Raw genomic sequence first — 71,394 nt, 5'->3', positions numbered from 1 at the left:
TGCAGTATCATTCTGTAAATGGAGTATTTCAATTGCGAGTCCGGATTTCCTGCACATTTTTTCTTTACATTCTATTATATCATAATAGGCCAAGTCAGCCTCACACAATTAAACTTTTACATGTGTCGAATATGGATACTGACAAGAAAAATTGAGAAAAAACCATTTCTCCTTAGACGATAGTTTTCACGATAAGGAGGATTAATTTCTCTAACCTCTGTGTAATAGAGGAGAAACGAAGAAGATCTATTTCTAATCTACAACAAAATTTATTATTTATTTGCATCGTTGTGCGTTTTTTTTCTCCATTTTCTAAACGATCATGATATCCATATATAGAGAGAGAGAAGGAGAGAGAGAAGGAGAGAGAAGGAGAGAGATCACTCCATAGCCCTCTTTGCAAAAGCCTTCTCATAGCAAAATCATGGTCAAGAAAATTTTACATAGATTCGGATTCTTAAAAAAAAATTGCGGTAAACCCTTTAAAGAAGAAGAGGGTTTTCTATTTTCTTAAAAAAAAACGCATCCATTAATTAGTTCATGGGAATTTAATCGTGGGATGCTGACCTGGTACATTTACAAATCTTAATGTGCAGGTGCAGGAGATCCGGACTCCTCTTCAATTGCACCCATATTAACGACTATATAGAAATTCATGATGTCAGAATTAGAATAAATTGGAATAGAATCTTTAGGGATCTCAATCCCAAGGGAAGGGAGGGAATGGTTATTCTTCGAATGGGAGATATCATTCCATTAACAATGAGAATGAAATTCTAATTCTACCCAAACAAACATTTGGAGATGGAATGGGACATTCTGGTTCTGATTTCAATTCTAAACCTATACTCCCACAAATCAAACAGATCCTTAGCATCCGAATTGGTCTCATACGCAAACCTATAACCTGCCCGGATAAGATCCATAACAGTAAACCCATGTCATGTGATGTCCGACCTTTTAGATTCAGTTATTTTAATTATATATATATATATATAGGGTCTAATCTCATGTCGACATCTCCATTATACGCCAGACTATCTCAAGCTTCATTCTGGTTGCATTCAGTGTTCAAAGTATTCTAGACTCAATACTCTCTGAAAAAGAAAATATTTGAAAACAAGCTTTGAAATCTTCATTCTCCCTAATGAAGATCGATCAAGCTTTGGAAATTTTCCTTCTTCCAAATTTGCAGCATTTCGTATATTGCTCAACCTGAAAATCGACACATATCCCACAACAAAATACAACATATATCTATAATTTGGAACTTTGTTAATTGGCCATGTGTGAAGGTTTTTACAGGAATTAGAATTAGAATTAGAATTAGAATCAATTAAAAGGGTATTTTATTAATTTCCAAGTGAGGGGAGGGAAGACTTCACATCTGCCTCTCACAAGGGGGCACCCCACAATGCCCCACAGCACATCGCGACCTTGTATTGGGATCGATCTCCTGATAATAGTACGGGATGTGAACTATGGAGGAAATTCCATTCTACTGGGAACGGGAATAGAATTCCAATTCTACGTACCCAATCAAACGGTTGAATCAGACGGCCCCCTAATTTCCCCACGGTCATTTTCCAAAATGAGCGCTGGTCCTCTTCATTCAATTCCTATGCTACCAATATATCTCTTAATTTTGAATGCTTATTTTTCAAGTTAAAACGAATATATACACACCCAAAAAAAAGCAAACGACAAAGATAAATGATTCATCCAAATGCAGCCTAGTACGGCTGTTCATAAGAATGCCCAATCCGACCAAACCGACCCAATCCGAGTGGGCCGGGTTTTTATCAGTACCGGTCGGTTTTGGGTTGAAAAATATATAAACCGATATATCGAGTCGGTTTCGATTTTCTTGTGTGAAAACTGAAACCAATCCGACCCGAACCGAACTAGTCTTCTACTAATTCGGTAGTTCCTAGTTTGAGTAGTTTCCTACTTAACTATAACTAGTCTAACTAGTCTTCTATTAGAACTAGAAGGTCCATTAGGCAATTCCAATTAGAATAGGCAATCTATCATAGTTTCTAACATTTTTTAATCTTTTACACCAAATAGGCAACCCATTAGGCAATTATAATTAGAATTCAATTAGGTGCCCTTTTGTACAGGAGCAAAACCGAAACCGACCCAACCCGACTCAAACTGACCAGGTTAGTTTGGCCTATCAATGGGTCGGTTTCGATTTTCACCTCAGGTAACCCGACCAGGTCAGGTTGGTTGGGAAAACCCCAATAAACCGACCCAACCCAACTCGTGAACACCCCTAGTTCTGTGATTATTCTGTGCATGGTTTGGTATCAAACCGGACTGTAACTCGTTGATGAGCCAACCAGCTTCTCTTTCGGTTTGATGTCTGGTCCGGTTTCTTGAGCAATGTGGAATTTTCCCATGAACTGGACAACGGCAACGAGAATGTAGGATGATAGTAGGAGGAAAGGATATAACCGTAACTGAATATTAACTCTTGGTATTTCGGTCATTTCGTAGAGATGGTAGGCTTGGTAGCTAATTACTCTCACAAGTCACACTATTCCTGGAAAAAACAACAGCACGCCATTCTCCGTAAATATGTGGTCATGAACAGCAACGAGCACCGTTCAATTCGTTTTCAACCGTCACTCCACTCTCTCGATCAAACCCAGGTCAGTCCCATCAATTTTTCTGAATTTTAGCCCGTTTTTTGGCATTCAAAATGTTTTAATGTTTTTGTAGAAATTCTTTAATTTGTGGTTATAACGCGGGTTGTATTATTTTTTTTTTTACCTTTTTGTTTTTTGATTTGTTCTTCATAATGGGTTCGTTCTCTTTTTGGAACCGTTGTTGGTTTTTGAATTAAGATTGGATGTTCGATGGGTATTTTTCTGAATGGAGTAAAAAGCTCTCTGAAGTCTGAAATTCCTTTTTGAGTAATTCTCATGCTTTTGTTTGTTTATTTATTTATTTATTTTTGCTTCTGCATTACTTTGTAATTTTTTTAATCTCTGTTTTCAGTAGTTTTCATGAGTTCTGCAAATTTTTGAGATGACACTGGTTTGGTTTGTCTATGTCTTCTGCAGAGTCCTGCTAGTAATTGATATTCGGATGCATCCCTTTGAGTTTGCACTTTGCAGCTTTCGTGATTTCAGTACTGATTTAGAATATTTTTTTCAAAAATATTTTGTCGGTTTGATTATATTTGACAATCTCTTGTTTATTCTTAATCTTGTTGGTAGTGTGGTTTGTGTAATCCTTGTGTTGGGGAGAGCTAAAGTAATTGGTTTATACAATTCTAAACAATGAAAGAACATATATTGTAGTTCGTTAAGAGTTTCAGTTCTTTCATGATCTTGAGATTCCTCCCTTGATTTGCCTCGGCAAAGTCCACTGTCCACTTATTTTCCGGGTATTTTGGCAATCTGCCTTGGGAGGAATCTGTCTTAGCGCATGAAATTATTTTGCTACATGCAAGTCCTTCAATCTTTGCACTAACATCATCGAATGAGCCTCTCATGGTTTTCTTCCATAAATTTGCATTGGATTAGCAGGGTAAAGCTTAAGGGAGTTTAATTATGAAGTTCAAACAAGGAAATAAAGTAGAGGTGCTGAGGAGGAAAAAGGATCTATTTGGGTCTTGGTATCCTGGAAAAATAATTTCAGTAGATGGAGATCACTACACTGTTAGATACGAGGCATTTCTAAACCATGAAGGAAAGCCAGTTGTTGAGAAGGTTTATGCAAAAGGTGTTAGGCCTCAACCGCCACCAATGAAGGGAGGGGAACAATGGGCTGTTGGTGATACAGTTGAGGTCCTTGATGTTCATAGTTGGAAGCCAGGGAAAATTGCTAAAGTCATGAACAATAATCGGTTTGTCATCAGAATGTTTGGGTCCATCCAGCTTAGGGAATTTGACAGAAATACTCTACGGGTTTGGCAAGTTTGGCGCAACAACAAGTGGGCTTTGAGTGGGAAGGTAGAAAATCCTAATTCCTCATTACGCACTACTGGTTTTATTTTGAATCCTGACTTTCTCATCTTACTTGTGTGTTTCTTGCTATCTTGCTAAAATCCTGGATGAGGGTACAAACTTTGTCTTCTCATTATTTGGGATACAATTTTGTTGGGCTTCTGAGAAGAATTCTATTATTTTGTGATTGTTCAATGGCAGAACTTGCCAAAACATCACAATAATTGATTTATTGCTTTTACTAGATTTTATTTCTCACTTTTAATAGCTTATAGTGTTGGTTTTGTTATATTTACCAACTTGAATTATTCCTTCACGTTGATGGCATGCGGGTGGTGTATCTAGTTGAATAAGGAATTTCTTAGAAATAATCTTAATGGAGAAATTATTGGCCATCCTTTTGCTTGTTTGGATAGGGAGCCTTGATTTTTGAAGCAATTTAATTTTTACAACAAAAGGAGTATCTTCCATAGCCGTGATTCTAAGTTAATTATACCACCTCAAAGCTTGTTTATTCCTCTTTCTGTTAGGCACCTTAGCGCCAGCTGTTGGATATGATAATAATGTCATTCTTCCAATGTCCAGTGGTTTTAATTGAAGTACAATTAGTTAACTCATTGATGGAGCTATGAAATTATTGTCCAGTGTAAAAACATTGTTGGATTTAAAAAATTATACCAGAGCTTAAGTTACCAACATTGTTAAATAGGTTCAGGTATGGGTGTACAACACTATTCAGGCATATGTCCAAAAGTCAGTTTGTTTGAAAAATCACCATAAACAATGCCAACTCAAATTGGCGTACTGCTTGGAACTGATATATGGATATATGATATATTCAAAAATAAATATTTAATATCCAATCATGCAAGAAAACTATGTTTAGTATTCTAGATCCCATCCATTATTGATATTGAAAAGGGGGTGTATCAACAAGAAAAAGAACGCAATAAAACTTACTATAATAGTGCATAGAAAATCCATATTAGATGAGATTCAGAGGCATTCCAGGTTGAGCATTGCATATGTTCAAGCTTCAACTTCTAATGTCATGCTCTTTTAATGATAATGGTTAGTAATTTATGTTCAATGTGTCTCCAGATGAGTGAACACATACCCAATCCATCAAAACTTTGCACTGAAAAAATGTATTTAGATTGTCTAATCAAACACATATGCCATACCCACACTGAATGTGTGCTGTCTAACATGAGCGCGTTTGGGATAAGAAATGGTTCAGGTATGTCAATCACTCGTATAGTCTGCCTTTATGTTAGGAACTTAATATTGTTATAAATTTAATGAAAGTTCATGCTAGATATAATTTTATGATGATGTTATGCATCAACATTTAGGAAGCCTAGTGGTGGTTTTCATATTTAACCTGAAGATGAATAATACTATGCCTTACCTTGTAAATATTGAGGAATTTATGGAATGTAGGCTGGAACTTGATTCATGTTGGAATGGTCTTGTCAAGTGATTGAAGGCTCAGCTTTGGAATCCTCCAAGCTAACCTCTGTAACAATTTATTATATTGCTTGGTGCAATTGTAAACAGGCTGACAAGTGTGAGAAAACAGGTTTGAGTCTGAGAGCAGTCACATTGTACCAAAAATGTCAAAGGTTAGAACTGTATCTACTATCTAGTCCACTCCTCCCCAAGACCTGGATGGCCGGGACCAGCATTGGGTTATGACCCTGTATGTATTTGTTGTTACTCCTACTGCAGTGGGTACTGTTCTAGTCTTGTAGAAACAATGGCAGATGTGGATCAGCAGCATGAATTAGAAATACTTGAAAAATAGTCTAAATCATAGAAATTGTTTTGTTTATAAATATACTGGTATGATCTATGTGACTCCTACATGAAAATGTTTACTGATAAATTACAGTTCCTCTCCTAATTTTAAATTAAAGTGCATGTGGGATCTATAATTGTCAGTTTTAACATCTGATACTCTCCTAAGAACTCTCAAACTGGAAAGTGTGTTTATTATGGATGTGTGTGTAATACCTTAACAAGTCTTGTGCTTATGGTCTCTATTTCTATTCTTTGGTTGTCTTACTGACAATATCCCAATTATTCACCAAGAACTAGGAAATATGATTGCATATATTCTTTATAATTTTTCAGTCTACTTATTGTTTGGTTTGATCTCAGCAAAAGAAGCCCTAGCATTTCTCATGTGTATGTGAAGCTTTTTAATCCTGATTTAGTTAGCAGCATCAACTGTTCTACTGCTTTTTTTCTGGTTAATTCCATCAGAAGTTCTGATACGCAATAAAGTGTTTCTTTTCAATGTGTTTGTATGGGGTGGAGGGCACAAATCTAAGAGGTTTTTGGTATGGTGATTTGGTTATTTGTTCTTCATATCTATATAATAAAATCTCAGTTAAAAATACAGTTCTAAGTATTACAAAAGGTATATTATTTATGTCAGTAGATTCTTGTGCAAGCCTGAAGTTGACTAAGCCTTCTTACTTTGGAGTATCCTTTTGGGGCTTTTCCTTCAGTTGGATATTTTGACTTTATGGAAGTCCTAAGGGTTTTACACTCTGAATTTGTCACTAGGCTGCTAATAGTCCAGTTTTGATGTTCACAAATTCTAAGAATTTTTATTCTTCCTGTGTAAATAGCCACCCACACTGCTTTGGCAGTCGTCTCAGAATCAGACTTGATTTACTTAACTGCTAATAGATGATGGTCCTTAGTAGTATTTTCTCCAGTACTCCCATGTAAATTGGCTGGATTTCTGTTCATTGCCTATACTTTATTGGAACAGCTTATGGTCAAGTGTTTTGTGTCAGACTGCTGGGTCTCTCTTGGTTTCTAACGAATTAAAGCATATGCTTGCAGGTTGATGGAACTAAACAAATTGACACTAAAGTTGTGCAAAATTGCTCAAAGTATTCTCATGGCTTGGGAGGTGAGGCTCAGAGAGTACACTATGGAGAAACTGTAACGAGGGAGAGAAATGAATGGGAAGAGTTCAAGACATTCACTCCCGGGAGAACATTGAAGAGGAAACATAATTGTTGTTATGAGTCATCGCATTATGATGCAGTCTGCCAAGGAGGTGGTAAGAAAGAGAAACCAGTCATAAAAGTTGAAGGATGTGACGGATTACCCATGAGAACTCTTCCATTCCCCAAGCAAGTGGATGCTTTTTCTTCCCAAAATTTCAAAATGGGTAAGAAATGCGTAAATGGATCTTTTGAGATGGATGTTAAAACAGACAAAACAAACAATTATGTGCTTCATCCATCTGCAATGCCTGTTCAGGTTACTGAAGAGAGTAAACAATGCTCTGCTTCTAGTTGTAGTAGTAATGATCACCAGGAATTTACTGCTCAAAATTTCCAACAATCATCTGGGAAAATTGCTTTTAGTTCTTCCAGTGATGTTTGTTCATCCTGTCCATCTATGACCAGGTTGAAAGGTTTACCTTTCTGTGTCAAAGAAGAATTAGAAGCCAACATACATAAACTAGAGCTACATGCTTATAAATCAACTATGCAGGCGTTGTATGCTTCTGGTCCTCTAAGTTGGGAACAAGAGTCCCTCTTAACAAACCTTCGTCTATCTCTTCACATTTCAAGTGAGGAACATCTTAACCAGCTCAGGCACCTCTTATCTTAACAAGTTCTTTGATCACCCCTGTTGATTTTCCTTTTCTTACTAGGCTAGAATTAGAACTAGATAAGTCTCAGTCAATTGACATTTTTTTTTAAATGTCCATCCTCTTGTAATTATGTTCAGTTAACAAATAAAAGCAGGGAATCCTCTACCACGTTTTAGGTAGACCTAAAATGAGCTCTGAAAAATATTCCAGCACACTGCTTGTATACTGTTGATATATGTAAATGTTAACGAGGAGATCTGGTTTTAGTTCTTGAAATTTGAGGCCTTAAATATGCTTTATTATAAAAGGTGTATCTCCCTGTTGTTTGTTATTTTAAATGACACTTTAATTCACTGTATTTGATTTAGAATCATAAAACTACTTTACCAATTTCTTTTTTCCCTAGTCAATTTTATATTTCACATAATAAAATGCTTGCTGGTTTGAGGAAATATTTCTCAGTTCTACTCTATGTTTTTAGTTCGTTGTCATTTTAATTGGCACATGCTTTTTAGGATGATACTTAGGTGTTGTCTCACCAATTTTGCACATCAAGTGGATGTTAAGAAACTGTTGTAAGCTGTTTGGCAGATTCAATAGGTGATGGAAGTCAAGAATTAGCAGAAGCAAATACTGTTGCTAGACTAATAAGAATAGTAACATAGAATTCCATAAATTAAGCCTGCATAATTAAGGTTTGATTGAGTTGCCAAGTGATACACAACCTTCCATCTTGGGGGTTGACCAACTCGTTTTAAAAATGTAATAGAGGAGATACATGGCACTTGACTTAGATGATATTGATATTCATCTAGTTATAGATGCAATACTGCACAATAAGGAAAAAGTTATTGACTTATCAGCCCATATGGTTTCAGGAAAAAACAACAATTGTTGAATCAAACTGGTCATCTATGCTACATATAAATTGTGGGATCTCTTGTTCCCTGCCTTACATCATCATGACCTTCATGTGGTTCTAAAATTGGCAGCATTCATCTTCCTCTGCCTACTGTCATTTAAGAATTTCGTATCATTTTTATTTTTATTTTTATTTTTTTTTTTACTTTTCAATGTTTCTTGGAAACTAATGCAATTTAACCAATTTTCATATTTGTGTATTATAAGATGAAAAAGCATAACAGTTGACTGTAAGGGATGACAATTGATTGTATTAGTCAAGAGGGGCAGGCTAGGTATGGCCCTGATTGCGTTGGATAAAGGTCCAGATTTTAAGAAAATGAACCCAATATCAGGTTGGCTCCAATATCTCATTTTTTCTTGTTTTTTTTTTTTTTTTCTATTTCTGAAAGATTTACTTTTCGTCATATCTTCCTCCCAACAATGTACCCTTCATGTGGTGAATTAAGGTTAACCTTAAAGGGTTGGGTTGATCCTTGTTGATCTGAAAAAGATCATGTAGTCAATGTGATTCGTTGCAATATGATCATTTGAAACTTGCTTTTTACAAACAAATCATCTTAATGTTCTCAAAAGGCTCTTATGAGGCTTTGTGGTCATCGCTATTCCATTATGTTTAGTATCACATCCATTGTTAAATTATGAGTACTTAAACCATTTCTTACTATTTCAATATATGACCTTTTTAGTCCCCCCTAACCTTTTTAGCCCCTTCAACTTGCAACAGATTACTTCTTCTTACGGTGCTATCAACAGATTATTTATTGGAGCTATTCATAGGTTCATTCAAACAACTTCATTTCTTTCAGTAACTCTTTAGTCATGGTAATTGTGGATCACTAATTGGGTTTTCAGACATTCATTTTCAACCAGCTATTGCTTCTTTAGAAGTCATGAATCTCTGAAGTATTCAAGTAAAACCACAATTAGAAATGAGATTTGGAGGCAGATAAGGACGGAGTGCAGTGAAGAAAAATTGGAGAATTGAACAATTGAATTAGGGTAAATGCATCTGAAAATGCGAGAATTAGCTTCCATAGGCAACTTTGATGGCCCAACACAAGCCATTTTCGACCCAACCCAAGGTTTGTATGGGTTGGGCGTGGATATTCAAACTCTGCTGAACTTGCATCTAAAAAGAGTTTACATCTGCGCCCCACAACGTTCCACAGCACATTCCCGCCATGAATTGGAAACATCTCTGAATGATGACATCATCATTTCTGATACATCATTAGGAGATGTTCTCAATACACGCGGGAATGTGCGTGGGGCGCAGATCTGAATTCATCTAAAAACTCAGGTTTGACCTCAGTTCTCGTTGGGATTGGGTTGTGGCCTTTGGTAGCCCAATCCTGACCGAATCTTCCCAGAGCCTGACCCAACCCAAGCCCACGTTTACAAAACATATGTACCCCTATATATGATGTCTATTTATGCAATTTATGTATGTCTATACTATATTTACAATATAATGTACACTGTAGAGTATATCTAGTATATCTATTACAGATTACCATAGAGGACCTATAGTTAGCGGTGCAACTTGGGCGGGTTCAGATTAGGCTTTTGTCAAAATTTGAATGAATCTGGTCCAAAGGTCTGAGCTTTGAAGTAGTATAGATTGTTAAACCCAGGTTACACCCCTATCTCCGGTTACATGGGTCTAATTTTTGGAGGGATGCCAAGTGACCATCTCAGATACTAGGTCATCTGGCAAGTTGAAAAAGCTAATGCAAGACGAGAGTAAGAAGACTAATAAATATTGACTAATTCACTAAGCTAGAGTGGAAAACCTTGGAAAACATGGCTCAATGCTTGTTTGCCAAAACAATAATTAGTTGACCAATAAGAGTAAGGTGGCGTTTGATAAATCTGAAAATTCAGATCTGAAAAGTTAAAAAGATATTAAAAGTGTTTGAAATTTGAAAAGAGGCATAGTTGCTTATCTACTTTTTAGAGGATCTGAATTCATAAGTTTGTTTGTGTTGGATGGACCCTTTACCATCTGAAATTTACTGATTTTACTATTTTAACCCTAGAACATATTATTTGGAAATGTTGAGTTCAATTTACATTACTTCATAAAAAATAATTTTCAACCTCAAAATAATATTAAAATAATACAAATCATAGTTTTTAAAATCAACCCGGAGACCAAACCGGTCAAGGGTCCGATTACCGGGCTAAACGGTCCGACCATTCGAACCAAACTATTGGTCGTTCTAACAAAAAAATAAAAAAATAAAAAACAGTCAAAACCGTTCAAATGATTCGGATGGTTTGAACGTTTAACTGCTCGGGTCAGCTGTTTGCTGACCAAAATCAACGGTTTTTTAAGAAAATCCGGTTTTGGAGAAAACTGAAATCGATCACCAGACTGGTTCCCGGTTTTTCCAGTCTGGCGGTCTAATCCGGTCTGCTTTTGAAAACCATGACACAAATAATAAATAATAAATTATTAATTATTAGTTAGTAAATGAAATGATTAAAGTTAAAAAATAATTAATGACTATAAAAATATTAAAATAATTAATAATTTACACAAAAAAAATTAAAATAATTTTTAAAAATTAATAAATAATTAAAATTTATTAGTTAATAAATGATAAACAACACAAGTAAGTTTAAAAATAAATAATTAATGTTTAGTAAAAATTAATAAAAATTGCAGTGGAAGATAGGAGGAGAGAGAGAGAGAGGGAGGGAGGAGAGAGAGAGCGAGAGAGAGAAGACAGGGGGGAGAGAGAGCCGCCGTTGCAAGGTGGCAGTGGTGGGAAGACAAGGGAGGGAGGGAGAGAGAGCGAGAAGAGGGGGGGGGAAGAGAGAGAGAGAGAGAGAGAGCTTGCAGCAGCAGTGGCGAGAAGACAGGGCAAAGAGAGAGATCAAGAAAGCAAAAGAACCGTTGTGGCGGTGGCGGGAAGACAGGGCGGAGAGAGAGAGAGAACCGTCGTGGCAGTGGCAGCCGAAAGACGGGGTGGAGAGAGAGAGCGAGAGCTGCGGTGGCGGAAGACAGGACGAAGAGAGAGCGAGAGCGAGAGAGAAGAACCACCGCCGCAAGAGAGAGAAACAGAGAGAGTGCAGCGACGGTGGAGCTTCATTAGTTCATAGTGAGGGTTCGATTGGATTTACAAGAAGGATAAAAATATGTAATATTTAAATTTTTTAAGGATATTTATGTTTTTTATGCACATCTGAATTAGGTCTGAACACATTAAGCAGCTTCTCCACCTCTAAGAAATTAAGATTTGAAATCCAATTCCAAATCTGTAATAAGAGGTAATAACAAACAAAGCAAGGTGTCTGAAAAGCAAATTTTTCATATTCAGACATTTAAAAAATGCAATAAAAACCGCCTAAATTTCTTCGTGGACCAAGGATAACACAATTGCCCAACCATGTTATATCTTGCTTATTCTTCTCAGCAGTCAGACCTCTTTTCTTTCTATGAAGAGACCACATCTTCGCCCCACAACATCGGGAGATGCTCTCGGGGATGTGCTGTGGGGTGGGACGTTGTGGGGCGGAGATGTGAACTCATATATGAAATGCTATTTTGTGTAAAGAAGAGTGGCAAAGATCTATTTAACGGAATGAATTGCCCACTACTAAGATAGTCAGTCTGTGTCCCTCCAAAACTAAAGGTGTTTAAGGATGCAAGTTGGGTTAGGGGTGATCATGGGCTTGGGCCAGTAAGGTTCAAAGTACCATACGTAGCGCCCAGTATCAAGCATATTGTATCTTTAGGTGTCGTCAGAAAAAAAAAAAAACTGATGTTTTTTATTAATTAAACAATATAAAAATGTGTAAAACTGAAATTAAAAAAATTAAAAAAATTAAAAATCGTGGGGTAAGAAGTATTGATCCCTTATATATAACATTTTTTTGAAGCCATATAACATATGGCATGTAATATACATAGGTGTATTTTTCAGTGTGTGTGTGTGAATCATGTTTAAATTACATATACATAAATATGCGTGGGCCGGTCTGGACCCGAAGTGTTTGGCCTAAACCCAACCCTATAATTTACAGGCCAAATGCAAATTCATCCCTAGGTTGGGCTTCAACATAAAATCGGGCCCAAAGTCAGAATTTTTTTAGGCCAAGCTGGGCGGGGCAGGTCCTAGTCGAACTGAGTTGAAATTTGAAAATGATCGCCACTAGTTGGGTTAGGTTAGATGAGGTTGGCCTGTTGAGATCAACCCTAACCTAAACGAAGAGGTTCTAAACCCTCAAACCCAAACTTGGACTTCAATCTGACGCAATCAACCTTTAACTCCAATCTAATGCATAAATGGCTAGTGGCCCTACTGGCCATAGTGCTGCTTAAGGATGTCAATGGGTCAAGTTAAATGGTATATTCAGATTTAGGGTCGGTTTAGGGTTTTATTCTTTGACCTAAGTCGGGTTTAGATTTTGGCTGACCTGTGTTTATCGGGTCATGATACCCCTGAATGTATGAAGTATTCTTGTAACTTTTTGACTTCTAACTCTATAATATTAAAATTTATTATTTATTTATATGCTAATTTTAGCTTTTTTTTTCTTTTTTTAAATAGAAAAAATGATACCTTATAATCTACGAAATAATTTCTTAACTTAAATTAATAGATTTTAAATCTTCAAAATGTGTTAAAAAATACATTTAAAATGCTAATCGTCGAACAGAGATCAATTAGACCCTATAGGGTTGGATGAGGTTAGGAAAACATGTATTTTAAACCGGGTCGGGTCGGGTTCGGCTTGGTGCTGGAAGGTCGGGTTAGGGTTAAGGCAAACCATGCCGAACCCGATCCGTTGACATGTTGCTGCTGTTAGAATTCTGAATTCCTTTCAACGACCGCACTAGATTTGGGTCCCACAAAGCGGTATACCTAAACATGCCATGCCACGATGGCGCCGACAGCAGCCTCTTCGTTAAAAGGAGATCGACTAATCGCTAAATTTCTTGCACGAAATAGGGTTCCTTTTTGGTTTCCCTTCTCCTTCTCCTTCTCCCCTCTCTCCAGTAGACGAAACCACTCGATCTCTATCTCTCTCAATCTCGTTATCGAAGGACCCCCAGAAGCTGTCGATCTCGTACTTCGGTAAAATTTCGTTTGCTTCGTTATATTTTGTTCAACTCGATTTGAGCTTCTTTTCTCGTGCAAGTGAAGATCTTTCTTCCTGTTGAAAGATCTCTGATTCGAATTGATCAGCACTTTTCTTTCAGAGACTAAATATTCTTTTCTAAGATAGTTCTTTTCTTTTTAATTACGTTTATGCTTTCTTTTGGGCGTTCGATGATTTTCTTTCTGGTCAATTTAATTCAGTTTATTTTATTCTGCTAATTGATAATTTTTTCTTCTAATTTAAGGGTTTAGTTCGATTTGGATAGAAGATGGGAGCCTTTATATCAAGATTCTGGTTCATGTTATTTCCTGCGAAGGAATATAAGATAGTCGTGGTTGGATTGGACAACGCTGGCAAGACAACGACTCTCTACAAATTGCACTTGGGGGAGGTTGTCACTACACACGCCACGGTTGGGAGCAACGTCGAAGAGCTTGTATATAAGAACATTCGGTTTGAGGTGAGCTTACCATCATGATCAATTTTTTTTTTTTTGCTGGTGTTATTTTATGTTTTTAACCATAAGCTTCTAGCTGTTGAATCGCTCATAGTTATGCTACACGTCTGAAGAAGAATATATAATATAGCTTATGCCACTCTGATTGATTTCTACTACTTGGACGCTGTAAAATTATGAGTTTGTGATACGGATGGGTGTTGAGGCAAGATTCAGTGAAGTGTATTTCTCCGCATGTCAACTTATCACAATTTGATATCTTTTCATCTCAAAGTAGATAACAAATTTGGGCAATGTCACTGAATTGATTGGGAACGTCTCAGCCAGGTCACAACCAAAGTGAACTACAAACTTTTTGCTTGTATTTAGCTCTGGTGTACATAAAGAGAAATTCTCAACTTAATGCCATTGGCGTGTGATTAATTTGGACAAAACAATCTTATTTGTTAGTTATCAAAGCCTCAAAGGTTGATTATAAACATCCTTCTCAATCACTTCCTAAATCCATGCTCATCATTCAGTCTTTTCCTTCATCCCCTCAACCCATCCTATTAGCCTTTGATAAAGGCAAAGAAATAGAGGAAATAAAAGTTTCCCCAGTTTGTGTCCCACCTTTTCCTTTTGGCCCCAACACAATATGTGAAGGTTAAACCTTTATGGTCTTGTGCACTGCTACATATGCACCACTCGTGGCCCTAGTGAATCTTAATTGTGGGAAGCCTGATAGTCACGTCATTTAGAAAAGAAATACAAATGAACTATTGATCTTCTTGGTTGTTAGCACAGTTGTGGTCCCAAAAGGAACCTACTCGCTCATGTACCCACTTTTCTTATGGGAAAATTTATCCCAAAGTTTCTTGCAATATGTCCAAATAATCCCTTCTTTCAGGCACTTTCAAATAAAAAAATATTGAAAATTTGGATGGCTAATGTGACCAAAGGGGCCTTCCATCCAAGTTACCACAAAGAGTAGCTTATTACATACTACTCTACAACTTCATCCAATAAAACCATGTGTTCCAAAGTTCTTAAGAATCTTTTTTTAGAATCTTTTTTTAGAATCTTTTTGCTCCAGGTCTTGGTCATGGATACAAAAGCTTCCTCTACGGCTCTACCATACACATGTTTCTCTATTTGCATCATTCTTAAAGTTCTCTACTAATAATGTTGAAACTTTCAAGAGCATCTTTCAGACCCTAGGAACCTGGGTCATAGATTTTCTTTTTTATATGGAGATTTATTTCTGAAGCTGTACTTTTAGAAAACTCTAAACTGAAAGCTTTTATTTTTGAGAAAGACAAAGTAATTTATTGAAATTCACCACCATACACGTGTACAAAATAGGCCATGTACAGTTAGTAATACATGTTTAGACTAGGGATGTACACTGGTCACAAAACACCATAGCTATATTCATCGGGAAGAAAAAAGCACAGCTATCAGGTAGGTAAGTTACTATTACAAAAGTGGTGCCTGTCTCAAGAAAAATATGGTGGTGACATGTGCTGGAAGCAAAGAGTGGTGGGCTGCTACAGCTAGCCTGATGAACTTCATCTTGTTGCAACACTTTGTTCTCAAAAAATCTACACAGAAAACATAATTTGATGGTTGGAATTGGATCAATTTATCATGAGTATTTCATTGCCATGATGTTTCTTTTTAAGAGCCTTCATGGAAAACATAACTTCATTATTGGATCAATTCTGCATGGATCTCTTATATGTTGTAATTAATTATCCACCTATATTCCTTTTTTCCTTAAAAGATTAGAAATCTAAAAGGAAGAAAAATGAATAATGAAGTGGAAGATATGTTTATTGGATAATATCAAGAAAAAGGTTCTAATATGATACATTTGCCAACCCCATATGGTTGGAATAAGGCTTTATTGAGTTAAGTTGGTTAGTTGCTCTCATGTGATAAAATTACCCTTGACCAGATATTCCTTTTAGTCCAAAAGTGTCTTGAGGCAGTTGCTTCTTAATTTCTTGAGATCCATTTTACCCATCATATTTGATTATTTTTATATTTGACTTTCCTCCTAAATTTGGTATTCTAATTTTTCCCTCAAAGTAAATGGTATACTAAATTCTATTTCTTTATCGTTTAATAATATAAATAAATATTATTCATCAAAAAATATAAATAGCTAATTATTCTCCTAAATTATGTATTACAATGCTATTATCAAAGTACATAGTGTATTGAATCTTATCAATTATGGTTTTCCATTACCTATTAGATTTTGGTACTCTACTCTTCTGCTTTACCTTACATAAGAGATAAATTTTCCAAAAAGAAAAAGGTCATGATGGTGAAGTTGTGATATAAGGTAAACTTTAGTATAATGTTGTAATTTAAACTGGCATAGTTTATCTGGTTAAATTTTGCTTGGGCCATATATAGATCATCTGCCAGTGCGACCGGACCACTAGCATAAAATCAGGTCAAAGGCTAGAACTTGCTAGAATTTGAAGAGAACAAGTAGAGATGTTTTAAGTAGTTCTTTGGGGGTAAATGTGATGTCATACATGAAGACTTGAAAGGAGATCTTTCCTATGCCATTTTTCCATTTTAATCTTTCACTTTTTCTTTATTACTGTAAATTTTTTAGGTGGTCTTTATATCAAGCTGCACAGTTGGAATTGGAAATGAACTTTGCACACCCACAAATTATTCTCGATTGAAAGGAGAATATAAAATGATTATCCTTCTACCTAAGGACTCAAATAGTTCAGTCTCACACAGTTGTGTAGAGAAACATAAAGCATGTTACCATGTCCATAAGACAGAATTGTTAAGATTAGTGCAAACATGGCAACATGGATTTTGTTTACTTTTTAGGGTTGTTTACACTTGTAGAGAAGCTTTTTTTCACTAAGCACACTGAGGGAGATTGAAGATATTCGTAAAGGAATTGGGTTTAGTGGATGGAGACTTTCTGGTCTTTATGGTTTTGGGACTAACTATGCATGAAAAGTTTCTTTTATCCTTGTCTTTCTTGTCATGTGTGTGTTGGGGGGCGGGAGGGGGAGTGGGCTGTTACGTTAATAAGGCTCAACTTGTAGCTGGACTTATTTAACAAAAAACAAAAAAAAAACCTTGTAGTTGGACTTGGGATGGGATAGGTTTAGAACTGATGGATATTCAGATAGTGGTGTGGATATAATGAAGACAGCTGGTTTTTATTTCTTAGGAAAAGTCTTATAACATAACTGAGAATAGCAGTAGTAGAGTTGGAAGGAGACTCGGTGGTGGTTATGTGTGGATAGGATCACTAACTTGGCAGTACTTAAGTGTGGATAAGATCACTTGCAAAAACCTTGGGCATTTAAAACACCAAATGGGGGGGGGGGGAGGGGGCAAGGCATTGGCTGCTAGGATGAACTCATTCAGCTAGTTTTCTGCATCATCCAATATATTACATTAGCAGATGCCCTTGCTTGGGAAGGAGTTGGAATAGATCCTTTGTATTGGGATTTGGACTTATCATTGCTAATCTGAAAGGAATGTTCCCTCCCCACCCCAGCCCGCATTTTGTACTTGGTCAGCATATTTGTGGCTGTATAAGGTCCTTTAGTTTGTATCCGAAGGTGAAAGATTTTTTGTACTTTTTTATCTTGATATCACGTTATTCTTGTAAGAGTACTTCTGGGCTAATCATGCTTCATGTAGGGCAAGGATTAAAATATCAATACAATATGCCCTTTATTGTATCAGGTGTATCATATCTGTATTTGGTGCATCTGGATACACATGGATACGCCAATACAAAAGTGTTTTTATCAGAAATGGTAACTTTCATTAGATAAAATTTAATATAATACTGTCACCACCCAGGGGTGTTGACCCTTAGAAGAATGTTTTCAAATTACAGAACAGCCCAAAACAAGTTCTCCCTGAAAGTTCCTTGCTTTGTCAGGGTGTCAGCTAGTCCATTTGCTGATCTCCTTGTCCACCTGAACTGTACCCCAACCTCCCTTTCTAAGCAAGTTACAACCCTTATGAGTTGATGATGTACCCAGACCCCCAAATTGTGTGACTGCATCCACCCAATACAAAAATGTTTTAAAATATGTAAAAGTTTGGAGGTCTCTTTCCCAACCTCCTAATAATTACAAAATAAAAAAGTAGAGTATGGATCATATTGATATGCACCAATACCCAACTTTGGGTATTGGGACAAGATGTAGGGTTGTTGTTGGCAAGGCTTATGGTATGTGTGATAGGTGTAGAAACTAGTATTTGAATCCAGTTTTGGGGGAGGGGACAATAGAGTTGACACTTAGCACCTATCACTTGCAGAATGGTTAAAGCATGACTGATCAACCAGGCGGCCAAAGGCAGGGAGGGGAGGGAGGGAGGTATAGATATAATCTTGAACAGGACATAAGATTAAGCAGGGGGAGGGGAGGGGAGGGGAGGGAGGGAGGTTTAGATATAATCTTGAACAGGACATAAGATTAAGCAGAGAGATTTGAGGGGCTATTCTGTAACCTATGATCCTATGATATTTCTTGAATTAGGCTTGGGAGGGATGAGAGTGGCTGTAGAAGATGCTACTCACTCTTAACATGAGAACTAGGATTGCCAATACTTGGTTGCTTGGTTAACATGAGAACTGGGCTATTCTACCTGTTGAGCAGGTAGAAGGTTGAAAACCGGTGTGTGCGACTTCTGAGTTCAACCTTTCTAGCAGGTAACACAAGGCTTGTAACCACTTGTATAATATTAAGAGTTATAGAAATTTATGCAACCAATACTTGGTTGCTTGGTTAACATTCCCCCAAAGCTTAATTTGTGGCAGCAGTTTTCTTGTTGAGACCATGGCTGTATGGAGGAGGCTTTGCTGATGTTATTTAGTCTAATTGTCTGAAATGTGTCATGGACCATGACGGCTTGCAATTTCAATTGAAAATGCTGAGCCCATAATTGCATGGAATCACTCTCATACATGGGATATAGATATAATATTTCTTTCCTTTATTTTTGCTTTGGGGGTGGGGCGTAATTGATAAATTATGGAGGGTTCTGTCAAAGAATTGATTAGATAATGCCTCATTCTCTCAGATTTTTAGTTTTCTACCTCATTTGGCATCCTTAAATACTTAATATGGTTGGCTGTATCTCTGATGTATTTTATCCCTAGAGAGTTGAGACAGACTGATATTTTTAATCTTTTTTGATATCTTCTGAAGGGCTACACAACGGGGGGGTAGCCCATCCCCCAACCCATAACCCCCCTAATCCAGGTGCAGGCAAGATTCGATCTCAGGTCTCCGCTACAACCAGCAGGAGACCTTAGTACCTTACCAACAGTTGAGACAGCATGATTTTAGCCCCTGTTACAAATAGTTAGAGGTTTGTAATTGTAAGGTTTGTAGTTCTATATGCCCCCGGCCCACCACTAATTAATTCATGATGCAGGTCTGGGATCTTGGAGGACAAGAGCGACTAAGAACATCATGGGCGACATATTACCGTGGCACCCATGCCGTCATTGTGGTGATAGACAGCACTGATAGGGCAAGGATTAACATAATGAAGGATGAGTTGTTCAGGTTGCTCCAACACGAAGACCTTGAGCATTCTGTCGTTCTCGTATTTGCAAACAAGCAGGATCTCAAGGATGCTATGTCCCCAGCAGAGATAACAGATGCACTTTCACTTCACAGCATCAAGAATCATGACTGGCACATCCAAGCATGTTGTGCTCTCACAGGAGAAGGATTGTATGACGGCTTGGGATGGATAGCCCAGCGTGTGACTGGGAAGCCCACAACTTGAGAAGAAGTGGGATGCTTTTCTTTTTGGATCGGCAAGGCAAGGATCAACTTGATGTACTTTCATGGATGTTTTGTTTTGAAGAGCGAAAAGAAAAGCTTCCCCATTTGTGTACAATCATTCATCCGTGTTTGAATTCCCAAAGATAAAATTGTGTAATCCATTTGCCTAAAAAGTTATATTGTGCACAATCGAATTTCTTCTTTGATTTGTCAATTGTCAAAAATAACAGATTGACAGGTGTTTGTGACATGGAAATAACTTTTAAGCCTCTGGAAACAATTGAAAACCAAAGGGCATCTCCAGATGATTCACAGCCATCATTACAGCATCCAGCACCTGCAGCCATTTGAATCTTGTGGGCCTTCGAACCATCTATTCCAGGTTGGGTTGGTGAGGCCATTTGTTCTGCCAAACCACAAGAGTGCAAAGGTTATTGAAGAAGATAATACAAAGCTTCTAAAAATGCAGGAAGAAGTATTCAAGGAAAGTTGGTTACACTGGAAGTAGTGGATCCGATCTTGTTTCAATTTTTAGCATCAATCTGGTGGAAACCAAATGAAATTCAGTCCCCTAGAATGAATTAACTATAAAAATCAATTTCAACGTCACATGGCAAATGAAATCATATTTTGGCACCAACGATGTACTCATACATACTCCCGGCATGCAGCTGAAACCTTCTCTGTTTTCTCAAGCTCTTCTATCTCTTCCTGCAGAATTGTAGTGAGAAAAAACAATGTCAGGTGCAACTCTGAACTAAATATAAGTAATTGGAAAAGGTAACTACAATTCATGTAGCAGCACTTTATACATGAAACAGCTTTGACAGGAAGAATGCCTTGAACACTGCCACCATTCACCAGAACCCGCAACCAAATTTAACTCCGTAGTTTCAGTAGGAAGATAATTGCAGGTACTGGGGATGATAAACAACTCCACTTTCATTAAAGAAACACATCATGCATGAGTGTATTATCTATAGGTAACAAACTAGCAACCATCACACGTGGGGCAGTCTTGGCCACTGATTCAACTGACATAATATGTAAGAATCTTTTACTACTCATTCATGGATCAAAGGTTTACATGGATTACTGTTTTGAATAGGTCTTAACCATTATGTGCGGTATACTTGTGGCAGTGACGCTCATAATGATTTGATGCAAAATAATTTTTCTGAATTTAGAAGATGAGAAGGATTACAACTAGATTCTTCTCTATCCTGTCATATAAGATCTCATGTGGGAGGACAACCATTGGAGTAGCTGCTAGGAGAGGGCAATTAACAACATCAAACAAATGAAAACAATTACCAAATACATTTTATTCGTACCTGGTTGTCTCAATGGAGTCCTTAGTAAATTAGAGTAGGAATTTCCCAATCTTGTAGAATGACCCAAGCTACAGCTATTGAATTTAGGATTGATATCACTTTTAGCAATTCTAACAAACAAATAGTACATCATAAAATAAAAAGGAAAACCAAATTTATTATTGCATATGAAATTGAAGACCTCCCTCCACGAAGAATAGACATTTTCAGCCTAAATTGTATATCTTTCACCAAGTTGCCCTGAGTATATCAGAATTAAATTACCACCATCCATCTATACCCGATTTACTTGGATTGCCAATAGAATATCAAGTTGACTTTTATGTATCCATTTTCCAGGGCTTCCCATTCTTGGGCTGTCAATGCCTGGGGAGGTATAGCTACCCAGGTATTGCCACCCTTTAACAAGTGCATCACTGTATCCACTGGACCTCTTTAAACTCCTTTCTTGTAAGCACTCAATACACCACTCTAGCAGTGACCAAGTCAATAAGAATGTTTCCATCTTGCCCCTTTTAGTTTTCTTGTCGCATACACTCCAAAGAACGACAGCTCTTGAGCTTTCTTCATAGAATTTTTTTCTCTTAGTTGAAGGGGGAGGAAGTGTGGCAAACACATGTCTATTATTTCATATGGGGATTTCAGAGTGCCAAATAGGGGAAGAAAATGTTTCCAAATGTTTGCAGATCAAGAACATAACAAGAATATGTGGATCTAAAGCCAAAATCCTAGGATAGACCAGACTGAATGAAAGAAATGAAGAAATGAAATGATTTTTGTAACATGATATTGAGTGCAACCAAGGAAATCTGGAATATAAAGATTGATTCCCCAATCAAAGGTTAATATTTAATCTAACTGACATTCATAAAAAAATACTTAATTTAATTGACAAAGTTATATTCAGTATGTTGTGTAACAAAATGTAAAAAGTTTTAATAGCTTTCTATGGGCTTTTCAGAAAAACTGTGCTGTTCCTTGTTCCCAATCATTTGAGTGCATACGTATATCTCAAAGACCAGAGCACATGAGAAAATATACAATACCTGGAATATGAAAAACTGGCTCCACCAAATGCAAATGTTACATTGGAATGGAGCTGTCGTTATAATAAGTCTTCCAAATTCCCAAATTAGGAAGCTCACCTTATGCTGTTCATCTCCCTAGGAATCTATTGAGTCTAGTGCTCAACCCTTCAGGGTTCCCAGAATCTAATTTAGCAGATGTGCTACTTGTCACAGGCCTTGCCTACTCTTTGACACTACTGGATTATTGGATGGCATTCTCAATCACCCTAAATAGCCAAAGGGGAGAGATAAGATTGCTAAAAAATCCAGATGCCTGTTAACAGTGTTTTCACTAACACCCTTGTGGAGCCTGGAACTTTAATTGGGATGCTGAAAGCCCTAAAACACCCCACCATCTTCTCTAAAACAGCCACCACTAAGCCTGCCGACATCAAGTTCCATTTTGAGGATTCATCAGGAGTAGGTATAGACATTCTTCCAAGTGCTCCTCCATGAGCAGAGTGGAAGATTTTGTTAATGGATTCCTTCTCCTGTCAGCAGCAGAAATTCCTCTGAAGATGCTGATTGCTAGCCCCAGGGAGTCAGAAGAAGTAGCACTAAACCTCTTAGAACCTCAAAGGAAGATTTTTCTTTTATCCTTCCTTTTTTTGGTTAAGTAACCTCAAAGAAAAATTCTACATCTTCCACTCTGTCTCTTTCTTTTCCCACACTCCACATAATGTCATGAAGAATAGCTATCCAATAAAAAAAACCCCTTCAAGTTTGTATTCTCTCCAGTGACAGTACCTGTATTTTTAACTGGAGCCACACATTGTAAGGGAACTGCCAAAGCAGTCTATTGTCTACTAAAAGCATAGTGAAAGAATAAATGAGTTGTGGACTCCCATCCAGGAAGCAAATGAGATGAGACCAGCAAGGACCACACAAGCAAATTAAACTTAATTGCAAATGCATTATGCATTTATTTTATCAGTACACAAATGCAATACATGTTATTAATTATGAGGTTTACAGTAGCCTGTCTAAAGTCTAAACTAATTTTATTTGAAAGAATCTGATCTAAGCTCTTTAAAACTGAATATATTGCTCTTTCCTCTCTTAAAGAACATCATCTGTACAAATGTAAGAATGATGTACTGTTCACAGCATAAATTGCATAATATTGTATGAAATACAATAAACAACTCCTACAATGACTATTAAAAAGACAGGAGAAATAGAGACCATGTAAATAGGAAGGTTAGACAAGTATTAGGGGGGAAAAGGTATAGGAAATAATAGAGAAAAGAACAAGAAAATAAAAATTTCAGGAATTACGATAGGAGCCAGACTAGTCAACATCCTCATGCCCAGGAGACCCAAGGAGCATTGACTCAGCCCATCAAGCCATCCATTTGGTTTTACGAAAAGAGCACTAGCGTAGAGTGAGGTGCCATGTGCATGAATATGTAATAATGCCAAAGCTATATAAGGCCTGCAGAGTTGGTTATGGATAAAAAAAAAATCCCCCTTTTCCCATTTCCTTTCTCTCCTTCCCCTTGTATTCAGTTGGCAGAGCTCCCTCAAAGCAGCTCAATCAGTTTTGGATTGATATTTATCAAATTGACAGTCTATTCTCATATTCTTTCCGAAATCTTTGGAAAAAAAATCAGTTTTAGAGAGGTCATCATGTGCATCAAGATAGAAATTTAACATCTTGCTCATTACCTCAGGAGACCACTCATACAACACTCCTTGACTGGTAACTTAGATACACATCCAACTCTTCCAAGAGAATAACGCAAGAAGAAGTTTCTTGACCCAAGTCCCTACTTAAGCAGTGTATTGATTAGGCTTAAAATCCATCTGTACCTCAGAAATCTATCAATATAGATGAATTTTACAGTGCCATTTGGAGGTGGATTGCCACTTCCATAAAAAGAGTTTATCTGGTAGAGGTAGAAAAAGATATAAATATATAATAATCTTGGGAAGGTGAACACCTATGACATGCTTCAAAAAAAGGAGGTCAAATAAATGCCTCTCCCCTCATATGTGCATTCTTTGCTCTGCAGATGGCGAGTCCCCATCCCATTTACTGATCCATTGCCCTTATATTCTCTTTTTTGGGAGTCTTTTTGTTCTCTTTTTGGTTGCAGGTGGAGTACTCCCTAGGATGTAGTAATCCTCTTCAACACAAACTTTTTAAAGCAACCAACAAAAGGAGAAAAAGTTGTGTGGAAATCAGTTAGGGTAGCAATGGTATGGACTGTATGGGAGGAAAGAAATATAATAATTTTCAACATTTATCAAAAAATAATAATAATTTTCAACGAGAAGTACGGTCAAATGAAGATCTAGTGGAGGCCACTAAGATAAAAGTTGCATATTGGGTGAAAACACTCGAGCTCTTTCAAAGTATCTCGATTATTGATATAGTAAGAGCGTGGAATGAAGTGGCACACTCTTCTGAGAAGGAAAAAAGAAAGAAAGAAAGGTGATGAAGTGAAAGTCCCCAAGTCTCAACAAATTCAAGCTGTATTTTGATAGGAACTCAATAGGAAACCAGGATTGGTAGGCATTGGTGGTGTGACTAGAGATTCCTCAAGCAAACTAGTGGCTATGTATTCAGGACATTTACGGGAAGGTGATTCTTTAAAGGCTGAATTGTTAGTTCTGCTATGGGTTAAAACTTGCCAAGCAAGCAAATCTTAAGAACTTGGAGGTAGAAGGGGACTCAAAAATAGTGATATCATGGACTAATTCAAGGGGTAATGCTCCTTGGATTTATAGACATCTCCTAATGGAGATTGAGAGTCTAGCAAAGGGCAAATGGGATGGCTGATTCATTAGTCAAACAGGGAGTTCATAGAAAGCAGCTTTTTTAGGCTTTATTGTAACACTTCGTGGTTCAATGTCTGCTTTCTATTTGCTGCAATTCTTTAACTGGTTCTTAATTGAATAAAATTCTCCTTTGCCGATCAAACTAAATAAATAAACATATAATAACCAGTCTAAAAATAAGGGCAACTAAAGATATCAAAATCTAAGTAGTTATTTTTGTATGAAATGAAGATAATCACATTCATCTAGAAAGTTCCTTCCAAAACCAGCTTATTGAAGAATCCTCCTATTCCAGAGCAATGGTACACATAGATCACACAAGAACACTCATGAAAAGATTTAACAGATGCCATGTGATAAAGGATGATTTCATTTAACTTCATTACTACATGTTACAGCTTCCCATTCATGGATATCAAAGTAACAAAAGCAAGGCATTTCCGAGCCTATGAAAATTAAATTGTGCTCTAGATTCATAGTTTCCCTTCATATATAGAAAACATTTGCATATTACATAGTTCATTTCAAGGTCCTCAAATCTCAAACAGTCATTTTGAAACTGGAGCCAACTGCCCAATTAATTCCATTTGCATATTACATAGTTCATTTCAAGGTCCTCAAATTTCAGTCATTTTGAAACCAACTGCCCAATTAATTCCATGGTGTTGTTCTGGTAAAGAAAGTTATTTGACCTTCCATAGCGTTGTTCTGGTAAAGAAAGTTATTTAACCTTCCATAGTGTTGTTCTGGTAAAGAAAGTTATTTGACCTAGTCAAACTCTACTGAGTTCAGCTCACCAAACTATCCAGTCTTAAAGGCTTGAAACATTGTCAAACTTGCAATTTCCACTAAAATATAAAAATAAAACTTATTCCTCATTGAAAACTAAGACCACTAAAAATCCAGTGCTCCACTATGCTGCAATTTCCAAATAAACCAAATGTATAGAATCAATACAGCTGACAAACTGTCTTAAAACAGATATTTTCTCATTTCATCTTTCATGAACTAGGCATTCAAAGTTCCCTTAAGGTTCAATGAAAAAAAATCAATTCCAAAATTGCAAACAGAGATAACTAAAATGAGGTAAATCTCAAGAAGAAAGTGGCCAGAGTAGCTCTATTAAGATACTATCTAATAACAAAGTTATGAATACCAATTTTTTTACTTAGAAGGAGAAATAAGAGGGGCATTTTGAATGGATAATTGACTCATTTATAAGGAAAGATATATTTGCCTACTTACTAGGAGATATTCATCATAATGGGGTACCCAAGGGAGCAGATTGTGAACTGATCATGGTTAGGTAACTATGGTATGAAGGGATATGCATTTGTTGTGCCACTTGGAGATGATTTTCCCATTGATTAAGAAAAATGAGTATACATGGTTACAACCGAAGATATTTTCTACTGGAGGTCAGGTACTCGTATCCATCCATCAAATGCCCTCCAAAACCAACCCATTGAAGAAATTCCCCCATTGTGTCCACAGCACAGTTAGTCATAAGGTCCTACAGCATGCTTGCTACAAAGGTTCAGTGGATGCTGTATACAGACTACAGAGGCAGGAAGAACTTCAGCAATAGATTGAGATTCTGACACTTACTTTCCCTCCATAAATGACATAGTAGTAAATAATCCCTACCTAGAATGTGGCTTGGATGCCTGGCTGAATGGTTCTTACCTGAAAGGTGGCTTGGACGCCTAGCTGAATGGTGACAAACTGGAGAGGTGGCTTTGATGCCTAACTGAATGTTGACGAGCTGGAGATGTGACTCTAACGCCTAACCGAATGGCGACGAGTTGGAGATGTGGCTCTGATGTCTAGCTGAGTGGTGACGAGCTGGAGAGGTGGCTCTGATGCAACATGCAAGGACACAGTGTTAGAGTGCCCGAGTTGCTTTACCCGGGATGGGCACTCCGATGCTAAAGTTATAGAATCAGAGATTTTAAGATGGCTAAATGTGAGAGAGCTAGAGAGCCGCGAGAACTAAATTGCGCCTCTCCCCCCTGGGGTTGGAGGTAAGGCCTTTATATATGCATTGTTTGGCGTGAGCATCACGCAACATGTCCAAGATCCTTGGGAGGGCGTGCCTAACTGCTCCAAAGTCCTCGGAGGTAGTCGTGCACATAGGCCAATCTCAACGCCTTACTCGGTTTCTCCCAAAACATTCGGTGTGAGAGCTGACTTCCGAGAGACTCGGGAGTGATGGGATGCATGCAGAAATCGACGGCGAGCATGTCTCGTAGGTTGCCAACTTGGCGCTAGAGGCAGGTCACCAGGTCGGCACTAGAGGCAGGTCGTCAAGTCGGCACCAGAGGCAGGTCGCCAGGTCGGTGCTAGAGGCAAGTCGCCAGGTCGGCACTAGAGGCATGTCACCAGGTCAGCGCCAGAGGCAAGTCGCCAGGTCAGCAACAGTGCCAGGTCGCTAGCTGAGACTCCATTTTGGCTAAGGCAAGTTGTCGCCTAAGTGGTTCTAGGTGTCACCCAATTGTTCCGAGATGCCATGTTGTGACGGTCTGACACAGGCTTAGCCTTGCCTACGCTTGGCAGGCTTACGTTAGGGACATGCCCGTCATTTTTGCTTGTAAGATTTTTGGGAGAATTGATGTCATCTTCAGGCAGACCACCAAAAGCTTAACGTACTCTTTGAGGAGGGGTGGTCGACCTCCTTGGGTGCCTAACCTTGGCACTCCTAGACCATCATCCCCTTGCGGGGCGGCCCTGGTTAACGGCTAGCATGGCTACCAGGGTTCCTCATGGGTGCACACTTGCTCATGGGGACAGTGTTGGACCGGCACTGCGCTTCCAATACTCAAGGGAGGCTTGGCATGCGGGCTTGGTTCAAGCACGTCCCTTCACAACGCTAGTCCCTTGCCCAAGCTGAGTGAGCTACCCCGTTGCCCTTGGCGCACGGATGTGTTCCGGCCCAAGCGGTTGCCTATCATCATGGCACACAGGTGCCTGTCATCATCGGCTTACAGGAGACCCATCACATCGGTGCCAAGTCACCTCATCGGCGCATGGTCGCCTTCCATTATGGTTGTCCCCCTTTAGCACGTAAGCGGCGCCTCCCATGGACCGGTCTGAGCCAGGAGAGTGCCCCGGCCATTGGACTTGAGGTCATGATCCAGTGCTACTGACTTTGGTGGAGCCATCCCATCGGGCAACTCCTAGCCTCTATGCGTTACAAAGGCTTGTTCTGGCCTGCCTTGGCCAAGACGCCACACGGGTTCTTCCACTGTAGAACTACCCCCGTGACAATGTGTCATGATGTTAGTGGAGGGCCAAATCTGCCCTCATCAATTGCCCCCCACTCCCGAGCTGAGATCAGCTCAACGAAGGGAGTATATTTGTGCTTCGTTGTAGGTCCTTAGGCCTGTTACCAACATATTTTGAGGTCGGCATAGGGGTCCTTGATGCTGAAGGCAGTTTGGCTTCCCCTTGTGATATGTGCATCGATGTTGGAATTTAAATAGTGGGTCGGTGCCACGGTTGTGTTGTATCAGTCCTTTAAGGTGTTGGTCGTCTACTCCTAAGATAAGCCACAAGGAGCTCAACCCGCGGGGGCAGCTTTAAAAACTGCAAGTTGCCAATTCGCATGGGAACCTTGAAAGGCTCAACCCTAGACCTGTTCATGGGCCGAGTGGTCCGACGGGCCAGCCCGACCCCCAGACGGGCTTGAACATGCTTATAGGCCCGCGAGCTTAAAGTCGGGCCAAAAAGCCTGGCCCGCAATAAATTCGAGCCGGGCTTGAGTTTTGTCAAAATAGCCCGGCCCGAGCCCGGTCCGGCCCGACCTAGTATTAAACTTAAAATTAGTTATGTGATTATGTCCATTTGAATAATTTTTTTGATTTAAGAATGTAAAATTGTGTTTTAAAATATAAAAGAAAGGAAAAAATACCATCTTGTAGGCCCATTTGTTCATTTAAATAGAAAAAAAAAATACTCTGAATTTTTAATTCTAATTTGAATAGGGAAAATTTTTTTTTTTTCAATTAGGTCGGGCTTCGGACTCGAGCTCGGGTTTCGGGCTTTTTACCAGGGCCGGGCTCGGGCCTAGTATATTTTCATTAGTGACAAGTGAAAGCCCGGCCCGGCCCGGCCCATGAACAGGTCTACTCAACCCGCAAGGCGCTTGTAGTCTGTTGGCCGCCAACTCTTGCGGGAGCCACAAAGGGCTCGACCTATAGGGGCGACCTCGCGAAAAGGACTGACAAGGCTCATCCAAGTTGATTACGTGTGCCACTAGGTCAGTAGAAGCAAATCGTCAGTTTGGAGGCAGTTCTCTAGGTTGCCAGGTTGTCAGAATTTTGACAGTCTAGTTTTGCTCTCAGCACCTCATCCTACAGACACCTCGTCACCTCGACAGGACTGACCTGTAAGGGCGGCTCCACAACCTGCTGGCCATCAACTCCCACGTAAAGCATGGAAGGCTTGATCTACGGCGCGACCTCACAGTTTGTTGGCTATCAACTCCAACGGGAACTAAGGAGGGCACAACCTATGGGGTGGCCTCACATTCTATTGGTCGTCAGCTCTTGCAAAGAGCACGTAGAGCTTGACATGGGGTGACCTCACAATTAGGGAGATTCTGTCAGAGCAAAACTGCGAGAACTCGTCTGGGCTAATCATTTTGCTTCTGCCACCCTAGGGGGTTCTTTCGATCAAGCGCTATTGTTGTTGCTTGAAGATGTTATTACTTGAGGCTCAGATAATCGGGTGAGAAAATAGCCTTTTGTAGCGTTTCCCACAGACGACGCCAATTGATGAAGCGCATTTCGACAGCTCCCAATTGGCAGGTGACTCGGATGCCTGGCTGAATAATCCCTACCTGGAATGTGGCTTGGATGTCTGGCTGAATGGTTCCTACCTGAAAGGTGGCTTGGACGCCTAGCCGAATGGTGACGAGCTGGAGAGGTGGATCTGACGCCTAAATGAATGGTGACGAGCTGTTAAGGTGGTTCTAATGCCTAACTGAATGGTGACGAGTTGGAGAGGTGACTCTGATGTCTAACTGAGTGGTGACGAGTTGGAAAGGTGGCTCTGATGCGACTTGCAAGGACAGTGTCAGAGTGCCCGGGTTGCTTTACCAGGGGTGGGCACTCCAATGCTTAAGTTAGCGAATCAGAGATTTTAAGATAGCTAAATGTGAGAGAACCGGAGAGCTGTGAGAACTAAATTGCGCCTCTCTCCCCTGGGGTTGGAGGTAAGGCCTTTATATAGGCATTGTTTGGCATGAGCATCACGCATCACGTCTGGGATCTCCGGGAGGAAGTGCCTAACTGCTCTGAAGTCCTCAGAGGTAGTCGTGCACGTAGGCCAATCTCTGTGCCTTACTCGGTTTCTCCCAAAACATTCAGAGTGAGAGATGACTTCCGAGAGACCCGAGAGTGATGGGATAAATGCAGAAATTGACGGCGAGCATGTCTCGTAGGTTGTCAGGTCGACGCTAGAGGTAGGTCGCCAAATCGACGGTGGATGCAGGTCGCCAGGTCAGCACTAGATGCAGGTCGCCATGTTGACAACAGGGGTAGGTCGCCAGGTCGGCGCCAGAGGTGGATCGCCAAGTCGGCGCAGGTCGCCAGGTCGGCAACAGTGCCAGGTCGCTAGCTGGGATTCCATCATTTTGGCTAAGGCAAGTTGTTACAACTTAGGTGGTTCTGGATGTCACCCGGTTGTTCCGAGATCCCCGACTTCATTTGACTGAAGAAAGCACTTATGATTCACTTCCCGTATTCAAACCCCAGTCACTCTGAACTGCCGTCCTTTCTGTAGTTAACTGCCCAATTGGTGCTGCACGGTTTTCTGGTAAGTCAAGTAATACTAAAATGCTCAAACTCTGTATCGTTTTTCGATCAACTAACTAAACTGCTTCCTTCCCTGAAAGACTTGAAAACTTGGTCGAACTTGTAGGTCTCGCATAAAAGCGTTTCTTATCTCAAAGTTAAAAAGATTTGAAGGCCACGAAAGTCCGCCCTCTTTGAGACCTAAAACCACTAAAAAATCAACAGTACTGCAATTGCTGAACGAAGAAAGGTGAAGAAGGGCACAAGGAAGCTCAAAAACTAATTCTTATTTTGTCGGCAATTAGAGTATTCAAATCCCAATAACAAATAATCAAAAACAACTCAAAAGGCAACATGGCAAAGAGAAAACATTAAAAAAGAAACGAAGGAAGACCAGAAATCATAGGCAGAAGCCGACCTCCAAGAATCTAGTTTCCTGCTCGAGGCGCTTCAATTCGGCGATAATCCGATGCTTCCCTCCCGCATCAGCTTTTTTCACCGCAGGAAGCTGGAGACCTATCGTCGACGCGGTTTCAGAGTCCACCGCCTGCATCTCTGCAGACAACTAAAACCCCTTCTGTTTGGACCTTTTCAGCTCGGCGACTCAGTAAACAGAGGAGTAGATCTCCACGACAACGACGCCACCGATGAAACCAATAAAAGTTTGAGGACAAAACGCAGCGAGACCAGACTTCATCGTCTCCAAAGTAAACGTCACGCCATTGATAAATCAAGAAGAATGTAGGCCAGATGGATCAGATTCACCTGAGGTTGCAGGCCGAGCAACTCAGATACATTTATAAGATTTTGATCACTTTCATTTATTGCATTTTGGAAGGAAGGAAAAGGAAAGAGATTGCTAATTTGTTTTGTTTTCCCAGCAAAGTTGGCATCTGAAAGCTCTGCGTCTTTTCTCGTGTTGCTTTCAAGTACTCCCCCCTCTCCTCTCGCTCCGTCTCTGTGTCTGGGTACTGTTTGGGCTTTTCGTTTTTGTTCGCTGGGTTGTTGCGTTACCTTTTCTGTGGAGTGTGGCCTCCTCTAGTAGTGGTGTCGACATGGTGCAGCAGCTCTGCAGCTTCTCAGCTTTTTTTTGTTTGTTTATCTGGATTCTCTCTCTATCGTGTCTTCTATTTTTTTTACATTGAACAAACAGTCGTTAAATGCTGTCTCTCGATGCATTATTAGTACGGCCGACGGCGATACAAAATTATTATTTCATAATTTTGCAAATTGCTATCACACAAATCCATTCATGTTAGGCGAATTTGGGCAAATCCAGTCGGGCTTTGGGTTGGATTAGGCAAATTCGGTTCCTGTTAGAAACTTAGTGGACCATATTTCAGTCTAATCAAACTCATTTCTTTATGTGTAAATCGGGCCGTATCACCCGCGGCTCGGCACATTTTGAGCAGGACCGACACGACGGATTATGAGTCATGTTGGGCACGGCACAATCGTATGTGTTGTGCCGGGTTTAGGGTTCTAAGATCCATGGCCGATACGATATGACACGACCAAGTGGGCTGTGTCATTTATGAATTTAAGTTCATATAAAATAAAATTTTAAGTTTTTTTGTCTATTTTTTTAATTTATATTAAAATTTTTACTATTTTTTTCAAAATTAAAAATAAAAAGTGGTTTGGCCTGATCCATAGTCCGACCTGGCGCAAGGCTCAACCCATGACACGACATGAGCCCATGCGGACTTGGGCTGTGTGCCATGTCAGGCCAACCCCTAAAGTATACAGGAGATGGAAGCATGGCCCGACTTGGCCCAAAGTCGGCACAACATGGGCTGCACTTTGCATAAACCACACACGGGTCATGTCGTGCCTACCCAGCACAACCTGATTTACACCTCTACCCATTTCATACCACACTCAGCCCAATTACGCCCTATGCACATGTATGGTTTTACAAGAATAACTTTTATGTGTTTTTGGCAGCAATGCAAATTTTAAATTGGATATAAATTTTGTACAAGCTTCAATTTTATTGCTGGTTCACATTTGTCCATGTTTGTTTTCGGTGTAAAAATAGATCAATGTAAAACTCCATTCCGAGATCGCCTTTTTATGCATTTATTTTTAGTGTAAGGTTTAAATTAATGTAAAAATCCCCATTAATTGAGTTTTACATGGATAATTGATGTAAATAATAAATCAATTTTATCAATATACTTTTACATCAATGAAATTTACACAGAAAACAAACAGAGTCTTATGATTATGATTTGCACTCTTACCTGATTTATGATCCTTTTTTCAAAATTGCAGTGTTCCCTTATCATCCCTTTGGAGTCCAGACCCTCTTAGTTGTAATTAATTAGAGCACATACCATGTGAGTGAGTTTGGATGTACTCCTCACACTGACCTCACAGCATGTTTTAGTTATAAATCCGGAGCATCTCCTATACTTATTTGTTATTATTCATGGGAGATGTTCCCAGTACACTGTGGGATGTGGCTGTGAGGAGCATATCCCAAATCCATTTGATACTCACTGGTTGTTGGCTAATGCTAAGTATGATTCTTATAGATTTAAGGGTGAGTTGTCTGTTCAATTATATTTGTTTTTGGGAGAATGACAGTTTAACCCAGGGTCAGAATTTGTAGGATCAAGTACATTAATCGATGGTATGGGTGCATATAGAGTGTAGATTTTTGACCTTTTGAATGTTTATAGGTCTCCGTGGAAATCAAAAATCTGCAATGGGCCTGTTCGTACTCTCCGTTTATTTTTGAGTTTGTACTTGGTACCAAGTAGCATTAGTGTTTTGACCCATTAACATCATTTGTACTTGAAACACAAATATCACTATTTGTACATGAATCCTGCTTTGTGAAAACTTTGTGATTTTTAACCACATTAGTTAGTGTTGAAACATAAATACCATTAATGTTTCTTGAAGCATCACCCCTTACAAGGATTTCCATGTCAAGTGTTTTATGATTGTTTTAACTTCAAATAGTCTCCAACTAAACAAAAAATTGACCATTAAGCTCAAAACACTTATGTTACTTTGACCTGTCAGTGTCACACTTGAAACATCAACGATACCAAACAGCCCCTAATAATTAGCCTCATTAGACATCCTTTTCAAATGCTTCCCTTGTGTAATTAATTAAACAATAAAATTCATCTATTTTTGTTAATTCTAATAAAAAAACAATTCTAGCTAATTTTAACAAACCCTTCTCATTAAACCTAATCAAATTCACTATAGCTATACTATTCATAGACAATAGATTAAATAGGTGGTCTATTTTTTGTTATTACATACAATTCATATATGCCATGCCAATGATCATGTGGTTTTGGTGGTTTCTTGACATCCCTTCTAATAATTATAAGAAGGTATAACTTCAAAGTTCAAACCCACACAAAGGTAATTTTTCAGAGAACTTTGGCTATTTGAAAAAAAAAAAAAAAAACATACTGAGTTGTTTATAAGAAGCTTCTTGCAACATGAGACACATTACCATGGATGTGGGGTAAAGGAATATTTACAACCAATATTCCTTTAACCAAAATGACAAACAAGGAAGCTATCATTGAGAGTGAAAGTTTGTCCTCTGGTCTGTTTATTCCATTTTCTTCTTAGAGAAATCATTGCAACCAATCAGATTAGACCTTCCAACTTTTGAATCTATCATAGTAGCCCTTTTCCATTCTGGATTCCCACCAATCTAGTTTTCTAGTCTTATTTTTCTACTGTGCTTCTCTTTGGCAGTTTCTACTAGTTGAAAATGATGTATATGATATATATGCAGTATGCGGATGGCCGCCCCTACAGGGAGAAATTGGCAAAGCACTGACACTAAGGTGGTGTTTGGTGTGTCTTTCAATCTAGGGGAAGCTTAAATGATTAAACAAAGTATTTTCTTTTCAGTTTGGCATCATATAAATCGAAAGACCCAACTATGAGTGCACGTAAAGACCCAAAAAGTTGAAAATTTGGAACCTTCAAATGAAGATTTTGGCCTTTCCGTGCTTAAAATAATCTTTCCAACTGTTTTTAATAGTCCGATAAACCATGATGCATACCAAAAAGCCTTGGTCTTTAAAGACAATACCCCCAAAGTTTAGTGTGTCTTCTTGTTTATTGGGCTGTTGAAAGATCTACCTTGAAAGACTTACCAAACAATCCCTAAATATATATTTGCATGTCATCAACACCTAGAATGGACAAATAGTACTTAAAAGAAGTCAAAGACACAAGGGATCAATGTCATCCTTGTGCAAGGGCCATGCAATGCATACAAAATGGAGTTGTTAATGAAGGTCACCATTGCATTGTTATAGTAGCCATGGGAGGGAGGTGAGTAAGGAGAGGGAAAAATGAAAGGGGAGAGAGAGAGAGAGAGAGAGAATCACACCATTAAACCCTCATCTTTGGTTTTGAAAATGCAAGGGATTGAATGGTGTGATATAATTTTATTCGAGAGTCTAGTATTTTGCTAAACAATTTTTTTTTTTTTTTTGCAAGAAAGAAAGCCAAAATACAACAAAGGAAAAGAAGGAAAGAGAAAAGAAAAGGGGAAGAAAACAAGAAAAGAAAACATCCCAACTTCCTTCTAAGGCTAAAAACCAGACCTCCACTCATCCTCTGAACCTAGACTTGAAATGTCGATACAATCCGATACACCAATAGGGGCATATCGAACTATATCTTGTGTCGCTCCCCCTTTTTTCAGTTTTTTTTTTTCAACCTGATTTAGAGGATTCGGTTTAAGGCCGTCTAACCCCTAAACTATGTTAGACCTCGAAACACCCTTTTGAGAGGCACATCAGGAAGTTCCCAATACGATACGTATCGACCAATATGGACCAATAATAAAGGCCAAACTAACGCAAGCAGTCAATGGATTTCTTGTTCATAGAATTGAAAATAATAATAAAATTACAACCAATTAACATGCGAGAAACTCCAAGATTTAAAGTAGAAAGACAACATTCATAAACCGCTACCACCACAACATACTCAGCAGATTTTATGTTACAAGGCCCTTATCTAGAAATCAAAAAGGAACTCGTAACATCTTTTACCTGGAACCTAAATCAACTTAAACTAGAACTAAAAACTGCCATCAATTTTAGCCTTACAAAAATGTAAAAGGATTGAGTCCACTCCACTAAATTAATCAAAATATTGACCATTCTATGAAGAAAGGGTTGATTCTTATAAAGAAATTGTCTTCACTTCCTTCATCCACTTGTTCAAAGATAACAAAGAGATGTAAGGATTATGTTGAATATCATTAAAAACCAATCCATTCCTACCTTTCCAAATAATCAATATCAATATAGCAGATCATTCAAGCATAGATTTAGACTTCCCAAACCTGGTTTAACCACCAATTCCATTGGTCTACAAAGAAAGAGAAGGAAACAATATTGATAAAAGAAACATTCAAATTGCAACCAAACCACACTACCCTTGCATGGTCACAATAAATGAGTGTGTGCACTATGTTTTCAGGCATAGATTCACAAATTGGACACTTGTCTTCATATTTAATTCCTCTCCTTATTAAACTTGGTTCACAATAATACTATTATAATAGCATTTCTAGGTGAAATGCTTAACCTTAGGAGGGACTCTAATTGCCCAAGTTTTTCTCCAAAGACTACTAAGCAGAAACTTGGCTACTTCTCAGTTTACCTAACTTGATTTAACATTTAGGACCACCTGGTAGGTAGACTTGACTAAAAATCTACTATTGCTATCTAGGGTTCAAACTAGCTTGTCTTCTCCTCCAAGTCTTGGAATATCAATTTTATAAATTTGCCTAGTTGTATTTAGATCAAAGTTTTCATATACTTTCATGATATTCCAATAATTATACTAGGATCTATAAGATCCTTAAACCATCTAATGTAATATGGCCTAGGACTTGGACCCATTGGTTTGAAAAAAAGAAAGGCCAACTAACCAAGGATCCTCCTAAATTTCAAGATTCTCCTTAGCAATACTCCAACAAGCTCATTTTAACAAAATGTCCATGCCATCTAATAAACTTCTAAAACTCCATGAGCAATTTCAAGGAGTTTTCAAGCTCCAAAAGTTTTTACCCCTTAGATACTGGCCCTCTAAAGTCTTTGCCCGCAAATTCCCTTTGTTTGAGAGAAATCTCCAAGACAATTTGGCTAAGAGAGCTAAATTGAAAATCTCAAGGTCCCTAAAACCCAAACCCCCACAAACCTTGCTTTTACAAATCTTGCTCCAACTTATCCATTTTATTTTCTTTTGCTTTTTTAGATCACCCCACATGAATGTGGTAATTACCAAGTCGTCTACAAATTCATTTAGGGATCAAAAAACATGATAGAACATAACAAGGGATTGGCATTAAAACAACTTTTCTCATGACCTCCTTCCCAACAAGGATGAAAAGTAGATTTCCACCCATTTATTTTCCCATTCACTCTACCATAGAGGAAATTAAAAATGTTATTCTTGGATTTTCCCATAAAAGAGGGAAGCCCTAAGTAAATAAAAGGTTTGTTAACTCTCTTAATGCCCACAACTCTTGTTATATTTTTTTAGAGTTTAGCATGAAAATTTGGGATAAAAAATATTTCAGATTTAGAGATATTCACTTTCTAACAAGAGACTTTCCCATACTATTTTAGAATCTCCAAGAGCAAGCCTCCCTTTACAATGTTTGTTTTCGAGAAGATATATGAATCATCTGCAAAAAACAAATGAGTGATGGTTGGACAATTTTGATTCAACTTTATACTAGAGATATCAATATTATGCAAGTGATATATAGCTAAAGACAAGACCTCAGAGCATATTAAAAGAAATATATAAGGAGATAAAAGATCCCCCCGTCTCAGACTTGTAGTTGAGGTAACAAGGGTGCTTGTCCCAACCAATGAACTTTCCTCCAAAATCCATCATCTATCTCCACTACATTTTTAGCAAAAACCCATTCCACCCTACCATAAGTTTTATTCATATCCAACTTAATGGCCATAAAATTCTGCTTTTTCCTAGTAGTTTTTATAAAATGAATTATTTTGTAAGATAATAAAGCATTATCAAATACCATACTAATAGGCACAAAAGCATTTTGGTTCAAACTTATATTTTAATAACATGGGTTTCAACCTATTAACCAAGATCTTGGTTGTTGTTTTATACAAGGTATTGCATAGACAAACTAGACAGAATTGGTTGCATTCTCTAGGTTTTTGCATTTAGGAATGAGAGTGATGAAGGTTTTGTTTATGTCTCTATGAAGAATCCCATTCTGAAAAAAAAAAAAAAAAAAAAACTCCTTCACTAGTGTCTTAAAGTTATTTCCCTAAAAAAAGAGTTTGGGAACCTGCTATCAAGACTTGAGGGTTCATTTGAAAAAGAGTAGATTTTATGTCCTCATCACTCACTTCTTATTGGAGCCAAGCATCATCCTCATTATTAACCACTCTATGAACAAGATTTAGAATACCTCCCCATTCCCCTAGACTTGAGGATCTAAAGAGATTTACAAGGTAATTAACTATACATTTTCTAACCTAATCTTGGCCCATCACCTGATTTTCATGTTCATCGTTCAAGGTTAATATACAATTTTTTGCCCTTCTTCTTAATGTTATCTAATGGAAAAACTTGTTAATTTTATCTTCCAGTTTTAACTAATTTTATATTGACTTTTAGGTCTATAGCATATTTTCCCTCTTCAACTCTTTGTCAAGACCAAATTCAAGTTCATTAACTCTATATTGATTGTATGAGCTTCTTGGCTTACTTTACTTAGCACTTAGTTCTAATTGCATGGCCTTTATTTTCTTTTGGGCTTTCCCAAAAACCTCTTTATTCCACTTTGATAATTTATTTCTAATGTTTCTACACTTTTTAAACATTGAATCTTGAGGATTTCAAGATTCCAAGAGTCCTTAATGATTTTACTACAATCATTGTGAATAGCCCAAATATTTTAAACTTGAACAACCTTTTATACTTATTCAATTGCGGAGAGGTATCTAAGACTATAGGGATGTGGTCTAACCCTACAGTTGATAGGTGGGTAACTCTATCTTCTTGATGTTGATCTAGTCATTCACTATTTGTTAGAGAAATATCTATCTTTTCTCTTACACTATTAGTTCCTTTTCTCCTATTTGTCAAACTATATTTCAGCCTATGAGTTACTAGAATTTTACACCTTATGGCCCTTAAAAACTTCCCGTTTTTGGACAACATAGATCTGCTTAAACTCTTTTCTCCACATTTATCTTCCTTGTTAAAAATTAAATTTAAATACCCAATATTAATGCATACCTAGGCCCCACTTATTAACTTACGTCTTTTGCTAGATCTGTAGAAAGTCTTTCCTTTTCCTCTTAACCGGTTCATCATACATGAAGGACATGTTCCAAGGACCCTTTCCTTCCTTGTAAACTGCAGTTGTTATCATCCTCTCATTTGTTATTCTAATTTTTAACTCAACATTAGGATCCCAAAAAATAGCAAGTCCCCTAGACAACCCAACCACATTTGCACCCTAGCAATCGCACTCACTTATTCGGTTTAGTTTCCTTTTACACATAAGCAAAGAGCATTTAGTTACCATTAAGAATATGGTATTTGGTTTAATACAAAAAATAAAAGCTCTTTTGAGGGCTGGAACTATTAAGGGAGAGCCTAACCCCTAATAGTTCCAGCTTAGGACTAACATTGTCCCTTGGTGGATAAAGAAGAGAAGCCATTCATACCTTAATGTACCCTAAACAATTGAAAAAGGTCCCCCTTAATGTACGCTAAACAATTTCTAGAATTCTTTTCTTCTTTTTTTGAAAAAAAGGTCCCCCTTAATGTACCCTAAACAATTGAAAAAGGTCCCCCTTAATGTACCCTAAACAATTTCTAGAATTCTTTTCTTCTTTTTTTGAAATTTTTGATCTCTTAATTTTTTGTCTTTTTGAGAAAAAACATTTTACAATTGAGACCATCTAAGGGAGATCTCGTAACTAGCCTCTTCCGATCCTAATAGGTTCCCTTCTTATTTTGTTTTCCAACAACTATTTTTTATTGGTTTTTCCTAACATTATTTTTTTTTAACTGGCACAAAATAAACCACATTAAAATAATCAACAAGTTCATTGTAACACATATCCATTTCAACTACCACAACAATATCACCTGGAAACATGCCTACTGCATTTTCCGCATCTACCTCCATTGTGTTAATGTTTCTTTGAGGACAAAGTTCCATTGGGTTCGCTTGATCCACTAATCATCATTAAAGCCTGATTTATCTCCTTCAACCTGAACTTATTTGTTGAGAATTCGGAATGTTATCAACCTCATTTTGACTAAAACCAACTCTGACAACTAAAACCAAGACAATAATGGATAAAGTTAGGCGATAAAAAATATTAATATTTTTCACCTAATAGTCTAAAGAATAAGATCAAATGTTGTTAAAAGGGTAATAGATTATGATGGAAGAGAGCTTATAAGAAGAGAAGGCATTATTAAGTTTGAAAGATGAATATTTGAAAGCAATGGGAGGTGTTTCATCAAAAGATTTGTCTATTCTAGATTTTCTTAAATTTTAGCTAACAACAAATGCACAACAAGAGGAGTTTCTTAACATAAGTGGTACATCATCTATGTCTTCACAAAGCTCTAAGCCCAAATGGGAACGTGATTCAAGAATGTAGTGAATGTGATTCAAGAAGTGGTACATCATCTAGAATACTATGTTATAATGTAGTGAACATGATTCAAGAATTCTTTATTAACTAGAAATTATTGAACAAATTAAACCACTGCCTAATGGAGTAGGCAATGTTGGGCAAAACCTAAGGCAACAATCAGAGAGGATCAAAACTAGTGATTTAGATCACCGCCTAAAGAATCATGCCATTTGTATAGAACCTAAGCTAGTGCTTAGGAAAGATCTAAGACAGTAGTTTAGGCCACCATGTAAAGAAACTGGCCATTTTTGCAAAAATCAAAGGTGGTGGTCCAAAATGCTGCCTTTAATAATGCTACGCTGGCGGTTTTGACAAGCCTTCACGTTAATGAAGTTCGAACCACCTCAGATTGATCACCAAAAGCAGCGGTATTTTCTATCTAAGCTAGCAGTCTTGACCTAACTTAGCAATCGCTTAGACGGTAGACTAATGACTACTGCCTTAGATCTAAGGCAGCAATCTAAGAGATTTTGTGAGTCATCAGAATATGTGGCAGTAGGAGGAGAAGAAGCTATTACTGGAAATTGAGGCTTTTGTTGAAGAAATCATGCATTTGAGGGCTAAGTTCAATAAATTGGAAAAGAATAAAGTTGAACTGAACATGTGTACTAAGAAGTTGAAGAGAGAGGTGGAGAGGGTGGACATCCTTACCTTCATGTGGAGAAAGATGGAAGATGAGGATTACATTGATGGATTGATTAATGAGAGCTTGAATAGGCAAGGAAGAATGATGAAGTGTATACTAAATATTTTGAAAATTTTTGTGAAATTTTATTTAGCTTTGCTATTATCATATTGTCAAAGGCGTGTTATGTATTTGAAATTTTGAAGAATAATAAAGGGTAAAGTAGACATTTTAATATTTAATGATGATGTCAATTGTTAGAAAACCTAGGGGTACTTAAAGGGATTTTGTAAACATTAAGTGTAGTTTTAGTCCATTTCCTAAAACTTAGGGGTAGTTTAAGAGATTTCTCTAGTACTTAATAACTTAGAAGAAGCACACATGAATCTTATCCTCCATTTCTACCATGCATGAACAACATCCACAAATTCATAAAATATTTATTCATGTCCAGTTCTTATGCATCTAATACAAAAGCAGGTATGAGTTTCATAAGTTCATCCCTTATTATTGTTTTATTGTAATACTAGGTTGCTCCTATACATAGTTCAAGGACCAGAACAAGAAAAAGGATGGACGACTTTGAAAGTCTTACAATGGGCTCATGCTTTTTGGGATTTGTACTATCCTTCTTTTCTTAGACTCATCCTCTCTTGTGGGAAGCATATACTCTACTATGGCCAATCAATGGATGTAACAAGCTTTAATCAAAGAAATCAAATAGATCATGGACTATTATGTAGAGTTGATCCGTTAGTCCAAATTGGGATTTTTTCCTCATAGAGAGCTCCTCACACCGACCTCACAATCACATCCCTTGGGAACATCTCCCCTAAATAATAATATACAAGTATGGGAGATGTTCCTAATGTGTAGCTGAGACATGTTTTAAGGTCAATGTGAGGAGCAGATCCAGACTCCATTAGTCCTAGTTTCTTAGGCCTTGTTCATTTTTTGATAAACAGAGATAGGTAAGTTAGTCAATGTAAGGGTTGGCCAATTTTTTCATGTTCATTTTTTAGTATTAGTGGTTCCCATAGAAAAGTACGATTTTGAGCATGGTAGTTATCTGGGTAAGTATTACCCTTCACCCACTTGGGTAAATAACTTTCTTGTCCATAGGAAAAATAGCTAATACATGATAGGACAACATTATCCCTTCAATAATGGCACTTTCATGGATAAAACAGTCATTGCTTAACTTTACCTGGTAAACATAAAGAACATTGGTAAGTGCACTTACTTAGGTAAGTGTTGTTCAAGAAACATTTGCTTGGGTAAGTGCATTTACCCAGAAAAATGGCTTCTTGAAAAATGAATAACACCTTAAGGGTTGTTACAACTGAAGTTGCTAAATTGGAAAAGTTTAATTGCTTTGTCTTTTACTAAATAGGTTTTTAAGAAGGTTGTGGCCAATAGACAATTCCATATAACTATAATAATTTCAATATCCTTATTATAAGCCATTAAAAAATAAGTAATTAAAGCACAACATGCTGGTGGATTTAAATTTTGTATCTTGTTTTCGTTGTTTATACAAATACTTATTATTTATCATATTTTTTTATATGATAAACATGTAATATTAGATATGTGCACAATTTTTTTGACAAATTTCTATATTTTCTATAATTTTTCATTTCTATCTATTTTTCTGAGTTTTATTATATAATTATGACATCATGTTTAGCCTAATTAACTTGAAAGAGAAAACAATCTCATTTCTTAGGAAATTTTAAAATGTATATTCCATTTCAACAATTAATTATAAAAACATTTCTTGTCTATTACATTTGTCTTTGTTTAATATGATAAATTTATAGTATGAGATATATCAATTTTTTCTATAAATTTTTATATTTTTGCTTTTGTAATTCTATCTATTTTTATTTTTTTATTATTTATTATGACATCGTTGCTTGACCCATTTTACCCAAACGATTGGACCAGTAGGGCGGCGCATGTTGGGCCAGCTGAGTTTGTGCACAAATAGGTCCAACCCTATACATTGGGCCTAAAGCTTGAGCCTAAGGTCAAGCTTGTCCAACCTAGGCCCATCATTGCATTGAAATTTGATGCACTCAGGTTGGGCTTGATCTTGGATTTCTAAATCATTCCCCTCCTAAAATTTGGCATAAATGCATGTGTATATACATGCATGCAAATATGTATGTATGTATGTATGTATGTAGTTAGGGCAGGCCCAAACTACCTATGGCTAAGCTTGGGCATTGCTTGAAAAATAGAAAAGCCCAAACTTTTTGACATGGGCCTGAGCCTAGCCTAAGGACAAAAAATTCAAGCTAGTTCATCTAAAATTGCAAATTGAGTTGGTCTAAGTTCAAATTGAGACTGCCCAAATCACAATTGTATGGGTCATTGACCACTAATTAGGTGGAAGAATAGTTTTATGTTTGAGTTAGTTTAAATTTTTATTTTATTTCCATCAATTACTAAAAATAATTCTTATCTATCACATTTATTTTTGTTTAATATGATGAAATACATAATATTAGAGATATACAAAAATGTTTCCTACATATTTTCTATATTTTTTAATTATGACAATGTAGTTTGACTGATTTGACCTAAAAGGTTGAACAATTAGCCCTCCCCTTGAATAGGAAAATGATTTCATTTTTTGATCAATTTTAAATTCTGCATTTCATTTTCATCATTAATAAAAATACATGTTATTTATTATACTTTTTCTTGTTTAATATGATAAATCAATGTTTAAAAAACTGACCTAGAAGCAAAATTATGTATGTATGTATATATCTATCTATCTATAGGTATAAACATGTATTATATTAATAAAATAATATATAATTATATTCTACATATAATATATACATATATATACACATTAATTTATGTTTAAATTATATATTTTTGTTTCAGCAATAGGTCAAAATTATGACCAATCGAACAGTTAAATTGCCCAGGTTTTAAGAGGATTGGACCATTATCATAGCCATGTGTCAGTTCGAACAGTTAAATCGTTTGGGTCAAAAATGGATTGAAAATATTGTGACAAGTATATAATTATAGAGACATGCCTTTTTTTTTGGTAATTTGTATACTTTTATTTATTTTTAAACCTTGAGACCATTGCTTCACCCATTTGCCCATATTAATTGAACTATATTATGTACCTACTACATGGACAAAGAACAATTTAGTTTTCATGTTGTGTTTGAATACCTAGGAAATTTATTGTTAAAGTTATTAGGTATAGATTTTATTAGTATAATTTATTGGTGAAAAATAAAAATATTTATATAAAGAATCAAAACGGAAGCTAATAGTTGGAAAATGAATAAATTCAAAAATAAAGATATTTTAATTAAAAAAATTCACAAAACTTATTTATTTAATATATAATAAATATAAAATTTAATGAGAGGGATCAAAATTAAAACATTAATTATTAAAAATAAAATGAAGTTAACATAATAGGAATTCATATCAGTCATGCGCCTAACTGACACTGAAAATCAGTCAGTTGTAAGTAGTTTGGAGCTTTGGGCTGCCATATCCTCATGGGCCTCCTAAGTGTCATGAAGCACTCCAGAGTCCAGTCCATGGTGGACAGTAGACAATGATGAATGATAATCCTGCACAAGAAGGTCAAGCTGTTAAAGCGGGTCGACGTCTCGACGACATCCTGGCCGTCGCCGGATGGACAACTTGAACGACGGGGTTCAGATGGATCGGACTAAAAGGCGGTCTTCCACCAGATCCAGATGGCCATTAAATCGGGAGGGTTTTTGCTCATGATGATCTGCATGGCCAAAACGTGTCCTCACATTGAGATTCCACTGCCACGTACAAAAGGTACAAACAGCATGTGATCTACAATTTAAGCCTTGCAGTTTGCACTGCATTTATTACTTGATTTTCGCTTTCCTTTCGTACATAGGCAAAGGAAAGCGGAAGAAATTACAGAAGAGAAGATGAGTTGCATCACAATCTCCACCAACATTATCAAGAAATCCATCCCTCTCTCTCTCTACATGTCGAATTCATCAGCTGCAACGAAACTCCACCGCTCCATCTCCTCTCTCACATATTCTTGCAAAGCGGTTTCCTTGAGATACGGTGTAAGCCACTTGCAGACCAACCCAACCCACGTCCGCCTTTCACTTCGTCATGTGTTAGCTGCCTTCGGTTCATCTGATCCACCTGCGACAAGCCCTCCGGAGCTACCGTCGAGGCCAACTCCGGAGCCATCCTCTTTTCCACCGGAGGTGCCTGCAACTCGTACAGCTCCGGATATCGAAACCGCGCCGCCGCCTGAAGTAGTGATCCCCAATCCTCCTCCTGCTCCTCCATCTCAGATACCGCCGAGGCCTAATCCTGGGCCGGAATTTCCGGGACCCCCAATTCCGTCTCCGAGCATTCCCGACATTCCGATACCAAAGCCGCCGGATGTAGTGCCACCTCAACCGCCGGATCAAATACCGCCTAGGCCTCCGAGTATCGACCCACCACCGTCGATGCCTCCCGATATCATACCACCCACGGGGCCGTTTGCAGTTTCTCTGCAACTAGTTGGTGAACCGTGAGGATTTTTCTTTAATTGAGTTTGAATATATATATATATATATATATATAACGTGCATATTTACAAATTACAATGTACGTATTAGGGTTATATTTCTCATTGGTGAGCATTATGTTCGCTTTTATTTATTTATGGTTTTTCAAAGAAAAAAGTTTCCATCGGAAGGGAATAAAATCCCTTGTGGTGCTGGCCTATCTACCTTGGTTGCAGTCCGGATGAGCTGGAGACAAAATCATACACACCCGGGTGAACTACCCACTGTGGGTCCTATTGACCCCACTGGACTTAAACTTTCTCATGGGACGCCATGTGATCCCTTCAAATTTTAAAATTCCTATTTTACCGTTCCTTGGCGGAGGCTATGTTCTCTCCTCCCTTTCAAGAGAGGAAAGGGATGATCGGTTGAGCAATACTGGTTTCAGATTGTTGGGCTTCACTAAATTCAAGAACACTAATGCGACCTCCAGTTTGTTGCTCTGTTTTTGGAACCGAAACAGAGTAACAGCTGAACTAGTTGGTGGCCATGATCATTGGTTGCCAATAGACAATAGTTGAATCCTGGATCGTTTAATGTCTTGCTAGTTGCTAATAGAGACAACTTGCTAGGAGTTTAGGATCAGATATATAAAGCTAGTAGATGTCACGAGCAGAACAACTGGCTTTGACAATTACTACCTTGTTGACGTTCAACATCAAATTGTGTGTGAAAGAACAAGATGATGTTGTGAATTAATGACTAATGAGAATCTAATAGAAGTTCGAGTTTTTAGACGATAAAATTTAGTGACGAGTTTTTTTAAGGGTTTAGAAAAAGGGAAAATTTTAGATTTTTATTTGAATTCTCAAAAACTGTCAATTTAGCTTCCGTTATTAATAGTCTATTAATTACTTCTGAAAAATAAATATTATTCATTGTCTTCTACTTCTACCCTAAAATTGAAAATAGAAATAATAAATTCTTTTTGAAAGTCGTTTCTACCATAATCACAACCACCAAGAGGTTTTGCAAATTGCAACTCAGGGTTTTCTTTGAAAACTTATATAGGTTTTGTTTATTTGGTAATTCCAAAGAAAAGAAAAGGATTTCCTAAGGCATTAAAAAAAATGAAAGAAAAAGAACGCAACTTCCCCTACCAAAATTAAAGTGTTCGGTGATAGTTGATACGATTCCGAAAGTAATTAGACACCACCACTCTGTCTCTACTAAGAAAACCACCAAACTACAACCCTCGTTTCACAAATAAACTCAGACAAAATGTGAGAATAGCGCTTGAAAGTAGACACCATCCTTTGGGCGATTCTGATGAACAATAACAGCAGCCAGCAGGCATGACTTTTGGTCTTCCTTTCTTCATGGTGGCCATCACCATGTCACCAACGGCAATTAGTTGAGGCAACCAACCCTTGATTCCCTTCATGGAGATGGTGTCCAAGTTGAAGTTTATGGCACCTGTGTTATCGGCACAGTAGTTCATCGTTGCCGGTTGTCGCCACCAGTAGACCAAGCAACATTGGAGGAACGTTCCTCGACCTCGACCCCGATAACAAACTAATCCGATCTAGTAGAGTCTGTTGTGATTCTCCATGGCATCTCTGTACCCCCTTAGACCAAGCAATCCACCCCCTAATTTCAATCCCAATGTGCAGAGCAGAGAACTAACTCCTGAAAGTGAAAGTGTATTTGGGTCGCCACCTTATCCTGCTCCTGCCTCATCAACACCCCTTGCAAGTGTATTTCCCGGTGCCTCGCCTGCAATGCCCAATTCACCTCATACGGTCTTTAGGCCCTCGGTTTGCGCAACCTCCACCCTTTGATGCAAAGCCATCTCTAACGCTTTTTTTTTTTTTTCTTATTTTGATTTAGTGTCAAGTACTTAATGACTATGACCAAGTGTACCCTTATTGGTTATATCATGTGATTAATATATTTATTAAAATTTCGAAAATACCCTTTTTACCTCTATTCCTAAAAATACCTTTTGACCTCTGTCTACACCAATTCACCCCAATAACTGGTTGGCTGTTCATCTTTTTCTCTGTTATCCGAGGTAAAATGTGAAAACAGAAAAGAAAAAATAAATAAATAAAAGAAGAGGAAAAAAGGTATGAAAGAGCGAACAGGCGCTTCCAGCAACCAGACTTGTTGGGGAAGCAACCGAATCCATGGTTTTAGCAAACGAGCTGGGGCCAAATTGGGGTTTCCCGTCTTGCAATGGGAGTCATATGAGGCATCTTATCTATCCAATTTGTTTGTTCATTCAGTAGGTATCGATGTTTTCTTCTGTATGAATTCGAACAATATGAGCTGGGGTGGCAAAGAATTGAACTGGTTGGAAGCCCTAGTTGATCGATTTTTCACTTACGGTTTCGGGGATTTAGCAGTATCGAGTTTATCCTGGTGGGCCAAATTGTACATTTGTCTTCGATGCGGAACAAGTGATTATTGCAGTTGCCGCTGTTGGCCGACATGTTGAGAAGAGGAGGTGGTGCCATTGATTCCGCTAGTGGGTATGAAGATGAAGACCGTGCCATGGCAGGAGAAGATTCAGGATGACTCTCTATTGAGAGATCTATAGTAACGCTTTTGGCCTTCAGGTTACAAGACGCCCTTTTTGTGGATGAGTTTCTCATGGAAGGGTGAATTCATTAAATTTCTTGACTCAAATTGCTAGTTCGAAAGGAAAATCATTTCCTTCCCAAAATCCCCTTACACTTCAAAGCGTGGGGTTCCAATACCAATATCAGAAAATGGGCAGATCAGATTCATGCTCTTCTACAAAACTCTTATTGAAATTCTTTGATTCCTTACAAGAACAACAAATTCTTCTCATCTGCAAATTTTTTTGTAAGATATTCTCTGCTAAAGCTTTCATGGTCCTAGGTGTGAGCACCCAGACTGAACTGGAGACAACAAAATCCTCCATTTTCCTCTAAAATACGAAAATGATTCTAGTTTAACGAGAACAAAATCCATGGTTCTGGGTTTGAGCACCGAGTCGTGGACCTTGTAAAATATCAATTGGAAGCAACCGAATCCTCCCAAACATGAAGTTGGAGGCAAACTAGATGCTAAGATATCAACCCGACTAGATGGGGATAAAGTTAGAAGATAACGGAAGAAGGAGAGGGAATTAAGAGAGACTCGGGAGGCGGAAATGGGAATTTGAGAATTGTGTGAAAGTTGTTAATTGGAGTGTTTCTGTTGTCCTATCTATAGTTCTGATGTTCTGGCAGTTCCTGCAAAGAAAATGAGAGGGAGATGGAGAGATCCGAGTAATATACAATGAAGGTAAAATAGTGTTTTTCATATCTCCGTTGATGCACACTAATTAGTAAGAAGGATTAGTCAATTGTCAAAAACAGTAGGGTAGCATCAGTCAATTTTCAAACAATAAGGGTACACTTAGTTAATTACCTAAACCATAAGGGTATTTTAATAAATTTCTCCTAAAGACTACCCCTAAAATATAGTAGAATTTTCCCTTTGAAAATTCATAATAAATTAAAAAAAATGCCAAACAAGTGAGGATGAAATTAAATAATATTCCAGAACAAAAATTAGCAACCACGTAAGGGTAAGCATATTTGATGAAGGGACATGTAATGGCAAGATTGTCATTTTATGCCCTATCTCATTTAATATATTTACAAAAAAAAAGGAGCTTTATAACCAAGCAAGGCCGGTGGCCAATGGCCTCTTGCCACATTCTTAGTTCTCTGACCTTTACCGGTTCACCTGCTCACCAAATTATTTCCAAACTAAAATCATGCAAACTTGTTCTCAGACATTGGAATAAAACTCAATTTGGTCAAATACAAAATCACATTCAGAAAGTCTATAAAATATCAAATTTACAAATGAGAGTCTTATCAACTAAAGAGCAACAAGAACTCCTTTCTCTCAAAGACCAATTCAACTTTTGGCTGCTTAAGGAGTACCTGTGGAGAATCGAATCAAGGGAGTTATGGCTAAAAGATGGGGACAAAAACACAAAGTTCTTTCATCATATGGTCAACTTCAAGAATTCAAAGAATAATATTGACCGGTTAAAATGCTTGGGTGGTTCCTGAACCTCAAATAGGGCTTCCACATTCAAAGAAGCTATAATTAAAGTGGGAGGCCAATCAGAAGATTTTGATCCTAACAGGCTAAATGGCTTAAACCTCCCCACCCTCTTACACCAGCATATGGACTCTCTTTCAACCCCCCCCCCCTCCCCATCCTTTGAAGAGATATCATTAGTTGTTAAACAGTTTAACCCCCATAAAGCTCCCAGGATGGTTTTACCCCAATTTTCTTTCAGCATTTCTGGCACTTAGTTGGATAAGACATCTATTCTATGGTGAGGAGGTTCTACGAAACAAAATTTCTCCCAAAAGAAATAAATAATACAAATTTAGTTTTTGAGGCCTATCAACTTGTGCAATGTGTTATATAAAATTATTACCAAATGGATGGTACTGCGTCAACAGCCTCTCTTGCAAGGTTTGTTATTTCCTAATCAATCTGGATTCTTGAAGGGAAGACAAATCTCAGATAATATCCTGCTAGTGAAGGAAATATTACATAAGATGAAATCTCAGTCAAGAGGCAAGAAATACATGGCAATCAAATTGGGCATGTCCAAAGCATTTGATCGCATGGGTTGGTTTTTTTTATTCCACGTGCTTAGAATGATGGACTTCCTAGAAAAATGGGGCAATCTATTACATCACGTACCTCATTCTCTATCAAAATAGTTGGAGAATTTCATGATCATTTCTCTCTGAAAAGGGGTCTAAGACAAGGTGACCCCATTTCCCCATATTTGTTTATATTGGATATGGAAGTTCTCACTCATCCATTGAATAGAGCTATGTTGTTCGTACCCAAATTGATTCCAATAGCTGCACATCCCATAAAGATGTCTTCGAGAAGGTCTCATCGAGAGCCACCTCTTGGAACTCAAAACTCCTTTCTCAGGCAGGGAGAACCACCCTAATACAGTCGGTATTGCAAGCCATACCAGTTTACACTGGCCATGGAAATTATCCCTCAAACATCATCTGCTAAGATAAAGAAAATCATAAGAACATTTTGGTGGGGGAACTTAGCCAAAGCCACCAGACATTCAATATCTTGGGACAAAATTTGTCGGCCAAAAAATCAAGGGGGATTGGGTTTCAGAACAATAAACACCATGAATAAAACAATGTTTAGCAAACAAATATGGATACTGCTAACAGCCACCTCAAGTATTTGGAATTGTCAAATCAAATCCAAATACTTCCCCCACACTTCATTATTTGCAACCAAGAAAGGCCATCGAAGTTCCAAATGGCGGCATCAAGCAATCAAATTTCTAGATCAGTTGCAAAATAATTTGCTATGGGTTGTCCAAGATGGTAATTTTATAAGGGCAGTCTCCAATCCCTGGACACTTACCCCAGTTGAAAGAATCGATGACTCAGTCAGATATCAATAACCTATTGGTAGCCGACCTCCTCGGTTCTGATGGTTCTCGGGACATCATCAACCATAGCTCACATTCTAAATATTACAATAGAAACAAATATGATGCATGACACTCTGATTTGGAAAGGCAATTCCTCGGGATCCTATTCCATTAAATCAGGCCACAAACTCTTTGTCTCTCATGGGCACTCCTCATCTACCACATTCTTTGACTGGAAACTCGTATGGAAACTCAAGATTCCATATAGGTTCCAACTATTTCTCTGGAAGTTAGTATGGGAAGGAATATTAACTAAGAATAAATGTATTGCTTGGCTAAGTGAATTGGATAGACTTTATCCCCTTTGCAAAGCTCGGGAAGAATCCGTCCATCACCTCTTCTTTCAGTGCTCATTTGCTAGATCAGTTTGGTGTGAAGCTCAAATTGGGCTAAACCCATCTACCATGCCTATACAGCCCATGCATAAGAATTTAACAAAGTGATTCCTCATCTTAACTACTCACCACGGCAAGCAGCAAGCTTTGAATAGGTTAAGCCGCTTCAGCATTTTGTGTTATCATATCTGGAAAGCCAGAAATAAAAAGATATTTGAAAATGTGGAGAGCTGGCAAACTCAGTCTTTCAGTTCCAATATGAGGAATCTCCAACACAGCTACTTTCTAGTTCATTCAGCCAGACTCCTCTCTCACCTAACATACACATTCTTTTTATAGATGGCTCTTACGATCCACTTCATGATAATGCAAGACAAAGGTTCGTCATCAGCCACCTCACTCGCCATGGCAGAAGGATCACGACATCTCTCATCTTTTGGTTTACTCTGATAACGAAGATTTGGTAAATATGGCGAAGACTGGCAAAACTGTTCAATGAATCGACCAACTGCATAAGAATCATCACAAAAGACTTAATATCCTCCTTTTGTTTTATATTTTTTGAACATATACATAGACAATATAACCGAGTGGCCCATACTTCTGCTTATTTATGATGTAAGGGCCAATTTAATTTAAGTTACACTATAACTCACTCATATCTCCTAACCTCATCTAAGTTTTCCTTTCTTTGGAAAAAACAAAAAAGTTCTCTGACCTTCACCGCCTTACGTCTCCTCAAAAATCTGAATGCCATCTGTCAAAAAGTTCCGTTGTTCTTCATTATAAAAAACCAGTTCGATTATGATACTCAAAAACTTGTAACTAATCAACGCGCATCATAAAACTTTTAATCAATCACTTGCTCTTCATTAAAAAATCACGGGAGATTCTAATTGGCCAAATTTCTTTCGTATCATATCTTTCCGGCATCAGAGATATTGCCATTGAAAAACAGGTAAAATCCGTTGGAAGAACAAATCTGAAGTCTGAAGAACCCCCCCACTGCCCTGCTTTCCAACACCATCGCAACCAAGTCTTCTTTACACACACTGACTCCCCCAACGCTCACTGCCAGCAACTTTACCCTCCTAAGCTCACTCTCTCTCTCTCTCTCTCTCTCTCTCTCTCTCTCTCTCTCTCTCTCTCTCTCTCTCTCTCTCTCTCTCTCTCTCATTTGGCCTCTGCAGAAAGCAAGAAATCCTTCACTCAGATTAATCTGGCATCATGGCGGCGGCTCATTATAGTGCTCACCCAACTAAACTACGCGTTCCTTTCCTTCCTTCTCCGCTTCACAAGAGAATGCTACATTTTTTTCTCAAAGCAGCTCCACTGGAGCAAGGAGCGAGAGGAACTGAAAGAAGACTTAGGAAAGAAGGATCAGAAATTAGGGCTTCCAATAGAGGAGATTCATACCTCGATATGTAGAAGAAGGCCATGGATCGCGAAAGGAAGGCCCTTAAGTTTCAGAAGATGGTCGAGAATTCTTCTGCTGCCAGAATTCACCCCGAAGGTTATGACAGTCCGGACGCACTGGAGAGCAAGACCAATCAGTTCAAGAAGATCCTCGAGGTTCCCAAGGAAGAGAGAGACCGTGTTCAGCGAATGCAGGTCATTGACCGCGCTGCGGCGGCAATTGCAGCTGCTCAAGCTCTTCTTAAGGAGAGCCCTCCACTGAAAAAGGAAACTTCTTCAATTCATTCAAGCTCGCCAAGGCTTGATAGGAGTTATGGAGCAATGGAGATGAAGGGGAATCCAGATGGAGGTAATTATTTTTCATGATTTTGTGATTGTTTTGCGAGTTTTCATTGAGTTTAACATTTTAAGTATTTATGCAAGTCGGAGTTGTTATTCTTGGCACATTTGTCCTACCATCATTACTGCTTATTTGAATTCTTATGTTCTAAAATAGAAACTATGCACTGGAAATGGACTAGATAAAGGAGGAGTATTTGTGTATTAGTTTTCACTTTTTTTTTTAATTTAAATCTGTAAATGTCAATAATCTTTTGTTGACTTCTCTGTGGAAGAGCTGAAGCCATGCCAACCCAGATTACTTAAGTTGGAAGAGGAATTTATGCCATTATGCCTATATTTCTGCAAATTTGACCGAATGGGGTTATTAACTTTTTTGGAGTGCTACTTATAGAACTTCCTAGTGTTAAAGACTTCTAAATTTGCTGTCATCATCTTCAGCAATCATGTTCTGCAATTTTCCACAATTTTGCTAGCTGACATCAACTTTGGATTAAATATCTCGCTAGAAAGAGCATCTTAAGAATAAGGAAGAACCTCCAGACTAAACTTTATAGAAGAAACTAGTCTTAAAATAATGTTAAAAGGATGTAGGAAAAAAAAGAATTTTTATACCTTGAGAAACAAAGTCCTTGATCAATTGGCCTGTTAGGAGGAATGTAGAGGGGATGTTGCCATTCCTAGCATGGTATGCGTTTAAATGCTGATTTTGGCATAAAAGGCCACAAAAAAAAAATGGTCCCATGACACACATATACATGGTGGTTAATAATAATCTCTATTAGATCTCAGAGGTTAAATCCAATTCAGAGATTAATAGGATTCTTATAGCAACAATGTTGATGACATAGAGATCCTTTCTTAGAACCTTCATAGGTCAAATGAATTGAGTCAAGAGAACAGAAATCTTGAAGTTGGATGGAGGCAGACAAATAAAATACATGGTATTAAAATTTCAACAATAAAAAATTGATCAAATTGGTATTAAAGGTGTGGTAGAAAAAAAATACCTAATGGTGTTAGATGATTAGGTTACTAGTTGAGTATTTTGTTTGGGATAAAGAAAACCAATGGACAGAAGGTTGCTCATTGGTGGACGCCAACATCTAGTGATTTTTAAATGCACCATCTTTTCCTCAAAGCCCTCCAATTTTATGATGTAAACAATTATAAAGGGGCTAATGTCAAGGATAACAATATGGAGCTAGAAAGGCAAACTGGAAATTGAAAATTGAACTACTTTTATTATTAGTTCTTCCTGTATACCTTGTTATTTACAAAAGAAATTTGTCATCTTCTAAAGCAAATTTTAACTTCACAAAATAGAATTGTTGATATCCTTCTAGATTTGTTTGATTTGATTCTTAACTTGATGGATTCTGTTATCTGAATTTTGTCAGCCTAGAAGCTGTTAGTTCTGCTAAGTTGAATTTATTTGTAGGAGATACAAGATATCAAATTTGATTGTTGGATGCCAATATTGGAATTAGTCAGAAAGCTTTCCATATCTTCAACTGTTATAACTATTCCTTTAATATTTGAAGAAATTGTTTCTTAGTTTCTCTGATCATGGTTTGCCATGATGCTTGTGTAAATGCATTTCTAAACTTGGGTAAAGATTTAAACCTTACATTATGACTATTGCTTTTCCTATAACCATACTACCAATCTTCTTTTCTGAGTATAGCTTGTCTTGGATCTCTGAATGTTGCCAGGTGCACAGGAGGTGGATTTATTTGTACCTCAGTCAGGAACTTCATTTGGAACACCTGGTCCAGATTTTTGGTCTTGGATACCTCCTCAGGATATTAATAGAAGTTTTGAGTATGGTGGTAATTTGCAGCCAATAAGAAAGCCTACTTCATATTCAAATTCATTCAACTCACTGATGGAGAGAACCATTTGTCGACTTTCTCTCAATTCCCTTTGAGAGTTCCTTTTTTGAAAACAACCATATTCCACCTCTCCCACCCTTTCAGTCACTCATTGAAGTTGAAAAGGTGGATGCTTCTAATTCCAGTTCAGATATGTCTTCCTTTGAAAAGGAGAAGGAACTTGGTGCACTATTTTCAACATATGAGATAGAAGCAGCAGATGCTTTCAGCAAGGTCAATGAAGCATCTTCTAATGGAGTTAATCCAGATGGTTCAAGGTGGTGGAAGGAAATGGGTATAGAGAGACGACCTGATGGGGTAGTTTGCAAGTGGACACTAACAAGAGGAGTTAGTGCTGATGAAGGTGTTGAGTGGGAAGAGAAGTTCTGGGAGGCTGCTGACCAGTTTGACTATAAAGAGCTTGGTTCAGAAAAATCAGGACGTGATGCAGCAGGAAATGTATGGTGTGAATACTGGAAAGAATCAATGTGGCAGGTTAGTGGAAGTTTAATGCTAGAACTTCATTTAGTACGCATGCTCCCCCTTTTACAATAAGATGAGAATACTCAGGATGCATGAGCTATTTCTTGACTGTATATTCCAGTTCAGCTGTTACCAGACAAAATGTTCATCATATAACTTCCATAAATCCCTCTTATGTTGTACGACTTGACTGTGTCCTAGTCCCAATCCTTTGGTTCTTGATGCTGGGCTGCTGGCCAATTTTCATATAGAGATCAGCATCTAAATATTCTTGGTCATATTTCAGATCATTTTTGTGCATATTTGTCTGTGGTAGAATACATTATAGCAAGCCAACTGTTGGTTTGATTTTTGCAGGATTTTACAAGTGGGATTGTACATATTGAGAAAACTGCAAACAAGTGGGCAAAGAATGGAAAAGGGAATGAGTGGCAAGAGAAGTGGTGGGAACATTACAATGCCTCTGGCCAAACAGAAAAGTGGGCCCACAAGTGGTGTTGTATTGATCCAAAAACACCCCTAGAGGTCGGCCATGCTCATGTTTGGCATGAGAGGTAATAGTTTCATTTACCTCCTCTCCTAATTGGATTTGACTTGCCAAAATGTTCATCTTCCCAGAACAATATGAACTTTTCAAATATTTCTAGTCATTTTAGGAATGAAGATATAACTATAAAAGAAACTTAAAAAAAAAAAAAAAAAAGACTGCAACCAGATCAAAGCCTTCCTACAGATTGATGGTGGACTCTTAGACATAAGAAATAATCAAAGTCAAAAACTCAGTCCGATAGAGGATCTTTAACCTCCTATTTATGATTTCCCTTTTACAAGTGCAAGGAAAAGTTGGTCTCTTCCAGTTTTGCTCCATGTATTTGAAGATTGTTAATACCATGAAAAGAACATTACTTCAAAATTTGAGAAAGAACCCACCTTCCATGCACATTGATACACATGCAGGGTTGAAGGGACTATTCTGTTGGTTCCACCTATGAGGTTACCTGGAAGTAATCCATTATCCTAACTGTCTACTTCAGGCGTCTCCTTCATCCAATTTCCCAGCCTGAAACAATTATTAATTCCATCATATCATCATTATTTACAACAACACTCTAAAAGGACAGCCTGAAGTAGAGATGTATTACAAACAAGGCGTGCACCATGTAACCCAATAGAAGTGAACACGCCAGTGATTGGTACAACTGGTACTTCAGCCATCACTCGCTTATTCCCTTGTTAATTTTCTTATTTCTTTCTCTATTTTGTGTCTTGACAGATGGGGTGAGAAATTTGATGGACAGGGTGCCTGTATGAAATACACAGACAAATGGGCAGAGCGCTCAAAGGGTGATGGGTGGACAAAATGGGGTGATAAATGGGATGAGAACTTTGATCAGAATGGGCATGGTATCAAGCAAGGGGAGACATGGTGGGAAGGCAAGAATGAGGAGCGATGGAACCGCACATGGGGCGAGCATCATAATGGCTCTGGATGGATACACAAGTATGGAAAGGGCAGCAGCGGGGAACACTGGGATACACATGTGGAGGAAGCGACATGGTATGAGAGGTACCCCCACTATGGTTTTGATCACTGCTTTGAAAACTCTGTGCAGCTACGGCGAGTTCAGAAACCCAAGACACAATGAACCATGATAAGTTATATATGGAGGTGACTGTTTTTCCCTTTTTCCTTTTACCTTAACCTGAAGGGCGTGATTCTTTCTTCTGATTGAGAAAGATTAAGCTATATGTCAGCCATGTTTTCATAGACCCGGAGTTCTAATTCATCAACTACAGCATGCAATCGGACCATCACCTTTTTTAACATTATACTCAATTATCAAATATAAGGTTCTTTGTTAAATTTTAAAATCATCCAATTGGTGTAACAGAAGGCCATATGTAATACAGTAGCGCAGTCTGATTGCAAGAAGGCAGAACTTATCTCCCACCCCATAGAGAGATAAGAAACAAAATGACCTATTTGAGATCAATCTTTTATATGTACAGTCAGTTTATCATTCGTGTTTTATTGCTGGCTTCATTTAACTACAGCGTAACTTCTACTTGCTCGCAGAAACGTGTAGATATGAATTAATCCCACTGATTATGATAAAAATGAGTTAAAATCAGCCCCCCACAAGATAGTTTCCCACAGCACATCCCCGCCGTGTATTGGGAACATCTCCCGATGATAGTAGATATGCCGTGGGATGTTGTGGGGGGCTTATTTGAACTTGATAAAAGTAGGAGACTGAGATTTTACTCATATTAAGAGGAATTCAAGAAATTTTCCCAAGTTCAAGGGTTACTTAAAGTCTTCAACTTCAGCTATTAAGGATAGGTTAGTGTGAATTCCTTATGACCACGCATGAGAAGAGATTTTATCTTGAAAATGTTACAAGGCACGGTCTTCTTAGAACAATGGTGTAAGCTAGTGGAGTTTTGCATTTCTTCCCCAAAATTCTCAATAACAATCAATGGAACCCAAAAAGAATTTTTTTGAGCTGCCAAATGGACTAAAATAGGGGGACCCTCTATCCCCATATTTGTTCATTATAGGGATGCAAGTTCTATTTGGTCTTTCTGATGTAGATGAGGGAAATAAGGAGTTGAAGCCTTTCAAGCTGTGTAGAAGAGGAACCCTATATCTCACATTCTATTTGCAGATGACTGTTTAATCATGTGTAAGGCAAAACCAAGTCAAGCTAGAAAAGTTAAGGAAATATTAGCAAAATTTGAAGAGTTACCTGGGGAAAAAATAAACCTGTCCAACCCAATTCAGCAGTAGTGTTCATAGGAAAAAAACAAAAGAAATTTCTGCTCCAAATCCTGCAGATAAAACACATGAAAGCACAAGAAAAATATCTGGGAGCAAGAGTGTGTTTTCAAGATAGGCTCATTCAAGGCTCAAATATTGATACGTATTGGCCCGTATTGATCAATATGTATCATGCCGATGACTTTTCGATATGCCCCTCCAAGAGTTGTATAAAGTCAAATAGTGGTTCAGAGGATAATTGGGCCTTAAACCGACCACTTAAAACTGATTTTGAAAAATAAATAAATAAAATCTAAAAAAAAGCGCTGATACAGGCCAATACCAGCCTATCAGCATGTATCAATACTTTGACCTTGGGTCTACTGATGCGCATCATGAAATCATGGAAAAAATATCATCTAGATTAGCTCAGTGGAAAGTCAAACTATAATCACAGGTGGGGCACACTACTTTAGTCAAATCTATCCTATAGGCCATCCCCAACATACAAAAAAAATTGAGAAAGTCCAAATTGAAAATTTTGTGGAAGGGATCCTCTAACAAAGCAATAACCCATTCAATCTCTTGCGAAAAAATATGCATACCTAAACACCAGGGTGGCTTGGGCTTTAGAAGAATGGGGGAGTTTAATGAACCTCTATTTACAAAAGAAATTTGGAGAAAACACAATTAATCATATTCTATAATTACAAAGACCACAAGAAGACTTACTCCATGGAGAATCATTTGAAAGGCCAAAGTGCCTCACATATTCCAAGTCTTCATGTGGAAGGCTTGGTGGCATGGTGTGAACACAAAAGATAAACTAAGGTTTCTTGAGATCCAAGACAGATATTGCACAATCCGTGGTTCTGAAAAGGAAACTTGGCAACACTTATTCTTTGAACACCAATATGCCATAGTAGTTTGGTTCGCAGCACAAATCTGTGTCAACCCAGCAGAAGTTTGTGGTGTTCAATTGTCTTCTTTTTTATAGATGGATTGGCACAACACTTAACTCTCTGCCTAAGGGTGTTCAAATGGGTTATGTTGCAAAGTCCTTAATAATTGTTCGTCTTATATGGGATACAAGGAATCAAAAAATTCATAATAAATAAATATTAAAACCAATCCAATTTGTGCATCTAGCTGACTCTTATTGCATTTCAACTCTCAATAATACTACGAATACACAAATCTCATCTTGTCATCATCATCAGTAGATAACTCATTCATGTTTGTTGTTGGATCTTACATTTCAACTTCTAGTATCTAAAGATCTGAATGTCCTATGCTGAAGCAAGGAAAATTCAAGGCTTTTCCGCAACCCAAGCAGAATGGTGAGTCCTCCTCATGGGTTGGGTAGGGCAGGTCCATGGCAGTTCACCAATTCATGAACATGCTTTTGTTTTTACTCAAAATAACACAGAAGGCAATTACTAATTTGTGCACTCTCATGGTAACGTGCCCAACCCAGAAACTCTCTCAAGCCCCCAACAGCCAAAGTTTTACCCTCCTCATGGACTTGAAAGAAGGCTATTATTTATTATCCTGGGAATTAAGAACCTCTTAACCTTTTGTGATGCAGTTATTGTATGTTTACGGATGGAATGCTTTTATATAATCAATATAGTTTTTTAGAAATTTCTATGTTTACATTAGCCTTGTGATAGCATGCCATCTAGCTAGGGGTGTAAACCAATCAAATTCAAATCGAATTATGCAATATCTAAATTTAAATCCAATTAAATAATTTGATATCCAGATTCGATTCGATATCCGATGGATAATGAAAATTAATATTCGAATTCAGATCTGATTAAATATTTAAATATTCGATTCAATATGAATTCGACTAATTAATTATTTTAAGTAATTAATAAATATATAAAATAAATACTTTATTTATATAAATATATAAATTATTTATATAATTTAATTATTATATATATATATATTATATAAAAGATTTAAAAATTTTATATACTATATATAAAAATTAAATAATCAATCAAATTTGGATATTTATTGAAACGAATCAGGTAATTCGATTAATTACTTGACATGAATAAGATATCCAAATTCGATTAGATATAATTAAATCGATCAATTATATCTAATCTCGAATTCAAAAATTTTCAAATACGATTGACGTTAGGTGGTAGATTTTAGCCTCGCCACGTAAAAAAACCTGGTTCTTTTCCCGCCAGACGCACTCGCATGTGGCCTCTCACATCTAACCAGCAGTGAACGACATTCCAAACGATCGATCGTTGGATTTCCACATATTGGCTATAGCTTAGCTCTTTTGTATTTTCCATTCTCATGCACAACCGCTGCTGTGGTAAGCCTTTTCACCTTTCCTGCACTCTATTCTTTCCATGTCTATCTTTATCCTGTCTAGAGAGACATAGTAAGACTGATTTGTTGAAACGTCGCAACCCCAGACAGATACTCCTGTAAACGAACTTTTCTGCGTAAAGAACACTGGCTTTATTCTTCAATCGTCAAGGAAAGAAAGTATTGCTGGATTGTGCACGTAGATTTTACTTGCAGAGTAAAAACCACTAGTTCTTCGTGGGTTTCCTTCCTTTGATCACATAATGGCTTCTTCAACGTTCCATGGTGCCGAAAATCTCATACCCATTAGAGGAATAACTCCAAAAGGGTTGGGCTCTCTGGATTCTGATTTCACTTGAAAATGTTTCCCCAAGATGGGTTTGGTGAATTGTGGTAGGAATTCCAGAGCTAGAAAACCTAGCACCAAGTTGCAGTATCTTTGCGAGGCCAGCTTCTCAGCCTAGATTCACACAACACAAGGAGGCATTTATTTCCCTTGAAAGTGTTTCCCCAAGATGGGTTTGGTGAGTTGTGGTAGGAATTCCAGAGCTAGAAACCTAGCACCAAGTTGCAGTATCTTTGCGAGGCCAGCTTCTCAGCCTAGATTCACACAACACAAGAAGGAGGCGTTTTGGTTCTATAGATTCCTCTCCATAATCCATGAACATGTCATAAAACCTCTCCACTGGACTGAGTACATGAGGGACGACGCCCTGGAGCCTGCTGATCTCAATGATCAGAATACGAAAGTGGTGGATGTGGGGGGCGGGGCTGGCTTCGCTACTTTGGGTATAGTTAAGCATGTGGATGCCAAGAACGTCACCATTCCCGACCAGTGCCCCCATCAGCTCGCCCAGGCCAGGCAGAAGGAAGCCTTGAAGGACTGCAAGATTATTGAAGGTGATGCTGAGGATCTTCCCTTTCCCACTGTGTGCCGATAGATATGTATCTGTCGGATCCGATGGTAATTACCCACTTTCTTTCTCATTTCTTTCTGTAAATTTACTCTTTCAATATATGGATTGGATAGTGGATACTATTCTTGAGATTGATTGTTATTATCAGAGAAAAATCCCGTATATATGCATGACTGACAAACTGAGAGAGAGAAAGGTGGAGGGACTTTTTTTTTTCTGATAGTTATTGTATGATTCTTCTCGGTATTGAGTACTGGCGAGAGCCACAGCGAGGCATCAAAGAAGCGTTCAGGGTCTTGAAACCAGGAGGAAAAGCATGTATAATTGGCCCTGTGTGGCTGTGTATCCAACCTTTCGATTGTCTAGGTTTTTTGCAGATTTGTGGATGCTCTTCCCAAAGGAGGAAGAATACATTGAGCGGTTCACAGAGGCTGGATTTAAAGATGTTCAACTGAAAAAGATTGGTCCAAGATGGTACCGTGGGGTCCGTCGGCATGGCTTGATCATGGGATGCTCTGTGACAGGAGTGAAGACTCAGCCTGGGAATTCTCCCCCGCAGGTAATTTCATCTTTTCATCCCGCGTTTCTAGCATATATTGGCTATTAAAAAAATAACCTATATACGTTTGCTTCTTGCCAGTTTCTGGCCATTGCTTCATTTGTTCCAATTTTCTTTGTAATGAGAACCCTGTTCATTCCATGGTAGTGGTGACTCTTCCTTCTAGCTGCACCATTTTGGCTGCTGGGCTTGGCATTAAGATTTCATATCAGTTTCAGCATTCACTTAGAAATTCCTGATCAATTGGATTGAACAGATAATTCATAAATACTGAGTGAACTTTTACAAAGTCATAAGTGTCAAATATAATAATGTCTTTATCAAAGTCAGATGCAGAGGAATATGATGTTGTCATGGCATTGACTATATTTGAAGGAAAGGTGATGAACCCTCAACCCTGGTAGATAACAGAAAGAACATTTCATGCACCTTCAGGCTTAAGTAATGTAAAACTAATAGCAACCATGACGAATTTCTAATGGACTCAGAAGACTGTTTTGTGTGTGTAATGCATATTTTTGCTTGGTTTTGCATGGTATTTGGATATTTTTTCAGGGAGGTGTGCACTTACTTGGAGTGTAACTTGATATTTAGTGATGCTCATGAATAACCAGATAGAAACTGAGGATTTGTTTGGTTTGCAGTTGGAATTGGAATCGAAATGGTCCATTCCCATAATCTGTTTGGTTCAGACAAAAATGGGAATGGGAATTAGAATCAGCAGGAATGGGATTTCATTCCCAAGGAAAGGGCAGAGAATGGCCATTCTCTCAAACGGGGGAAAGCATTTCCAGCAGGAATGGGAATGAGATTTTGATTCTGTTCAACTAAACAGTTGGAATCAGAATAGCCCATTCCGATTCCGATTCAAGACCCCTAATCCTGCGAACCAAACAGGACCTGAATAACTAAAGGTGGTGTGAATGTGTATGGTCTTAGATTTGTTAATGTTTCTTGGTCTGCTTGTGAAACAGGTTAAAGAATTATTATGATGAGTTTGTTGATGCAATTGTGCTTTAACTAGAAAAGGGAAAAGTGGGTTTGCTTGTATTCCCTCTGAACTATTATGTAATGAGTTTGGTAATCTAGGTTATGCATTAATTAAAAAAAAAACAAAATAGAAGTGCTTTAATTCTGAACCTTACCTACACTCAGTTTTCTTAGCTGACATCTAAAATTTCCTTTATTGATACAGCTTGGTCCAAAAGCTGAGGATGTAAAGAAGATATGCTGGCAAAGTCAAAAAATAATTCAATTAAATCTGTTTGTGGGAGATTTGAATTAATTGGACAAAATGAAATATTTGATTATTCAGTCAAATTCGAATAAAGTCGGCCATTTTAAAGAGCATCAAATAATAAATCAAATTGATTTGAATCATGATTTCCCTGATTCGCTTTGAAGGATGACCCTTTTCCTAGCTCATTCAGGGAAGATTTCGTAGCTGATCGCCTGAATATCCATTCTACTGTATTTTTTTATGGTCATAACAGTCAGTAAAAGCTATTACAGATATGCACACGCAAACACACCAACTCACCAACCAATAGATTTAGGAAACCAACGTTAGGAAATTCTCTTTGGTGTTTTTGGAAGGAATTATACCTCGAAACAAAGATTCAAATAGGTGTATATCATATGATATGTACTGATATTCAATGATTTCGATGTTTGAGAACGATGCTTTCTTTGGGAGTATTATAATGTTGAAACTATGTTCACTGATGCCATGGGACTGGGCCGCTGGGCAAGCAAAAGCCCTCGTGAAACCATGCAAATCAACAATGTGAGGTTGGTGACACCTTTTCTTTTTCACCATCAGAATGACGAATATAGAGACACCCTTGTTGCCGCAATCTTGTTGGTGACATTTGAGATGGTTTCATCATTCATCATCTCACAATGTACTTCCTTCCCTCTCCACAGTTAACAGCCACCAAACTTACAACCTATCCCCCTTCCCTCTTGTTCTCCTCTTTGGTTTTCACATACTATCCATCATTCTCTCTTCCCTTCTCTGTTCCCCTCCTGCATGCAACCCTCTTAGCTCACTCTACTGATTGCACACAGTAGTAATATCACAGGAGTTCATGGGATAATAACTGTGTGATAGGATAAGGCACGAGGTTAGCAGAGCAAGGTTAAGAGCTCATCCGAGAGTGATATCACACGAACCTGATACAAACCAAGCATGTAGTTTTAGGTGCTCAATGCACAAAGAGCAACAGAACCCTGGCAAGAACCACATCATTTCTTTTCTGGAATCGAGCTACCAAATGACATACATAGCAACATCAACTAAAGTACCAGCAAAAATACCAGAGAAGCATCTGAGCCAAGTACCAGCAAAAACACTATTTTGAGGTCTAATTTCTCAGGTCATAGAGAATTTGTAGGGCCTTATATATCCCATTAAGGTTACACTCTTTCATTCCCTGGTGATGGTGACACCAAGGAAATGGATGCGTTTAACGGAGAATATTGGCCTCAGTGAATGTGACAAGGCTTCAACTACCTGATCCCAACCTCCGGACTTGCATCTCCATAGGAAACCAAACCCTTTTGTGCACGTGGGGAACTGGATCTAGATCCGCTGGGACTGGGAAACCGTGAATTTTTCTTGCCCCCACGATTTACTGGACCTACATCAGAAGATCTTGACCGTGATGAGCTATGGCCCCTTGACTTAGACTTCACCTTGTCTGGAGAATGGGTGTCACCCCCTCGTGGGCCAAGTCGTGATCGAAGCTTCTCACTCATTGCAGGTCGCTCATCCATAGGACTACGACTGCGGACTGGGCTGCGGCTTCGATCCCTGTCACGGCCACGGTAACCCACAGGACTTCGTGAGATGCTCCTACTTTGACTTCTTCGGTTTCGGTATCTAGTAAAGAACATGGACAATTTTATGAGTATGAGTGACAAAAACTATGATGCTAATGCAATTATTATGCTATATACCAAAATGAGCAACACAATTTGTTCTACAGAAAGTAGATTTGAATTTATGGAAAACAAACTACAATAACCAGATACCTGTATACAGGTCTTAAAATTGTGTCAGATACTTGAATATTAGTGTAGAGCTAAATATCTGGCACTTTTCATCCATGTTCTGGCTGTATGTGGGTAAAAGAGGGTTCTGTTGACATTGCAGTTGCTTTTATTTAAGAGATAAAAATCATACATTTGGCAAACGGCCCCATAGAGAGCAACTTGAAAGACATCATCTATGCATTGAACATGAAATTGATAATAAGACTAAACGTTAAAAAAACCATTTTCCTTGGTGAATTCAAGCAAACAACCCAACTAAGAAACACGTCATTCTAAAACTTTTGAGATTGCTGGACTTAGCTCCTACTGAGCTTCCTCAAAATACAAATGAAGCCATCTTCTTCCTTTCTAATTATGTTATTTCATAAAATTCAGAGGTTAAAGCCACAAGGTCTACACTAGCAGTCAACTAGAACCAGTTTGTGAAATCATTAATGTGATATTAACCTTAAAAGTATAGAACTCATGATTCTTCTATAAATATACATCATCAAATATGAAAATGCAAATTACTGAAAAGTACACCATGCATCAACTACATGCAAAGCCAAGTAAACAATACGTAAAACATGGTAGAACATTAATTTCTGTAACTATATACATAATAATCCAATCCAAGCCAGGTTTGGATCATCTTCACAACAAAAAAAGCAATCCTGTCCTTCAAGCATACCAAAATTCAAAACCAACTATAACATGGTCATTTAGCTTGCTATATGAGGTAACTAACTGCCTAGAAAACTGCAACCTTGGCAATCTTGTTGATTAGATGATACTACCATGAACCCAACAAAAGAAATAGACAAGGATAAAGGTGAATAGTTTGGTGGTCCACCATCCAGCACCACTATCAAGGAAAGAAAGCTTGCTCACTGTAACACGAGGATTCTCACCTCTCAGAGTATAGTTGCATGTCAATCTCAAACTATGAATTAATTTGACATGAGAAAAAATAATAATTTCAGGGAGGACAAACCCTGTTGAAGGAAAAAAAAAAAAAAAAAAAAAAAACATCTTGACAACCAATCCCATCAAGCTGGCATTGCCAACTTTTCCCCTCCAAATGGACCAGACCAGACTGGCATTTTCCATCAGACAACCTGAGAAGACCTATAACCGAAGGCCTCAATTATTGATAAAATTATTACATACTATTTGTTAATTATGCCAACATTTATATTTAATGCTGTGAATAACATTATACATTAATAACTATCAAAAATATACATAACATTAATAATGGTATATCATGATTGAGATTATGATATGCTTCAGATATATACAGAATATTGCATATTTACCTAGATTATATTTTATATTTCTATGGAATATATAATATCACAGATAAATATTATATACTTATATTTAGTACTTGTTATATTTTAGTTAATATCACATCGCAATATGGAATCATAGATTGGGTGTTTGGATTAGGTAATATTTCATTTTTCAATTATATTAGGTTTTTATTATTAGATTAAGTAGGCTAACACATGTATGGTCTCTGGTGGTAAACTAAATTAAAAACTTTTGGCTAAGAAATAAGAAGGTTAACACATCTGCACACTTTCTACACCGGTTCATACATAAATAAATGCAGAAACATGCACAAACACAAGGAGATAGAAAGAACCTGGGAGGACTCCTGCCTCTTGGTAGATTGTTGTAACGTCTAGGTGGTGAACGTTCAGAATAACCTCTGTAGCTTGAATACCTACCAGCAGGTCAGAGTAAATTCAATACTTTTAACTCCCCTCTTAATTAGGTGATGAGTTGGCTTACCTGTCACGGTTCCTGTCATAAACATTCCTCCCCCCATAACGGTGAGACCTGGGAGGTGAACAGTTGGGAGATGGGGTGCGGTACCGACGTGCATAGGAGTAACGTTCACTGAAGCCACGCCCTTTTCTAATGCGTTTTGGAGTGCCTTCCTGAGGACTTCTTGATAAACTTTGGCGATGATTAGAAGTAGGGCTCCTTCTTGGACTTTTTGAAGAACTGATGCATTTTTGTCCACTCAACTGCTTAGCAGGACTTCTAATACTTCGCAATTTTGGGCTCTTCCTTGGACTTCTTGTAGGGCTCATGCTTGCACTCCTCTTAGGACTGATAGTTTGCTTCCTTTGGGGACTGTGGGTGGGGCTCCTGTTCATCAAGTAGTCCAAGAACTGTTACTCTAGGCAAACATGCAAATTTATAGATGCATTTAACCGTTCATGAATCGCACAAAGATATAGAGGTTAAAGCAAATCAGAACTGAAAACCTTGATCTGTTTGAATTATCATCTGAATCAGGGTACCGATTCACTATTTTTTCAGATTTGTTTTCTGATCCATGCCCATTGTTCACAAGTTCTCCATTTTCTCGAGAAAATTCACCCTCTTCATGTGATGAATTTTCCTCCCTATCCGGTTTATCTTTCCTTTGCTTGTCTGCAACTGCTACCTCTTTTACACGGATGGGGGATGATGACCGATTTCCTATGGTAAAACATATAATTGATCAGTCAAAATCTCCATTGCTAATTATCATTAAAAAAGATTGAAAACCCTTCAGTGCCATGCATTTACATGCATGAATGGAATACAAAATAACAAACTAGTCTACAACATAAAGAAAGTTAAAAATCCTTCCCATTATATAACAGAATCTAGACTATTAAGATCGAAACCAGCATACCAAGCTCTCGTGGTGACTTATGTTCAACATGTGATACATTGTTGGCCTTACTACTAGAATCATGATGACCAGCTTTTTCATCACCAGAGCTGCTTCCCCTAGAACTCTCACTTTCTGAATCACTAGAACTATTGGAGCTCCTGAAAAAATAAAATAAAATAAGAAAAAGTAAGCTCCAGTGAAGGAATTCAAATACATATAATATAGCATCATAAGTGACAACCGAACAGCATACCATTTGGACTTGTGCCTTGATCTTTTATCATGTCTTCTTCGCTTCTCCTTACGCTGGCCCCTTCTTTTCTTACCACGCCGATGTCTGTCTCTTTTTGATGACTTCTTCCTCCTACGCCTTCCATCACTTGATGAACTTGACTCTGTTGGTGAAGAATCTGAATCAGAACCACTATCAGAAGAGGAGTCAGAATCAGTATAAGAGCTGTATGAATCAGACGAGGAGTATCTTCTTTTTCTCTTCATTCTTCTGTTCCTAACAGATTTCTTATGTCTTCCCCTTCCTCGTTCATCAGAACTATCATCAGAAGAAAGGGCTTTCTCTGGTTTCTTCTTCCCCTTTTCTGCTAGGAAATCACATAAATGAGTGTCAAAAAAGAGTTAGATATAAGGGTCAGTCAGAAATAGAAGTAATAAAATCAACTTATCATTGCATTCTAGACATGATCTTTTTTTTAATGAATTCTAGACATGATCTTGTAGTATACCTTTCTCTGCTCCAACTGCTTCACGGGTTTTGGTTGCAGAAGCTTCACCACAATCTACAATTTTTACAAGACTGATGGGTTTCCCATCACTTGTACCCACCTGCTCAAGTTTCTTGACAACATCCATTCCCTGCACGACTTTTCCAAAAACAACATGCTTCCTGCCAAACAAATTAAAAAAAGACCCGTCATTTCATGTAATTATTATACTTCCTGGCAAAATGGAAATATAAAGAAAAAATAATTGAATAGAAGAATATATCAAATGCATTCTATGGTCACTGCACATTCCTTCTTTTTTTTTTTTTTTGGCAGGAGGGGGCAGAAAAAAAAAATGTAATACCAGGCTATGCAGAAATAAATATGAAAAGATGTACCCATCAAGATGGCGAGCAGACTTGAAGGTGATAAAAAATTGGGATCCATTTGTGTTTTTACCAGCATTTGCCATAGACAGAAGACCTGGCCCGTCATGGAGCATCTTGAAGTTTTCATCTGCAAAGGAACAGTTAGCTTTAGCAAATTTCAATTGAACATAAACCATGCACCTAACCAAGAAATAGTACCTGCAAACTTCCCTCCATATATGCTTTCTCCACCCACTCCTGAAAATAATGAAAGGAAAGTTCTGATTTTCAGCATTAAAAAGAACTAGGAGCCAGGAAGAGGCATGCATCACAAGAAAGAATTCTAAAAGAAAAATGTCAATACCATTTCGGTGTGAAAAATCGCCACCCTGCAGGGGAAAAGAGATGTATCAATGAGACAATGGCAAAGAACAAACAAAATGAAAAGGTAATAGATAAGACGCTCTTCCCGGTATAATAATAACAAAAAACGGATGTCATCACACCTTTGCTATAAGAATGACAGACACCCTTTATTCCATGGAAGGCACCAGAGTGGTATGGGCTTTGAATCAGCACCATTGAATATCCACCCAATAGCAATTATTCTTTGGACCATTGATGGTGGTATTAATCTACTTCTAGATTCTAAATTAATACAAATGATGGTTTAGCTAGGATTTTCTAATCTTTGGCAATCCATAAAATGTAGGTCATGACGCCCAGGATCATGAGTGGCACAGCCAAGCATGACACTACAACAGCTAAATTCTGGAAATTATTAAATAATCAAAGGCAAGAGAATTTAAACCATACATCAAAATACAATCTCAATAACTAGCTAGAAACCTTAGATGTATTTATATAGTCAAAAGTGCCTAAGCAAACCAACACTGAATTGTTGCCTCAAACCCCCTGGCCCCTGGTGACTTATTTTCCTAGTGACTTTGAAGAACTCATTTTGGAATTTCCAATATTAACTATAACTAACTAACAACCATACTGAGTATTAAGCAACCATATGAAAGTTTTTTGTTTGGGACCCATTATTCATGTGATAGGTCCTAAAGCATTTAGGCTTGGTTTTTTATTTGATATAGGAGACTAAATTAGGTTTGATTTGTAAGTAAACAAAACACCACTATAGAAGAACAGGACCCACACAAACATCTTGAAAGCCTTTGTGCTGGGCTTTTTAATTGAGTTAGGAAACAAACTGGTGCAAGTAGAAGGCTCTAAAAGTTCAAAGGGAAGCAGTTAGATGATGTAAGACAGGGTAGGCGGTCCTACAAGTTTCAGATCTGGTGGATTTTGTTGGTGAAGGACTTGGGATGAATAATAATGAAGAATACAGATAGAGAAGCAAGTAGCTAGTTTGTTGTCTACCAAAGAATGAATAAGAGATTAGAAAGGAGAACTCTTGCTGTAAGAGTAAGCAACAAGGAGATTAATCACTTAAAATAAGAAAAAGGTGAGACAGGGAAAAAGAATAGTTTCCCGGCAGCAACCAGAAATCACTAAACCAAACTTTATTTCATCAAATCTGCTCTTCTAAATTGCAATTAGAATGACTCTATCTGTAGACTCCAATTTGGGTTCAAAAACTGACCCACAACTTCTAAGTTCTTACCACTTTAAAACTAAGACAAACCCATTGGTAATCCATAATAAGGACTCTGACTCCAATAACACCTTACTAATCCTACTTAAACTTATTTAATGTAAAGACACCAAAATTTACTAAAAATAGTAACTTTGCAATTTTTGTATAAATAACAATTATGGGAGTCACTATAAATAGTAAGTTTGAAATTACCAATAAATAGTAATTTTAACTTACTAATAACAGTGCATTCCTAAAAACCTGAAAACCTATTCCTAAGGCTAAAATGCGTTTTAAAGCCGTTTTTTCCCTTCCAGATCCATTAGCTTTTCTGGGATTCCAAAGAGGCTCAAACTAATCTAGCTAAGCACATGCTGCTGCATCAATAAACAACACGAATATAAAGTGGAAAAAAGAATTATTTAAGGATTTATAATTTGAAAGAAGATATAGTTCATGGTAGAGTACAGTGGCAAGGATAGGATTTATACAGCTAGCCTCACATATTTGGGATTAACACAGTTAAAGTTCAACTGAGTTTTTATTTTAGTTAGGAAACAAAATTAGATTTGATTTGTGATTGAAGAACATGAGATAACTTTCTAGTTTTAATTAGGAAACAACTTGATTTTAGAACTAGAGTGGGATCAACACTACTCTAATATATTTTTATTTTAAAATTGAAATTTATTTAGCCCAATTTTTCCTTGGT

The 71,394-nt window shown here is 37.8% G+C and overlaps 5 protein-coding genes and 2 long non-coding RNA genes across 19 annotated transcripts in view; 5 read left to right on the top strand and 2 right to left on the bottom strand.

Moving 5' to 3' along the window:
* Positions 1-2,480: 2,480 nt before the first annotated feature.
* Positions 2,481-7,891, top strand: LOC148864816 (uncharacterized). 7 transcript variants are annotated; one of them, XM_088974736.1, is made up of 4 exons: positions 2,837-2,921; positions 3,072-3,139; positions 3,540-3,965; positions 6,819-7,891. In XM_088974736.1, exons 3-4 carry the CDS (start codon positions 3,564-3,566, stop codon positions 7,599-7,601), a joined length of 1,185 nt encoding a protein of 394 aa, XP_088830862.1. In that variant the 5' UTR covers positions 2,837-2,921; positions 3,072-3,139; positions 3,540-3,563; the 3' UTR covers positions 7,602-7,891. The 7 variants fall into 7 exon arrangements, with proteins under 7 accessions (XP_088830859.1, XP_088830861.1, XP_088830858.1 ...); XM_088974737.1 differs by having other exon boundaries at positions 3,537-3,965; XM_088974733.1 differs by lacking the exons at positions 2,837-2,921; positions 3,072-3,139 and adding an exon at positions 2,481-2,657.
* Positions 7,892-13,373: 5,482 nt separating this feature from the next.
* On the top strand, positions 13,374-20,052 carry LOC148864815 (uncharacterized). 2 transcript variants are annotated; one of them, XM_088976703.1, is made up of 3 exons: positions 13,374-13,595; positions 13,865-14,080; positions 19,505-20,052. In XM_088976703.1, the coding sequence occupies exons 2-3, from the start codon at positions 13,889-13,891 to the stop codon at positions 19,862-19,864; spliced, it is 552 nt and encodes a 183-aa protein (XP_088832829.1). In that variant the 5' UTR covers positions 13,374-13,595; positions 13,865-13,888; the 3' UTR covers positions 19,865-20,052. The 2 variants fall into 2 exon arrangements, with proteins under 2 accessions (XP_088832829.1, XP_088832830.1); XM_088976704.1 differs by having other exon boundaries at positions 13,410-13,595; positions 13,872-14,080.
* LOC148864814 (guanine nucleotide-binding protein subunit gamma 1-like) lies at positions 19,992-31,974 on the bottom strand. Its single transcript, XM_088976705.1, has 4 exons — positions 31,262-31,974; positions 20,522-20,574; positions 20,361-20,405; positions 19,992-20,269 (listed from the first exon to the last, which is right to left on the bottom strand). Exons 1-4 carry the CDS (start codon positions 31,394-31,396, stop codon positions 20,185-20,187), a joined length of 318 nt encoding a protein of 105 aa, XP_088832831.1. The 5' UTR covers positions 31,397-31,974; the 3' UTR covers positions 19,992-20,184.
* Positions 31,975-44,662: 12,688 nt separating this feature from the next.
* On the top strand, positions 44,663-45,882 carry LOC148864813 (uncharacterized). The gene is made up of 2 exons (XR_016109441.1): positions 44,663-45,024; positions 45,110-45,882. It is a non-coding gene; the product is annotated as an uncharacterized LOC148864813 (long non-coding RNA).
* A 6,237-nt stretch (positions 45,883-52,119) lies between these two features.
* LOC148864812 (protein LIKE EARLY STARVATION, chloroplastic-like) lies at positions 52,120-57,720 on the top strand. Its single transcript, XM_088975566.1, is given in 5 exon segments — positions 52,120-53,349; positions 55,055-55,232; positions 55,234-55,708; positions 56,054-56,250; positions 56,970-57,720. Coding segments are annotated over 5 exon segments (1,551 nt in total). The 5' UTR covers positions 52,120-53,021; the 3' UTR covers positions 57,343-57,720.
* Positions 57,721-60,669: 2,949 nt separating this feature from the next.
* On the top strand, positions 60,670-61,843 carry LOC148864811 (uncharacterized). Its single transcript, XR_016109512.1, has 2 exons — positions 60,670-60,801; positions 60,905-61,843. It is a non-coding gene; the product is annotated as an uncharacterized LOC148864811 (long non-coding RNA).
* A 2,663-nt stretch (positions 61,844-64,506) lies between these two features.
* Positions 64,507-71,394, bottom strand: part of LOC148864810 (peptidyl-prolyl cis-trans isomerase CYP63-like) — a 19,890-nt gene continuing 13,002 nt past the window's right edge. The window contains exons 5-14 of one of the 6 annotated variants that reach the window (XM_088976075.1): positions 69,444-69,468; positions 69,299-69,337; positions 69,110-69,227; positions 68,733-68,893; positions 68,246-68,588; positions 68,011-68,150; positions 67,595-67,811; positions 67,113-67,475; positions 66,964-67,035; positions 64,507-65,157 (exon numbers count right to left, since the gene is read on the bottom strand). In XM_088976075.1, the coding sequence (XP_088832201.1) occupies positions 64,785-65,157; positions 66,964-67,035; positions 67,113-67,475; positions 67,595-67,811; positions 68,011-68,150; positions 68,246-68,588; positions 68,733-68,893; positions 69,110-69,227; positions 69,299-69,337; positions 69,444-69,468 (1,851 nt within the window). In that variant the 3' untranslated portion in view covers positions 64,507-64,784. Of the gene's footprint in view, positions 65,158-66,963; positions 67,045-67,112; positions 67,476-67,594; positions 67,812-68,010; positions 68,151-68,245; positions 68,592-68,732; positions 68,894-69,109; positions 69,228-69,298; positions 69,338-69,443; positions 69,469-71,394 lie in introns of all 6 variants that reach the window. The other 5 variants (XM_088976073.1, XM_088976077.1, XM_088976072.1 and 2 more) reach the window with 5 other exon arrangements.

The sequence above is a fragment of the Nelumbo lutea genome, chromosome 3 (genome assembly GCF_056320005.1).
Source record: "Nelumbo lutea isolate HS-2025 chromosome 3, American lotus-T2T, whole genome shotgun sequence".
NCBI classification, from domain to species: Eukaryota; Viridiplantae; Streptophyta; class Magnoliopsida; order Proteales; family Nelumbonaceae; genus Nelumbo; species Nelumbo lutea.
The sequence above is the reverse complement of the archived record's forward strand: the minus strand, read 5'-3'. Positions and strand labels throughout refer to the sequence as shown.

Excerpts from the sequence above, each read along its gene's own strand:
- LOC148864816 (XM_088974733.1), top strand. The coding sequence starts at position 3,564 with ATGAAGTTCAAACAAGGAAATAAAGTAGAGGTGCTGAGGAGGAAAAAG. Across the intron at positions 3,966-6,818 it reads AGTGGGCTTTGAGTGGGAAG|GTTGATGGAACTAAACAAAT; the intron begins GTAGAAAATCCT and ends ATATGCTTGCAG.
- LOC148864815 (XM_088976703.1), top strand. The coding sequence starts at position 13,889 with ATGGGAGCCTTTATATCAAGATTCTGGTTCATGTTATTTCCTGCGAAG. Across the intron at positions 14,081-19,504 it reads ATAAGAACATTCGGTTTGAG|GTCTGGGATCTTGGAGGACA; the intron begins GTGAGCTTACCA and ends TTCATGATGCAG.
- LOC148864814 (XM_088976705.1), bottom strand. The coding sequence starts at position 31,396 with ATGCAGGCGGTGGACTCTGAAACCGCGTCGACGATAGGTCTCCAGCTT. Across the intron at positions 20,575-31,261 it reads AGGAAACTAGATTCTTGGAG|GAAGAGATAGAAGAGCTTGA; the intron begins GTCGGCTTCTGC and ends ACAATTCTGCAG. Across the intron at positions 20,406-20,521 it reads GTTTCAGCTGCATGCCGGGA|ATTGATGCTAAAAATTGAAA; the intron begins GTATGTATGAGT and ends GGTTTCCACCAG.